The following is a 60,948-nucleotide window of genomic DNA, read 5'->3' as shown; positions in this document are numbered from 1 at the left end:
TTAATGTAAAAGGCCAATTAGTGGTAGTGTTTGAAGAAGAGGATATGCTAGTGACCTAGCCCATGAATATCCCATATGTAGAGGTTATTGATAAGGCATTAGAATACTCTTATTAATCCTTTAAGCTTGTCAATTCTGTTGGTGAATGATCTAAAAACCAATTTTATTTCTTAAAGATAGTCGTGAATCAGATTATCAACAAAGGTTGGTATTCTAGAGTGGGATTAGATAAAAATTTATAAAGAATAAGAGAGCTTCTGATGATAGTTGATAATAGTGAGAGGCTAGGCTTAGGCTATGATGCAAAGGGCTAGGAAATAAGGAGGCAAATGAACAGAAAGAAAAAAAAAGATGACAAGGCTCAAAGGTTATGAATAAAAAACTATGCCGATGGTCATTCCACATCTTTTTGATACCTTTATGTCTGGAGGGTTCATGTATCTATATTCAGATTAAGATTTTGAAGAGGAGCCAAAATTGAGCATGGATGAGACATTCACTGAATTATCCATCTAGGTAATTGAAGATGAAAAAGGCATGAACATGAAGTGTGGATTTGCTTTTGTCCAGTAGGCTATGAGTTAAACAATTGGAGTGCCATCGAGATACTTGTTATCTTTGAGACTTTTTCAATGTAATTGTACATTTCAATTACCTATGCCCAAAAGCATTGGGATGACCTATTATGTATGAGCCATTTATTTTTATTATTTCAATAAAAAAAGGAAAAAATGTATTTTTCATCTATTTTTTCTATTACTTTCATTTTTCATTTTCATCAAATCAACATATCTTGCTAACATTTTTAATTTAATTCAATTTTAGGTTCTTAAATGAACATGAAAATAATCATGATAATGATCAAGGGTTTAATTTGAAATTTTGATTAATGTTAATAAACTTATAACAAAGATGATTATGAGGAATATGCACTGCCTTGAACCTAATGAGATTAATTGAGCAAGAAAATAAACCAATTGAGCCTCATGAAAAAATAATTGAATTGGTAAACTTGGAAAATGAGAAGAACATGAGAGAGTTTAAGGTTAGCACATCATTTTCATTGGTAGACAAGCAAAGGTTGAAAAATTTGCTCCAAAAATTTTTAGATGTATTTGCTTAATCTTATCAAGATATGCTTAGACTTAGTGCACAAATAGTGGGATATAGATTATCCTTAAAACTAGAATGTAAATCAATCCAACAGAAGTTGAGGTGAATGAAGCTTGAAATGTTGCTAAAGATTAAAAAAGAGGTGAAAAATCAGTTTGACACAGGTTTCTTGCAAGTGGCCAAGTATCCAGAATGGCTAGCCAACATATTACTTATCTTGAAAAAAAATGAAAAGGTACGAATGTGTGTGGATTATTGTGACTTGAATAGACCAGGCCTAAATGATAACTTTTTTTTACCTCATATTGACACACTGGTGGATAATATGGCTAGGCATTTTATGTTTTCTTTTATGGATGGGTTCTCAAGGTATAATCAGATAAAAATGACTCAAAATGACATAAAAAAATCATTTTCGTAACCATATAGGGTACCTTCTGCTACAAAGTTATGCCTTTTGATTTAAAGAATGCTAAGATAACTTATTAGAGAGCCATGGTGACAATTTTGCATAACATGATGCATAAGAAAATTGAAATGTACATAGATGATATGATCACGAAATTTTGTGAAGGAGAAGATTATGTTACCAACCTCAGAAAGTTGTTTGAGAGGTTAAAAAAATTCTAACTTAAGTTGAACCCTACCAAATGTACATTTAAGGTAAAGTCATGGAAGTTGCTCAGCGTCGTGGTCAGTGATAGAGGGATTAAAGTTGACTTAGATAAGATACAAGCTATTTAGAATTTGTCACCTTCAAGCACATCGAAAGAAGTTTGAGCTTTTCTGGATAGATTGAATTACATTTCTCAGTTTATTTTTCAACTTATATACAAGTGTGATCCTATATTTAAACTTTTTTATAAAAATAACCCTGGTGAATAGAACGAGGAATGCTAAGTGGCTTTTGATAAAGTTAAGCATTACTTATCAAATCCTCTAATGTTGGTACCATTTGTTTCAAGAAAACCTTTAATCTTGTATCTGAAGTTTACGAGAAATTGATAGATGTATGCTGGGGTAATAAATTAAGTAGTACTTATCAAATCTTTTTTAGAAAAGATGTGTTGTGTATTAACTTGGTTAACCAAAAGACTCAGATAGTATATGCTTTATCATACCACTTGGCTTATGACAAAATTGGATCCAATTAAGTATATCTTTGAGAAGCTTTTATTGTTTGGAAAGATTACTAGATGGCAAGTGATACTTTCAAAATATGATATCATATATGTGAGCCAAAAGACAATCAAATGAAATGCTATAACTAAGTTCCTTGAAGATCGTGCTACTAAGAACTATGAACCAATAGGACTTGACTTTCTTGATAAAGATTTGATGGTTGTTTCCCAACTTAAGAGGAAGTGCATGATGAAAGTCTTAGAGAATATACTTTGATGGAGCTGCTAATGCCTTAGGGCATGAGATTGGGGCAATTTTGATATCTTTTAAAGAATGTTATTATCCCATAACGATGAGATTGAATTTTAATTGCACTAATAATATCATTGAATATAAGGCTTATGTCATGAGTTTACAAGTTGGTATAAATAGAAAAATTAAAGTATTAAAGGTATTTGGGGACTTAACTCTAATTATATACCAGTTGAAAAGAGAATGAAAAATGAGAGATTCAAAACTTATCCCATATCATAAGTATATCTTAGAGTTGATCAAATAGTTTGAAGATATCCAGTTTGAGTATTTACCTCATAAAGAGAATCAAATTACTGATGCCTTGGTTATTTTAGTTGTAATAATCCAAATTAATGATAACACTAATATTCAACAAATCAAATTAGAGGTTAATGATGTGCCAACTCATTGTTCTAACATGAAAGAAGAAGATAAAGGGAAACCATGGTATTATGATATCTTACAGTACATTAAGAATCAACAATACCCAGACTAAGCAACTGAAAATGATAAAATGGTCATCAAGAGATTAGCTAAGGGTTTTTTCCTAGATGGTTACATTTTATATGAAAAGAGTTGGGATCAGTTGCTACTAAGATGTGTAAATATGATGAGGTAAAGAAAATCCTTGAGGAGGTATGTGATGGGGTATATGGGGTACATGCAATGACATATGATGGCAATATAAATTATAAGGGTAGGATATTATTGGTTGACAATAGAGAGTGATTGCATTGACTATGTTCAAAAATGTCATAAATGTCAGATCTATGTTGATAAGATGTATGCTCCGCGTACTACTTTACATATTTAGCACCACCTTGACCATTTTTTATGTAAGGCATAGATGTTATTGGTCCTATTATCCTAAAAGCCTTAAATGAGCATAGATTCATTTTCATAATGATAGACTACTTTACAAAATGGGTGAAAGTAACCTTATATGAAAGTGCGACACAATCTATAGTCTGTAAGTTCATAAAGAGAGAGATCATTTATAAATATGAACTTCCAAAAAGAATCATTTCAAATAATGTCAAAAATTTGAATAGTGAGATGATTAAGAAAATATGTGCCCAATTTAAGATCAAACATCATAATTTAATGCCTTACTGTTCGAAGATGAATGAGGTAGTTGAAATGAAAAACAAAAATATAAAAAAGATTCTTGAGAAGATGACTAATATGTGAAATTACCATTTGCTCTGCTTGTCTCAGACATGAGTATGTACCTCTACTGGGGTAACCACATTTTCTTTAGTTTATAGGCTGTAAGTTGTATTATCAATAAAAGTAAAAACCCTATCCATAAAAGTCATAAGGGAAGTTAGATTGGAAGAGGCTGAATGGATTTAAGAGCGTTATGAGCAGTCGAATTTTATTGAAGAAGAGAGTTTGATAACGCTATGCCATGGTCAGCTCTATTAAAGAAAGATGATGAGAGCTCATGATAAAAAAGTTTGACCTCATCGTTTTCAAGAATGGGAGTTAGTTTTGAAAAGAATTCTCTCAAATCAGCATGATAATAGAAGAAAGTAGACTTCGAATTAGGAAGAGCCATATGTTATAAAAAAAAAGCTTTTTTAGGTGGAATGTTAATATTAATAGAGATGGATTGAGATAATTTACCCAATCTTATAAATTTTGATGCTGTGAAAAAAATACTATGCTTAAACAAAAGAAGCAAAGAAAAAAATGAAAAAAAAAAGACTTGAATTGAAAACCCAAAGGGCGATTTGAGTCAAAATGAGGTTTTTCTAAGTTGAAAACCTAAAAAAATAGCTTAAATGAGAAAGATACAACTTTTAATTTGGGAATTCAACAACATGAAGGCTAGCATGTTCCAATGAGCTCTCTAAGTTGTTAAGTGTATAAAGTGGTTGAGTTTTTGAAAAAGATTTCAAGATGTGTTATCATGATTATCTAATTGTTCATTTTGGGTGTTGTTATCCTAATAACCCATTTTTGTAACTTTTTCCCTTTTATATTGTTTAATGGCCAAAATTGTTCTAGTATTCTTTTTAAATAAGAAATATCTCATTTATTCCTTATGTCTCTCTTTTAATGATTATGTCCCATTTATTCTCAATTCATCCCTTGGCTTTTCTTTTAAATACCTTGTAATGGGAAAAATGTGTGATTGTATTTTACATTTTACAATTGAAATAATAATTAATAAATGAATAATGGCATGAAAGATTTTACATTATTTTAGGAAAGTTGAAAGTGATAAAAGGCTAAGATGAAATGCTCAGACCCTAGTAAGGACATTGAATTTGGGAATTAAAATAAATAAAAAAAATGGGATATGGGAGCTAACATTGAATGAGAGAAATGATGGAGAACAAGGTAAGTTTTGCTTTATTACCCCAGAATTGAAGAGCTTGAAATCCAAAAGAAAGAGGCTTGAGAATCTATGTACCACAATTGAAAGGATATTAATTAATATTTGCATAGCATGCATTGTATTTAAGAATGTCTAGTGCATGACTCTAGGAAACAAGGTTTTTGTAAAATCTTGGTGGAGAAGATAAATATAAAGACTTTCCAATAAAGGAATTTTAATTTCTATTTGAGAAGAAACCTCTAAGGTAAGATTCTAATCCTTGAAAAAAAGATTTTTAAGAAATCAGTCATGGTCAAGAAACATTTTTCAAAATTTTAAAGTTGTGGAGCCTTTATTCAAAGGAGCATTATCAATATTAAGAATGATTTGTAAGACCTATGGGCATAATCTTTTAGTTTTCTTGGATGCAATCTATAAGACCTCTGAGTATGATCGTCAAAACCTTCATGTGTTACATTTATTTTTAAAGTCGTATGCCTTTATTGAAGATGAACTTTTATTTTTAAAGTTATGTGCCTCTATTATGGATGAGCCTTTATTTTGAAAGTCATATGCCTCTATTATGAAAGAGCCTTTTATTTTTAAAGTCGAGTGCTTTTATAAAAAAAGAGCCTTTATTTTTAAAATTGTGTGCCCTGGTTTTGAAAAGCTCATTAAAAAGAAAAAAAAGTGAATATTCTGGACCCGGACGTAATAGGTTGCTTATGTCTTTGCATAATTTCTATTGTATAGAAAATGGAAAAAGAAGGGCAGCTCTAGATACCATATTTGGTCCAAACCAAAACCAATTAGGCCTAAACTGACCCAAACTAACTAAGCCAAATCGGTCGGCCCTAAATTAATCTAAGCCCAATTACCCATTTTATTTTTATTTTTATATATCTATTTATATTTATTTGTTTATTTTTTTAATTTAATTTTATATTTTATCTTTATTCATTTGTATATATCTAATATTGATTATTCAATTATTATTTATTTTTATTATTTTATTTTTCTAATTTTTACTAATTTATCTTTGAGTTTATTAATGTATATTTAATTTTTAGGTTATTTGATTAGGCTTTTTTTTTTTAAATAATAAAGACAAAATCGAAGGGTTGAGATGAGATTGGACGGGAGTAACTAGTGATAGGGTGATTGAATTTTTTATGATAATTCAGGTTATTTTTAGATTTAATTAAGGAATTTTTTGAGATAAAAATGATTTTTCTTAGGATAAGATAAAACTTTTAGTTTTCAAAAAAATCCAAATTTGAATTGAACATTGATTGGATTTGGACTCTTCTTTATAAAGAGACAACAATTAGAGGAAAATAGGACACATAAATTATACATAGTAAAAAATAAAGGAAGCACAAAGGCAACAAAAAAATTAAGAGAAGTTTTTGGCAAAAAAGTAATTTTGAGGTTTTTTTTTTTTTTGGATTGTGAAAGTTAGATTTGGCATTGCTGGATGATTCTAAAAGGAAAAAGTTTGATTTGGGAATTTTTGAGGTTTTGGCAAATTTCTAGAATATTTTGAGAATTTTTAGTATCCGTTTAAATTTTTTAACAAAAGCTTGCATTATCCAACGATTATTTTAGTGATTTCAACAGTTTTTGGCATCGTTTCCAGAATCTGATAGGCTTTTTCAGAAATAGGTGAACTTTTAAGCCAAGCTTTGTAGAAATCGATGGTTGAGAATCGCCTAAAGAAAGAAGTTGTAAAAGGAGAGATAAGAAGAAAAAATCTAAGGGAAATAGGATTTTGTAGGGCTTTAAAACATCTGTCAAATAACGTCATGTTGGCATTTAATTTTTCATAGGGTCCACATGTTCTTTTTGCTTGACCCACACTCGTGTGCAATCTGAACTTGTGACCCAATCTATTTGCCTATTGTTGAGTGGTGAAGAAGCTAAGTCAAGCTTTAGTCTAGCCACTTCATCCATTTATCATCTCTATAGTCGAGCCAGCGCTATAGCCGAGCCAAGTGAGAAATAGGATTTTTTAATACTCTTAAAGTGAGAAAGTATTTTTAAGTATTCTACCAAATCGATGGAGAAATCTTAATAGTTATTTCTAATATTTAATGGTAAAATTTAATGAAAAACCATTAAAACCATAGACACTTAGGATAATTTAAGATAAATGGTATTGTCCTATGGATTGGCATTTGTGGGTGCTATAACCTTCTTCATATGTAACTAAATTCTAAACTTAGTTTTGAAATGTTGACCAAAATCTATTCTTTTGGGGACCTTCAGTTAAGCTTTAAGAGGATATATTCACCTAAGTGACCAATTACACTTATACAAAAAAGATTGGTGGTAACTCCTTAGGTTGTGTCTAGCTATAAATCCATGGAATTATACATTATGACAAGAGTGAATGCCTATATTTATGATATAGAGGCATCAATGGAAAAGAATAGACGGTTGCAATGCAATTCACTGCTTTATGTTATCATTCCTTATCATGTCATCTACCACCTTATTAGGTTCTCTTATTGTTTTAGCCTTGTTTTTCTATATACCAAAAGCTTTTATATTCAGGTTATACTCAGAAGGCTACTACATTCCTTCGTACCTTAACATCCATTGAATGGCCAAATATCAGATCATGACATGCTAAAGCTTTTGATCGATTATAATTAGTGAGTGAGGTAATCTCTGAGATAACCTCTTATTAGCTTAAAGACTTGAATTAAACCAAGAGGAGAGGTGAATTGGTTGATAATAAAATTTTCAAAATTCAATACCAACAAGCACAAAATTCATAAATAAGTTTTTCTAAGCAAATAAATACAACTAATATGAGTACTAATAATCTTAAAAGCAAGAAATAGATATAAAAAATCAAACACTAAAATTTATAAAGGTTTAGTCTTTCTTTTAAGCACTTATGTCCTCTCTCTTAGCCTCACTAGCCAAAGAGTTCAATCCACTATGTGTTGAAAGTTACAACTTAACTCTTCAAAGCTCTATACAATCAACAACACAATCTCTTAAGGGTTATCCTCCCCCTTAAGCTCACAACCCCACAATACAAGTTTTTGAAGTGTTTGCAAAATCAAAGAACCTCTACCTCTCTAAGTTTGGGTGTTTGCTAATTCGAAGTACAAATCAAGATTAAGAAGAATATCAAGAAAAAATCGATGCAACCAAAATTTTTGCACTTTTTTCACATTAAGGTGCTCTTTAATGTTTGGTGAAGAAGGTAGATGGAAGTAATAAGTTTTCTTGGCTCTAAGTTGCTCTAAATATGGTGGCAGACCTTCGTTTATATGTTAAGAGTGGAAGACAGCCGTTACTTACATTAATTGTTTAGAACCTCTTCAAAATTTTAAACAAAAATAACTGTTGCAAGCAATAGGGCACAAAGGGATAGATCCTCTTTGGGGGGATTGATTAGGTTAGTTAAAATTTGAACAAATTCATGTGTGAAAAACCACAACCAATCGATCCATACATGCTATGAATCGATCCATTTTCAGGTGATTGATCCTTTTTCAAAGTTTGAAACCAAAATTTCAATCTGTGTAAAAAACCAATCGACCCTTTCGTGAAGGGATTGATCTTGTTTTTAAAACCCTTCAACCAATCGATTCATACAAGAAGGGGATCAATTGGTTTTCATGAAATTTGCATGAAAATCCTTTTTGGCCAAAAAATCAATTGATCCCTTTGATGGGGGATCGATTTCTTCTATGCTACTTTGTCCAATTTTATTTTTAAACTATGCCAGATGAATTTGAACATATTTTTTTCTGGATTAAAAGCTGACAAAGTGTTCGAATTAAGTTCAAATAATTTTAATTCAATTTTATCAAATTTTAGTTTTGTCATTTCAAAATGGTTTATCAATTCAAGGCTAGCACTTCTATCTCTAGTTAAATGCATCTTATGACATGATTTTATATTGCATTTTTTATATCGATTTTATATTAGTTTAAGTAAAATATATTGAGCATGAGATTTGGCAAATGAGGGTTGATATAAAGCGAAACTTGGCATTATTGTTGGAATGAGAGGAATATCATTTGGTGGAAAAAATTAAGTGTGAGATCTTTGGCATGAGTCAATTTTTCAAAGAGTCTAACATATGAAAATAAGGTGTTAGTATGAAAGCCCACACCAACTTACTAGTTATTATCCATTTTGACTTCAAGATTTCACAATTTTGTCTTACAAAAGGCACATCTTGTATAATACTTACATGGTTTGTTATTGGTTACCAAAAGTGTAATTGTAATTATTTTGTCTTGTGGTTTTTGTCCTAGGTATTAAAAAATGTAATTAAGTCTCAATCAAATGATTCTAGCTTGTTGCTGTTCTATTACTTGGTTTAATGACATCAAAAATGATTATTTCTATAAATGGCATCTTTTAAACTAAGTGTTTTGTAAGATCATCATGGTGTCACAAGCACTTTGAGCCCTTGTTTTCCACTACATCCATATTGTGTACCTTATTGCATCATATTATGGTCATGAAATTCAGTTGTTAAAATAGTCACAAAGATCAATATGTAGACTTTAGCTACCTTAGTTGCATATAGAGTCACACATTTTGTGATGCTCAATGCTTATACTTCTACACTTGATCATCATCCATACTTTTATCTCTATAATCCCGCTTCTTGTTTATATAATTTAAAATGTAACAACTATACTTTAGATATCATAATTCATGTATTCATATCATGTTTGTTTCATGTCAAACATGTGCAAAATACAAAGATTATCATATTATAATTTGTATCGATTTATTAAATAGAAAATATGTTTTGGTTTTTGCTAAACCTAATATATACGATTTCTCAAATTTTAAACCTTTTTGTTTTCATGTTATTTTAATTTATTGTTTTTGCATTGTATTATTATCTTTTATCTAAAATTACCAGATCTATTATACCTCTAAAAGACTCCTTAGATTTGTTTCGAAAAGAAATAAAGACACATAAAAGAAAAAAGAAAAGACATTTTATACCTTGTTCTAACTTATTTGTAACTGTAATTTTAAATTTGTAAAATTGAATCCTTTTTAAAACATTTTTCCATGTTAGTCCTTTTATGAATTATGAATGAGCACTTATTTTCCATGTGTGTTTATTTGTAAGAATGTATATAAATGAACTAAAAGTACAAAAGGCTAAACTATCATTTTCTTTGATTTAAAATTTGTTTTATCTTAAGGATTGATAAAGAACAATTATACTTCAAAAATACCTAAGGGGAGTTTGAATTTTGAGTCTTAGGATTTGTGCCAAGGTCCAATCTCAAGGTATTCTTAGAAAGATAGAAGAAAAGGGCAGTTAGAGGCAAAAAAACCCATGTTTGCACTCTGACACATAAGTTAGAAAAGATGAGGTTGGAAGGAGTGTAATAGGGAGAAGATGGAATGGCATGTCTTATTTTTATGATGCTTGGACCTTCATATTTATAGATAAGTGATAGAGGACCATTAGGGCACAATAAAGCCACTATCGAGCTAATGTGACATTAAGAATGTCAAACCAACCTGACATGTTAAGTTGGTGTAAATATCAAAATTACCCCTAATTGTTTGCTGAAGGCTTCTAACATGGAAAAAAACTCTTATACCCTTTTGATAATTAAATACCCCTAATACTTTATCTCTCTATTAAGCAGTCTGAATATTAAACTACTCTATGTATGATCAGTACATTCCATACAGTCTGAGTATCAAACTACTTTACATATGATCAGTACATTCCACGTAGATCAGATAGGTAGAGAAAGATGATATGAAACATGATTCTTCAGAGTTGATGTCATTGGATAGATCGATATTGAAAGATAAATGAACTAGAATCATGATTCGATCTGATGAGAGTTTGATTTTGCATGTATGTTATGAATTGAGTGCATGATCGACTTAAAGGTCACTAAGGTGTTAATCATCTGAAATGATCTGAGGTTAGTAATAGAGTTCGTTCGATCGACGTGAAACTTGTATTTTATTACAAGAGTTTGAATTTGGGTTTTTACTTTAAACTCTGGCGATAAGCTAGGTGTCTGGTCTATTTTAAGGAGTTGTCTGGTTTGGCTGGTCAAATAACATTAAATAAGGAGAAAGGTCATTTAAACGGGAAAATTTAGATAAGAAAGATGAAAAGACGTTCGCATGTTTTCACTCTGACTCATGGCATGATTTGCACCGTTCCTTTGATTTGCCATATGGCTATATAAAGGGATGTTAGGGGCCCCAATTATTCACCTTTTTACTTTTTTTACTTTCAATCCAATTTGAACTTTTTGACCTTAAAAGCTTTTCGACCTTAAAATTTTTTTACACTTTTTTTGGTATGTATTCTTAACTATGTATTCTAGTTTAAGTTATAAGGAGGTCGAGAGTTACATGGTAGAACCTAAAGAGTTCAGCTTGGGTAAAATGATGATGATCTAATTCCATCATTTATTAGGAATAGTAATTGTGAGAAGATGGCTTCCTAGTTCAACTTTATGTCTAAGGAAGAGCAGAGGTGAAACAAAAAAAAAAATGCTCAGATAAAATGAGGACGGGTCTTGAGCACAGATGAGCTATGTGTTTAAATAGATTTTAACCTACAAAATCCACCACCCTTTCCCATCTCTTAGGTTAGTCCATCTTCTATGGCTAACCTTCTTTCATCTTCAGTTATTCCCTCTTTGGGGCTTGGTCACATCAATTTTTTCTATTTCTACTTTTTTCTCATCGATACTCTCGTTGTCACTTCCATTCTACCCCAGTCAATTCTTGTCGATATCTCTTCTTTTCTTATAGGGTCTCCATTTTATCTTTTTTTTCTTGGAGTTGAGTTACTTTCAGCCACAGTTCCATTTTAGAATCTTAGTACTCTTCACGAGTTAGAGTCTTCTGACAATGAAGATTCTAATAAAAAAGGTTTCAAAGAAGAACATGAGGAAAAGAATACCTTAGCTGGAGAAAGTGACAATGATGAAAGGAATCTTGAGGGGTAAGACGACTTGGTCTAGGTCCCTGTATATACTTCTTGTGACCTCAGCATAATCCTTAAAGACATGATGAGTGAACTAAAGAAAAAAACAAATCCTAAAGACTATCTTAACATGTGTTTAGCTCATCACGTCCGCGCTTTGATGATAACTTTCTTTTTTCTCAGAGAGGCATATAATATAATAATGTCGAACTTTTTAAATCGAGTCACTGATAGACTGGAGCCACATCGAATCTATGTGTATTAGGATTTTTTTATGGTCTGTCTGAGGTTTTCACTTCATTTTTTATTTGTTTCAATTTTTAATTCTTACAATTTAACTATTACCTAGCTCACCCTTAACTCTATACAATACATAATTGCTTTCATCATCATTTGTCAAAATCTGCACATATTTTCTTCTCTCATTTTATTTAGGGTGTTTTTCTATTAAAATGCACCAAAGTGATAGGAGATGTTATTATGTCATAGTGGCCCAATAAGAAATTATATTTGTTAATTATTTAAGCTTAATAAATAACTGAAAGCTGTTCTTCCTTTGTATTCAGAAACAAAAAAAAATAAAGATGGCCAATCTTAGGTTAAGGTCATCGCCAAGGTTAAGGCTTAGGAAATAAAAAGTGTACTTGAGGTTTTTATAGACTCATCGATGGCTCTCTCTATCTTGATTTTATCTAACTGAGGTAAGTTTAAGGTAACCTCGTAAGATTTTATTTTAACTAATTTTATCTAACTGTTAGCTCGATTTTGCTGAGTTGGCCAACAACGATGACTTTGACTTTGGCTTGTACCAACATACCCCGAGGTCGAAAAAGGGTAAAAAAAATTTAACTCGAGCCTTCATCTCACAAGGGGACAAAGTCATCAAGCCTTCACTGCATCGATCTCCCACAGCTTGAAAGATAAAAGCTAAGGTTGGTTGGGATCTCTTATTCACATCAACACTAGCACCAAGACTTTTTCTCACCAAAAAACCAATGGTGGAGGTCTCCTCTTCTACTTTGGAAAATCTTAAGGCTAGGGTGTTATAGCCTAGGTCAGAGAAGATCCATACAAGCTTGTAGTACATTTCTATTAATAAGCCTATCATTAGCTTGACCATGGCTAGGAGTTTTGTAAAGTTGCGGTCCCTTCCCTTGGTAAGCACTAATTGACTTTAGCTCAGTTTTCTTATTGTTTTTTTTTTGCTAAGTGTAAGTTCATTCTATGTAGTCTAATAAAAATTTTCACCTCAACCCCTAAAGAACACGAGCCAGGCCCTCACCACACCTACCTTACTATAGGCCATCTGTTTAAGACTGAAAAAGATATGGCTGTTTAGGTTGAAAAGCATAAGAAAAGCTCGGATACTTTGGGCATTGTTAGGTTCAACCTCAGTCCATCCCACAAAAAAAAAAGTTGAGCTAAAAAAAAGAAACAATGAGCTAACAGTAAAATTAGAGGCCATCTTGGTTGATAAAGCCTCAATTGAGTCCATAAGGAAATAGGCCAAGCACAAACTTAATGATGCTTAAGCCAAGATAGCAAGACTGAGATCTGAGCTAAAAGCTAAGGAGAAAAAAGGGAAAAGATCTAAAAAAAAGGCCATGAAGGAGTTTAAGGCCTCCAGTGAATGCTTTTAGATAAAAATAAAATTCTCTAAAAAAAATATGCTTAGTGCTTTCCAGTTGACTAAAGATGAGGTACAATTTAAAATTTTCACCTTCAACCTTGACTTCTCTGACATTGATGTCAACAATATCAGATTAAGGCCTCTTTCAAATTAGCCTAAGAAGGGGGAAAAAAAGGAAAAAAAGAATGATGATGAGGTCATAGACACCAAGTTTATGTTGAGGTCACTCTGGGTGCCAAAAATGAGGTAAAAAAGGCTAGAGAGGCTGAGGCATCATTACTACTCTTGCTGATAGGGATACTACTTCTTCTGTTATTGCTAATGTTGCGAACACGTGATTCTTTTGTTCCTAACTTTTGTAAATTGTTACATGAGTCAGTTTTTGTAATAACATTGGATAGGGATAATATTCTTGACATCTTTTATACTTAACATCTTTTGTACTTAACAGAAAATGAAATAAAAATTTTTATCCCATAAGCTTATCCTCGATGCTTTTATATGTCAACTTTTCTATTAAGACTTGGTTTAGACTTTTTGTTGCTATTTTTGAAGCCAACTTAGATAAAGAGTTCGCCAATGAATTTTTTAACCTTAATATTTTTTTTACCTCTACCTTCTTGAAGCTAACCACTAAGGCCAGTGCTTTCTTCGGATATTTTCAAATTCTATCTTTCTGAGATTTGAATTGCCCATTTATTTGGTTGGCCACTAGCAGGGAATCATTATATGCTGTTATATAGTAAACGTTGAGCTCAATTGTCAATCTTAAGCCAGCTATCAGAGCTTTATATTCTGCCTGATTATTGGATGCTCTGAATTTAAATCTCAAAGCATATAGTTGTTGCAATCCTTCCAAGCTAATCAGAATAAGGCCAACCCCTCCACCGTGGTTTATGGCTAAGCTATCAACATAAAGCTTTCAACTTTTGAATTTTGAGGTTTTTTTTTTCTCGGGTTGTTCTTCAGCTTGTATCGATGTGAGCTTTACAACGAAGTCTATTAGCACCTAAGATTTTAAAACCAACTTAAGTAGAATGTACAGGTCAAATTTGGTGAGCTTTACTACCTATTTGATTAATTTTTTTGACATTTTTAACTTCTGTAAAACCTATCTTAATGGTTGGTTGATCTATACATAGATAACATGAGCTTGGAAATATGACTTGAGTTTTCTGGCTGAAGTAACAACTACATAAGCTAACTTTTCTATACCATTATAGTTAATTTATGACCTTTTTAATACTTTATTCATAAAATACATCAATTTTTACTTCCCTTCTTTCTCTCAAACTAAAATTAAGCTGATGGCTTGGTTCGTGGTGGCTAAATATAGGAAAAAAGTTTCATCAAACCTCAGCTTAGAAAGAATGGGTGAGAGGATAAAAACTCTGTGAGTTCTTCAAAAGCCTTTTAATATTGAGAGGTCCACTTAAAGTTAAAAACATTTTTGAAAATTTTAAAAAATGGCAGATATCGTTCTACCAACCTAGACATGAATTAGCTTATAGTGGTTATCTGCCAGTTAACCTCTGTACTTTTTTTATCGAGGTTAGTACCTTCATGTTTAAGATTGTCTGAACCCTTTTTAGGTTCATCTTTATCTTTTTTTTTATTGATCATGTAATCGATAAACTTACCTGACATGACCCCTAAGGCATATTTGTTTAGGTTGAGCCTTATATTGTACTTTTTCAAGGTGTTAAACATCTTTTTAATGTTTGTTAGGTGCTCAGTCAAGCTCTTGCTTTTGATTGTCATGTTGTCTACATATACTTTCATGTTACGATTGATTTGATTTTTAAACAGCTTATTTATTAACTTTTGATAGGTCAGCCTTACTTTTTTTAGCCCAAAATGCATCACCTTGTAGTAGTAAAGGCATTTTTTAGTAATGAAGGTTATCTTTTCCTTGTTGTATTTTAACATTTTGATTTGGTTGTAACCAAAATAGACATCCATAAAATTGAAGAGGTCATGCTTGGCATTATCATCCACTAGTTGATCTATGTTAGAGAGAGAAAAGTTATATTTTGGGCATGCTTTGTTTAGGTTTGTAAACTCAATGTACATCTTTCATTTTTCATTGTGTTTTTTGACCATGACCATGTTGGCTATCCATTCAAGGTAGTAGACCACCCTAACAAAACCACTTGCAGTAATCAATCGACCTTCTTGATAGTTCTTTGTTTTTCTAAGGTAAATGTTCTCTTTTTCTGTCGAAATGGTTTTACCTCGAGGTTAGTATGTTGCCTATGGACCATCACTTCGGTATGATACCAGGCATATCGAATGGTGTCCAAATGAACAGGTTGGCATTATCTTTCAATAGTTGAATTAATTGATCCTTATGTTAAAGTTTAGTTCTAATCTACTTATGTTTTTCAGGGATGCTATCCTAAAATAGAATTGTTATGAGATCTTCGACCGGCTTAGGTCGACTTTCATTTGAGTTTGATCTTTGGTTAATTATCTCTTTTTGTTCAGTTAGGTCGGACCATTTCCTATAAAAATAAATCCCAAAGTGATGATAGTATATTGTGTATAATTTGTTGAATAGGTATGTAATGAAATTAGTATGTATTTTTCATTTCATATTGTATTTTGGCCAGCCTGTTAGCTCAATCTAAATGACATATAATTGTTCACACTGGTTTAAAAGCTCTGTCATTTTTGGAGTTTTCTCTAAAAATTTCAAATAGAATAAAATTTTTATTTTGTTAGAGCTTCAGAGCTTAGAGTGACTTAAGAGTACACTTCTATTAGGTCGATTTTACGTTTTGTGTTCTTGCTTATGGTTTTTTATGTCTTATTGATTTTTGCTATTTGCCTTTCCACAGTGTTTCTATTCTCAACCAAATTGTCAGTTTGGTTTTCAATTTTTTATTTCATTATTGTGACATAACATTGACATGCCATGGATTAGTCTTCTCTAACCTCTCCAATCCTGTTAAGTGTTGGCAATTTTATTTTCAAATGAGGAGTTGAGCTTATAAGCCATATAAAAAATTGACTAGGTCAAACCAATATCATGTTATAGACTAATGAGATGTCCATCACCATAAATTTTATAACCAAAGTGATTGTCCTTAGTTCTATCCCTAAAAAGATTTATAGTTTGATTGTTCCTTTCATAGGCACCTGTTTATTCTCGAATCTTACTAATGTTGTGGTGATCGACTATAATTGATCTTCACTAATTTGTATCTTTTTCATTATGTTGTAGTAAATAACATCAATTGAGCTCCCATTATCAAACAAGATTCTCTTGACTATATAGTTGTACACTATGACCATGATCATTATGGTATCATCATATGGATAATGGATTTTTTCAAGATCTTTTAGGCTGAATGAGATTGGTTAATCTTTCTAATATTTTTCTTTCTTCATCAATGTGCCTACTATTATAACCATTTTTGGATTAAACTTCTTTTTGGTCGAGGTGGAACTTCCTCTGGTGATCATATCAATTACTTCAGCAATCGACCTATTGTTATTAGTTTTGCCCTTTTTTTTTGCCTTAGCTCATTTTCATGGTCTTTTCTTCTTTCATTTTTTGGCCTTTCTTATCTGTCATAGGTGGGTTCTTTTTTATATTGTTTGTAGTCCACTTTGGGTTGACCTTATCTTCACTATTTTATAAACCTCTTTAAATGACATCTCTTTATTAGACTTCAATTTAATTTTTATGGTCGAAACATCTTTGATATTATGGCCTCTATTTCTATGAAATATGCATCTTTTGGTTAAATCTCTTCTTATGTTCTATCTCAATGGCTTTGACTATTTGAAGTCAAGATTTCTTTTAATTTGCATTAGAATTCTCTCTCAAGAGATATTCAGTATGGTGTATTTCCTTTCTTTACTAGGGTTTCTAGGCTTATGTTGTTTTTTTTTTTTTTATGGAGGATCATAGAAATCCTTATATTTTTTACGATTGGATAAAGAAGATGAGCCTCTCTCACTTCAGTTATTTTTCATTATAGCTTAAACATTTATATATTTTTCAACTATAAGCAAGATGTCGACCAAAGTTTTAGGTGGTTCTAGTGATAATGTCAGCTTTAAGTGGTACTCTTTATCATTAAGTTCACTTGTCAAGGTAATTATAGTGATCGTCTGTTCCAGGTTTTTAACCTGCAGAGTTTTCACATTAAACCGCATGACATAGCTTTTCATAATTTCATTCCTTTTTTGGTGGATTGACATCAAACTTAGAATCATCTTCTTTACTTTTTGACTGCTGACAAACCTGGATAGAAAAGAGTGATGGAGCTATTTGAACATCATGATTGACCTTGATTCTAGGCTACTGTACTATGACTAAACTGTGCCCTTTAGTGTGATAGTTAGGCTTTTACACATTAGAGCCTCATTTGTTGCCTACATCATCATGTTAATTCTATAAAGTTTTAAATGATCGAGGGATCAGAAGTACTGTCATAGGTTTTCAAGGGTAGCATTTTGAACCTTTTGAAAGGTATGGCTAATGGTGGGCTGGGGTGTTGTAATTCTTTTTTCTAAAGGTCGAAAAGGTTTCCACCTCTTCATAACTCGATTATCTGACAATGGCTCATCGACCAAGGGTGATTAGGTTAGGCACTTTTGAAACTTATGGTGGAGTTAGGGTTTGTAACATTTGCTTGAGAGCTTATATTTATTTGGTCAAGGCTTGAAATTGTTCCATGGTTGGTCTTGTATGTGGTTAGGCTGGTCAGACGGACTATTGGCTATGACAAGTTTCTATTCTAGTCGAAATGATCGTCTCTTCTTCTTTAAAGTTCTCTTCATTGGCAGCATTGCTTTGTGTTTAACTAATGAATGGAAAATTTTCCCTTACCTGGTGTGCCAAATGTTTGTGTCGAGTTTTGGTCTCAAGGTATTTCTGAAAAGACAGAAAAAAATGACGATTAGAGCCAAAGGCAGGGAGTGTTTCCTATGTTTGCACTCCAATGCACAAGTAAGAAATAATGAGGTCGAAAGAAAAGTAATAGGGAAAAGATAGAGTGGTCTGTCTTGCCTTCATGATGCTTGGACCATCATATTTATAGATAAATGATAAGAGATCATTAGGGGACAATAAGAACACTGTTGAGTTGATGTGGCACTAAAAGTATCAAACTGACTTAATATGTTAGGTAAGCACAAATGTTAAAATTACCCCTAGTTGTCTGTTGAAAGCTTCTAACGTAGAAAAAGACTACTATACCTTTTTTATCATTAAATGCCCCCAACACTAGCTTCTGCTTACTTTGAGCTTTAAGCTTAATTGTTAGGCTTGATTTGGATGTGTGTCGGGTTCAGATTTTATAATTGGACTTTTAACTTATCAAGCATCTAAATGTTATGAAAGGCAAAGCTGCTGCCAAAGGTGAAGATATTTATATGAAGATTATTGTGGGGTATACTACCAGCCAAAGAAGTGTCGATAGCTCGAGAAGTAGGAGTAGATTGTAGATGTTGTGTTTGTGGAGTGGATAAGATTTTATGTTTTCTTTGACCATGTTTAGTCGAGCAGTATGAGAGGAAATCTTTGTATGGATGCTAACTTTTTGGATAAATGTTCATCGTTCGATGAGTTTTGGCTAAATTTCATGAGTAAAACTAAACAAGGGAAGCAAATGGAGATGGAGAAAACTTATATTAAGTTTTTTAGGTGAAGTTTCTTCTTAAAAATAATTTAATAAAAATTTTAATAAAAAATCCAAATTGATAGATTGATAGAATTTAATGTGAAGATTAATAATATGTAAAAACAATTATTAAAAATATTATTTATAATTCAAATTTGGTTAATGCTTATTCAACGGTAAAAATTCTATCAATATTTTTACTAAAAATGTCTATCTAAAATTATATAAAAAAATTTATTAAATTTTTTTAAAATTTTACACACTTGATTTATGTAACAAGATCTTTCAATCTAATGGTTTTGATTTTCGATTTTAATTTTTATTTAATCATTTTTAGTTGAAAATTTCATGAATGTCATCTAAGAAACTTCACTCAAGTTTTTCCCAATGAAGATTTGTTTGTATGCTTTGTTGCTCATTTGGCTAAACCAAAACCTTGTCTACAGAATGCTACATATAATACTATAAGGGTTATAACTAACAAAGCAATAAAGATGAATGATGATATGTGGTTGATGACAGGTTCAGCTTGCGGTGAATATTGGCTTCGACCCATGCTATGATGGAAACCAGCTAAAGCATTTGAAGTGAAGATAAACATGGATGCTGTTGTTAATTTGGCAAACAAAATGGTAGGATTAGGGATGTTTGCTTGAGATTATAATGGATAGGTTCTATTGAGTGGTGTTACTAAGGTTAATTAAGTGCACAACCCATTACATACAGAAATGAAAGCTATATGGTTTGTATTGAGCATAGCGAGGCAGAAAGGATATGAGTCTGTGTTGGTAAAATTTGATTCAAGGCTAGCTATGGATAAAAATATTATAGATCACCATAGCTCTAATATCACTTGTTAGGCTAAAAACCTTCAATCCAATCACACAAGCGAAAGTGAAATCAAATAATCAATCAATCACATAAGAAACAACAATTTAACGTAGTTCAGTCCAACTAACTTATTTCTACGAATGAGAAAAAAGATCCACTAGTTGTAGAAAATTATAAATATACAATCAAATCATCAAGTTCACTTAACAATCAATACTCATAAGACCCTATCAATCTCCTCTAGCCTTATGGAGTATTCTCAACCCAAACAAATATATACCCTTGTGCACCTATGTACTATATCTATATGAACCTTTTTAGTCTCCTTTAGTTTACTTACAAATATTTAAACATACACACTTAAAGATGTTTATCTCTAATACTCCTATGAGGTGTTTATTTCATAAAATCCTATAACTTTCTTATATCTTTTTCTTATACCTAACTTTATGGAGACTTTACCTATTTATAAGTGTATAAACTTACCTATTATGAATCCCTTTTCCCTTAGAATTCTTCTTCTACAAGTTAAAATTGACTATTAAAAATCTTTTTTCTTTTAGAATTCTTCTTTTGCAAGTCTTCTTATCCATCAAGTAATATCTAATCAATCCCAAGTAAATCTCTTATGGGATTTGAGTCACTATTCTTAATAATCTTCACTTTGACTCAAATTCCATCAAATCATCTATCTTTATGGTAGATATGCTTATCTTCACCTATAATGAAAGTTTCATAATCATCTTCTTTTATATGTTTTCATGATTTACCTAAACCGATCTTCAATTCTCAAAACATGAACTCAAATTCTTCTCTTAAATAGAGCTTCTTTGGGCTTGCTTCTTTCCATAGCTTGAACCATTCTTTGATACCACTTGTTGGAGATTACCATAACTTTGATACTACTTGTTAGGCTAAAAGGCCCTAATTCAAAACACCAACGAAAGTGAAATCAAACGATCAATCAATCACATAAGGATAACAATTTAACATAGTTCAATCCAATCGACCTACGTCCACTGATGAGAAAAAAAGATCTATTAGTTATAGAGAATTACAAACATACTATCAAATCATCAACCTCACTCAACAATCAATACTCATAAGACCTTTTTCAATCTCTTCTAGCCTTATAGAGTATTCTTAACATAAACAAATACATACTCTTATACACCTATGCACCATACATATGTGAATGCTCTTAGTCTTATTTAGTCTACTCACAAATATTCAAATATACACTCATAAGTTGTAAATCTTTAGTACTTTTTATAGGGTGTCCATCCTGTAAAATTCTATAACTTTTTTACATTTTTTTTATACCTAACCTTATAGAGACTTCATCTATTTATAAGCATATAAATTTTCTTATTAAGAATCCATTTCCTCTTAAATTCTTCTTCTACAAGTCAATTGCCTATTAAAAATATCTTTTCTTTTAGAATTCTTCTTCTGCAAGTCTTTTTGTCCATCAAACAGTATTTAGTCAATCTCAAACAAATCTTTTCTATGATTTGAGTCATTATTCCTAACAAAAATTAGAAAGAAAGCTATTTCTCTATAGGAAGGGGTTGGGATTTTTATGGACATTTTACTGCTAGCATGATAGTGTAGAGAAAGTGATATTGTGTATAGGAGTCGGTACATAAACTCATTGTCACATAACATAGCAAGAGTACCTTGTTCTGTTGGACATCAAATTATATAGGAAGGGTTTCTACCTGATTGTATAACAAATGCTGATGCTATTTTATCTTAATGAATGCTTTTCTGTCAAAAAAAAAAAATCATGCTTTAATCATTAATTAGTTTATTTGAATTTAACTTAAGAGTTGAGCTCTAACTACCTTAAAAAAATATTGTTTAACTAGAGTTCAAATTCAAAAAGAAAAAAAAAGTCAAAGCCTTGAGCTTATCTCAAACAAATTAGTAAAATCTTGGTTCGATTCAACTTATTTACATTCTTTACTATTCTAATTAGAAAATTTTCAATTGTTTGTTAGAAAAAAGCACTCATAACATTTGATTTAGAGCATTTTTGGCAACTCGATAGGAGCTTTCTATTTTGATGTAACTAATCCTCAAATGACTCTTAGATTTATTTAGATGAATGGTAAAATTAGTTTTGTTAAGATTTAAAATAATATTAGATGTGAGATTAATTAATATAATAGTGAGATTAAAATTAATGATATAATACTTATTTCAATGTAAATGTAACAATAATAGTGAAATAAATTATAATAAAAAGAAAAAAATAATTATTAAGTAATTTAACTAAAAATTTTATGCAATAAAACTTTTAAATTATTTAATACTTATAAAATAAAATAAATAAATAATTAAAAATTATTAATTTTTAAAATAAAATAATAGTTTTATTAATAAATAATAAAAAATTATTTATTAGTTTATTATATAATAAAATTGATTTATAAATTAATTGATTATATAATAAAATTTATTTTATATTAAATTTATTAATTAATCCATTTTATAACAAAATTAACAAATTGAGCCTTGGTATATGAAAAATCAAACCCATTTTCTTGAAATATAAAAAAAAAAAAATGTTGAGGTAAGGTCCAACCACAGCGGGTCTTGACCGATTGGGCCGAAGAGAAACACGGAATTACACAGTAAAAGAAAACGAAATAAATATCCATAATAAGATTGAAGTGAGGTTTTCGTTGCGGATCGTCGTTTTTGTCCCCTCGTCCTACTGAAACTGAGACGTTATTTTTTCCCCGCGATTCGATACCAAAAAATCAGCAGCCGAAGAAGGAGGAGGAGGAGAAGAAGAAACCCTAAAGAATTTAAGAAAATTGGCAAAAAGATAATTTTTAAGAGAAAGAGAAGATGAAGACGACAAAAGGAGGCAAAGTGATGAACCCTACGGACGCCTACCGTAAGGAGCTCCGTAAGAAAGAACTTAAACGGGTAAAATCCTACTCCGTTCCGTTTCTTTTTAGGGTTTTCTGTTTCTTTTCACTTCAATGATGCTCAGTTCTTCGTTACTTGATTTTTTGCTTATTCCATTCTAATGTTCTCAATCAATTTCGTCCCTCATTTTGCCCTAATTTCCTGTTTGGCTAAAATGAAAAAAAAGAACTATTTCATTTAAATTGAAAAACTCAGTTTTTTTCTGTTATTTTACTTTTTACCTTAATAAAAAATGAATTTGCGAAGAATGGTGTGGAATTCAAGGGAAATTATTGGCTTCAGAGTTAATATTCGCCTCAAATAAGCTGTTGAATTTTACTTATCCGAACTTCAAAAAATGAAACTAATAATAAAGTCGCATAATTTTATTTCGATTACTTTGGAGCTAAATTTGTAAATGTAGGTCATTGTTTATATAGTTGTTAATGTGTTATTTTGTTCTAACAGAACAAGAAGGAAAGAAAGAAGGTGAGAGAGGTGGGAATTTTGAAGAAGGATCCGCAGGCAATCATGGAGCAGATTGAGAAGTTAGAAATGATCAGTAAGTTGTTCAATTTGGATGTTTCATGATTGATTAATTATTTAATATCTGTTTACATGCAAATTAGCACTTGTTCGAATGAGCAGAGCTTATTGGTGATGGCTTTGCTTTAGAATTAGAAAATTTTACTTACAATAGACTGTCCCCATTTTCCCCCCAAGTCAGGAAACTTTAGGACTGTACTTTTAACGCAGGGGACTAAACAATCCTTAGAGTTACTAACTGATTTTCTGCTCTGTTTGCTTTCCTTTCAAGGAGGTTTTGGTGACTATTTGTTGTGGCATTTAGACGTTTCCTTGATCTTGGCATTTACCATGCATGTGTTAACTAGTGTGAAAAACATAGTTTTTAAAACAAGTGGAAAAAAATCCGTGTTTCCTTTAAATAATGTCTTGTTTTTTTAGAAGTCAAGAGGTAGGAAATGTAGCTATACATTTTCCTCTGATGAAGTAGTCGTTGGATCGAATACAGCATAATGATGAAAACCAATTGACTTTTCCCATTTTCAAGATGGCAATCTTAATGAAAATATGTTTATCTTTGACTATACGACATTGATGTAATAAATACCTATGAAAGTCTTCTTGTCCCTTTTATTTCTTTCTTTATATTTGAGGTATTATAAGTGGGTTTGAAGAATGTACCTCTGTTGAATGTTTATTAGTTAAGTATTTTGTGTCTGCAGTTCACATTGTTCTCACTAGCATATTTGGTTATTTCTTTACTAATTTTGAAATGCAGTCTGGTGGACTTCCTATTATAGTCAATAACTTTGTTCAATTATCGCAGAGGCTGAAGGGGCTTTAGATAAAGCAAGAAAACACAAGAAGAGACAACTTGAAGACACACTTAACCTTGTCTTAAAGAAGAGGAAGGTAATAATTGAAGTGATAAATATTTGGCATTTTTTATGAGGAAATAAATATTGGCTTATGATTTTTTTGCCATTTATTAGTATTAGTTGTTTGCATGAGATAGCTACAATCTTCATTACTCCCTTGCTCAGGAATATGAAAATAAAATGAAGGAGAAGGGTGAGGCCCCTGTTATGTTCAGGTAAATAGACATTCTCTGTTTGATATGTTCCTTTATGCTTCAGTCTTAGCATCTCCAAATTCTCATTTACTAACTATAGTTTGTCTTCTGCTGCAGTCACTTGGGGCCTCCTCGGAGAAGGACAACTGCAGAAGAAGAAGAGAGAGCGAAGCATCCTAAGCCTGAAGTAAGATTCAAATCCAATGATTAACTTCTATAATTATATTTTCATAATGTCTGCTTGCTTTGGAGCTTAAATTTTACTATTCTTTTTTTTTTTTTTTTAATTTTTTTTTCTGCAGGATTCTGTTTATTATCACCCTACTCTGAATCCCACAGGGGCTCCACCACCTGGAAAGCCACCTATGTACAAATCATCAATAGGTCTAGTAACTTCCACTTTGATTTGTTTTCTGCTGAAACATAGTTCTCTTTCCAGCATTTCTGACTTAAATACTTGAGCTGGTTTTATTTTCTCTCTCTCTCTCTCATGCTTTTATTCTGGTTTTGGTTTTGGCTTCAGGACCTAGAATTCCCTTGTCTTCTGCATCATCAAGTGCCTCTGCATCATCCTCACAGACAGAGGCAGATGATATTCCTGTAGCTGTGCTACCTCCTCCTCCACCACCACCTCCTTTGCCAGATACTGCTAAATCAAACTCAGGGGATGTCTCTGTTGTTCCTGCATCTTTGCCTCTACCACCCCCACCTTCTATGCCACCCAAGTCTGCCACGGCAAACTTGGGTATTCCTTTGCGTCCACCACCTGGGCCATTGCCACCTCCTGGTCCCCCACCTAAAGAGCAAGTTATAGTTTGCCCTCCGCTACCCCCACCTCCTCCCCTTCGACAGTCTGCGCAGCCAGCTCCCCCTGGCACTAGTGGAAATGAAAGAGAGAGAATATCTGTACTATCAGATGACTTGACCTCCAAGGAGCTGGCTCAGGTGAGCTCTTCTTATCCATCATCTCTAGATATTCATCCTTTCTGACTTGGACATATATCAATAGATTTAGTATATTTTGAGTTTTCAAAGTTAGGAACACCAAAGATCTGTATTCCCTGAAAGATCTTCAATTGGTTCCAATGCGGAGAACAACAAAATTGTTTCGTGGTTCTTCAGAATTATTTGCTGTGAAAAGTGTTAATCTCTCTCTCTCACTCTCTCTCTCTCCTTCTTAGGTGCTTCCTGTGCTCCCTCCCCCTCCTCCTGGAATGCCCCCTAAATTGGCAATTAACCAGGCTGAAGGTGCTCCATCAGAAGCTGATTTCAATAACCATCCAGCAATAAAAGAGGTTCCTAAAATGGTTGCACCACCCCCGCCTCCTCCCAGGCAACAACCTCCCGTGCCTGGACCTGCCATGGTCCCAGTTCTACAGACTGATGTATTACTACCTGGAATATCACGTTTCCCTCCGCCGCCATCTCCAGACATGCGGGCACCCCTATCTGCTACTGGACTTCCTGGTCAAGCTGCTTCTCCTGGAATAATGGTCCCAGTAATTCCAAGACCACCTTTGGGCCCTCCACCCGGACATGCACCAATGATGAGACCACCACTTCCACCCGGTCCTCCTCCTGTACTGGATGATTATAATTCTACAAATCGACCACCATTACCACAGAAGCCATCATATGTTAAATCTGCTGCATCTACTGTTATTAAGCGGCCACTGGCTCAGCACCAGCCAGAACTTACGGCTATGGTAAGGACACTTTCCTTTGCTAGTTTTATGTTGCTTTAATACTTATTTGTGGCCATGAATATGATTTGATATATTCGTGGATGCATGACAAATAGAATAGTTGGAACTTATTGAACTGCATTGCTGACTCTGAGTGGTTAAAATATTTCCATCTGACCTCTGGTCATGCATAAGTGAGCATGGGAGGGTGCAGCATTCTGGTGCTAAGGTGGTCGCTTGGTTTACGCTTAACTTGACTGAGCACTTCGGTATTGGCTCACCAGATAGTTTTAAGGTTAAGATGCATTCCATCTATAAGTATATCATTTAATCTTGATATGTCTACATCAATACTAAATGAATTGATCACATTTATTTAGATTTGGGATGTTGAATTGAGTAAGATGTCTCTCACCCTCTCCCTTTGGCTAGTAGCATTTCTTTTAGATGATCTTTAAGGACTATGCAAACCTACAAGACAGGATTAGATCTGTGAAGAATTCTTTGCCCTCAAATATGGCTAAATATGCACTGTCTCTATTTTCTGCCTTATATGATAACTGCCCTTAGCCTACTTTGTTCTCTAAACTTGGAAAGTATTTCGGACAAATAAATACTATTTATGTGAACACCATTAATTTCCTAAAGACCAATGTGCTATGTTGATATATTGCCAAAACTCTAGAAAAGTGCTGTATACGTGTTCCTGGTTTAAGCTTTTATGGGTTTTAGGTTCCTGCATCGGTTCGAGTAAGGAGGGAGATTGCTGCCCCAAAAGTAAAACCGAAGCCTTTACTGTCAACCATGACAGTGACGATCAAGCCTATAGCTCCTACCATTTTGAAGCAAGAATCAACCAGCATATCATCAGCTCCAAAGGCACAGAGTATTGATGACTCATACACGGCATTCTTGGAGGACATGAAGGCACTTGGTGCACTTGATAGCTGATATTGCTATAGCTGTTGAGATGTCAAGGAAAAGCAGCTCCCGTGCAATCAGAATGAAGCATGTACAAGCTATTTTTAGGGTTAAGTGGCTTGAGCCATATTATTGTTCTCGGGGGCTAGCGTTTCAGTGTTGCGGTACTGTCAAGGGATCGGGTTTCATACTGTAGTGCCACATTTTTCTATAGGCAAACTTTCAAACCTTCTCAGTTCATGAGATTGTGTAATTCAGGGCAATTTTCCTGAAGTAAATGTTAAAATATATCTGCTCCAAGCAACGTAGCAATTTAACTTGCATTTTGGGTTTTGAAATTGTATTTTCCTATTGCTTACCCCTCTTCTGATTTTGGGCACGTACTGATTCTATGTAATTGATCAGCTGTTGCTCTGTTTAACTGACAAACTATACTTAATAAAACAGTTTATGAGAGATTTTGGTAGAATCAAACTGGGAATGTGGCAGATTAAGATTTGCTCTTCATATTCTTTTCCCTTGTAGTTACCCGTTTGGGGAGCTGAATTGCAGTGTTTAATCAACAGTTGAATCTCGCTAAGACAAGTGTTAAGCTGGTAACGATTCGCTGAACTTTTTAAATTTGCATAGAGAGCCAAAAAAAACTGATTTCTATTTCATTTTGTCAAAACTCACCTTTTTGAATCTCAATATTATGCAATCATTTCTTATATATTATGTAATTATTTTTAAGAAATAAGATTCAACAGATTTGAAGTTAATATATATCTTCGCTTATAATTTTTTTCTCTAATCCCACGCTACAGCCTATTTGATCTATAAAAAAGCTCACCGTTTCTCGAGGATCAAATCGTTGAGTTTTGTAAAGACAATTAGTTTCTTCAATATACTGTTTGAGAGATTCTATGGAAATAAAATAAAATACTCGTTGGAACTGAAAAGAGCAGAGATAAAAGTAACATGTTTAGTTATGTGTTCTATGGTATATTGGATACCAGAGAGATGGCAGATCTTGTTGCTGTTTTCTTCCTGCTTTCTACATTGTTTTCCTGTCATTCCTCATATTCTTTGTGCACTGATTCAAGTCTCATATCTCTCTTCTATCTATTCGTTTTGTCTTTCTATGCTAGTCTTTCTGTTCTACAATTCAACACTTTGGTTTTGATGCAGGAGCTGCTATTAAGCTGGGGAAGCCGCTCAACTTTTGTTCTTACAGTGGAAGTGCCTGCTGTAACTCTGCTAAAGATTTGCAGTTGCAAAAACATTTTCAAGCATTGAAAGCTTCTGATACAGAATGTGCTTCTATCCTTAAAACTATTTTATGCTCAGTAAGCCCACCAGAACTCAGCTTTAAAATCTATTTTATAATCTCCATTGTCTTTTTTTTTTTTTTAATACTATTCAAAATGGATTTCCTTATCCCAAATTCTAAGTAGTTGACAAATGAATTTGGAATCCTGGTTTTCTGAACTATGCTGGTGCTTTATTCTGATATATGTTTTGTTAAGTCATCATAGGTAAATATTCTCAACCCAAGTTTTCTGTAGGCTAAAATGACAAACAGATCTAAAAGATTGGTGCTGATAATTAGAATCAAGCCATGTCAGTACCATAGTGTTATTGCAGAATTCACTGTCAATGGTACTGCACAAAATCCTTTCATTGTACACGTTCAAACATTACTGGTTGTTGGTTCTAATACCACTCAACATATGATTTTAATGAAATTAGATTCATGATTTGTTTTGGCAAGGCAAAAAGAGCAAATCCATTGGAGTTAAGAAGGATAATGGCAATGGGTCTGCATACCTAATGGCAATGGGTCTGCATACAGGGGAGGTCATTTAGGTCAGCTTCTTTTTGGTCCTGCAGATGGGTTTCTACACTTGACAGTGGGAGATGGAGCACGCAAAGATGACCCTTACAATTTTGCTCAGAATAAGAAATTGACATAGAGAACATCCCTAGTAAGTTCTTGTAACAAATGAATATACCAATGCGGTTCACTTTTTTTCTTCAATATGAAATATAACTTTATGAGAAGTTCATAGCGACATGTGCATGCCTTGACATGCAGCGGTGGATCCATGCCCAAAATTGAAAAATAAGAACTTTTAAAAGAAAATTTTTCCTGGACACCCCCAAAATTTACTCAGAACACCGTTTTTCATCAATAAAATTAATAAATATATTAATAATTTTTTTTATATATTATAAGTGAATACTTTCGAAAAATAATCTTGGATTTGTCATTGTCAATATGTCTTCAAATCAAGGGTTTATGGTTATGTTTAGCACATAAGATTAAGATAAGATAAGATAAGATGATATTATGAATATGATAAAATTAAATAATGGTATCCTATTTTGTGTTTAATATATGCAAAAATTAGAAAAAAATAATTTATTTTTTATTAAAATTATCATTTCTCAAAACTTAAAAATTTAAATTATTGATGTAATTTTTAAATGTAAAATTAGACATGTAAGTTTAATTCCATGAATTAAAAATAATCCTTTTCACTTGAGAATGATTGAATAATCTTGTATTAAGAAAAAATTAATTCTTCTTATAATTTTTATCCCTATCTTTAGAAATAAATCAGACACAATATAAGATGATTATCATCTTATTTTTTCAATAATTTTATGCATCAAACATGACTTATATTGACTTATATGGCAATGAAGATTATGATGCGTGTCAAGCAATAATTGTGTCACATACAAAAATTTTCATACTATTTATATCTACTGTTGATGCTTTTGCTGTTGGTCTCTAGCCCTATGCATTAAGTTAGTACTTGTGTTGATAACAAAATATTTGAAATTCTGCTATACTATGATCCTAAAGTCTGTAACAATGAGCAGGTTACACTACAAGGGGTTTTGGTTTTTAGTGACATTTTTTTTACGTTTAGCGACGTTTATAAATGCCATTAAAAGATTTGCAGCATTTGCGAAAGACGTCAGGCAGAATGCAGGCTATACATGCGTTGCAAAAACTATGGGCGTTTTCTATAAAATGCCATTACATTAGCGGCATTTGTATATGAAAAGTGTCGTTATATTAGCGGCACTTGTACCTTTGACACGCTGTTAATTTAGTGATGTTTTTATCAAAAAAATGCCGTTACTTTGGTGGCGTTTATATGAAAAAAATGCTACTAATTTAGCTCGTTTACTAGCAAGAGCACTGCTACTTTTAGTGACATTTTATGGTACAAACGTCATTAAATTATTCATTTAGCAACATTTTCAAACACAAATGCCACGAAATTGAGAAATGTATTTTTTTAAATAAAAATTTTCTATTAATATTTATTATTTTCATAAACGAGCTTAAATTTAGATACTGGAATTAATATAAACTTAATTAACGTTCAAGTATGCATCTAATTAACAAAAAATTTAATAATTAGTATAATAACATTCAAAATTTTTTTAATACATTAACAAAGTAAAAATTAAAATGTATGAAATTGATAACTGCATACATTTTGAAGGCTACTAATTGATGAAGGAATTTTTTTACCTTGGTCACTAGCGTGCTCAAGAACCTACTGAATAATATCATACAATTTTTAATACTTCATTGTAAGCTTTTTTTATATTAAAAAAATATAAATATTTACTAAATATAATACTTGAGTTGGAGGACCAATGAGATCAGTTCCTGAAAATTGTTGTTGCACAAAATTCATAAGATGATCGAATCAATCATGCAACTATTGAAATTTTGCACACTCTTGCTCCATTCTAGCACGTTCTTCCTCAATTTTGATACGCTCATGTTCTCTTTCTACTTCCATTTGTTAGAAATGTTGTTGCATTGATTGTAACTCCTTTTTTAATATCAAAATGTCTCACGAAAACTAACTTGCTGAGAGCTACGTCCATAGTAGATAGATGGTGTTGGACCAAATCCAAGGCCTCGAACCTATCCATGCCTTTCTTTTCTAGCAACTTCTATGAATATATGATTTTTCAATTCTTGCATGTTGAGAGAACCATCATATGCTACTTCAAACTCAGCGGCCATTTTCTCTGTCCATGCCTTTCTTTTCCAACAACTTCTATGAATATATGATTTTTTAATTCTTGCATGTCGAGAGAACCATCAGATGCTATTTCAATCTCAATAGGCATTTTCTTTTTCGCTTTCTCCTGTAAATTAGTCATATACAACCATCAAATTTAATGATTAATTGATAATATGTTAAAAAGAGTAAATATTTTCTTTCTGTTAAAATAGATGTTACAAATTACCATAATTTTTTGTGTTTCGACATTCATGTAAGATTCATTTTTTTTGTGTGTGTTAATCGAAAATGTTCCACACGTCTAATTTGACCACCCATCTCAATCTCCTATACAAAAACATATGTTATTTGATAGGATACATATCAACCGTAACTTATTCATGCATAACATGCCTGTCAATCAAGTTCAAAATTTTTGAATAATTTTAATATTATGTATTTATATTTTGGCCCCTTTACAATACAATAATCTTAAACAGACGTAAATAATAAAAGCATTTTGGCCTTTCACACATATTGATCATGGCAACCAAATTCAATTATTTGGACAAGTTTAATATCATGGATTGAAGCCATTCAAACTATTGAAAGCCATCCAAAAGTTTAATTTGTATTTTTGCCTTTTAAAGGCAAAAATAGACCCAAATAGACATAAATGACAACTTTTTCACCCATATCAATCATAGAAACCAAGTTCAATCAATCAGATAAGTTTAATATCAAGTATTGAAACTATCCAAACTGTTTAAATTGAACAATAATAAAAAATTTATAATTTTATTTAAATAGATGTAAACAATAACTTTTTCATACATATCATCCGTCTCAACTAAGTTCAAAACTTTCGATAAGTTTAATATCATATATTGAAAATATCAAAACTACTAAAATAGTACAATGATTGTCAATTTGCATATTTACTTTTTAGCAGCACAAAAAGTTCATTCATTGGAATAAGTTTAAAATCATAAACTTACTATTTCTTTTTTACTTTCTTGCAAAACTTTTTGATCCACTTGTATGGCTATATTTTTGTTGCTTTCTGCTACCAATCCTAATATGTTCTTTTTCCTGTCATAAAAAATAATTGGGTATATTGTAGAAATACAAATATTACCTATTTAAAGCATAAAACACTTTTATTATTTCATTATATTACACAAAGTTATAAATTAGTACCTCCCATTTTTTTGAGAACCAAAATCTAACTAATTGTTCATATTGCCACCTAATCACATTACGGGATAGATTTTTCATCGTCACCTCTATAGTTGTATTTTTATCGAAATACTTATTTTTCAAATTATGCTTATAATCTTTCCATTTCTTTCCCAATGACTTAAGCACAAATGAAATAGGTATTTCAAGTACAAATCTTGATTGTAGTAATACAAAAAAGAAAAGTTTTAATCAATAAACCAAATTTAAAATAATTAATTTTTTTATATGTAATTAATTATACTAATATCTCAATAAAGTTTAAAGCATCGGCCTTTACTTCTGCTAAAACTTTATGCCATGTTTCATTATGAATAAGCAATTTTATTCTATTACGGGCAAGCATGCCTAGAAATCCAGCCAACAGTTGAGCTTCTTCACCAATTGGTTGCCTATCAGAGTTTGCAGATACTATAATATGCTCGTTCGGAGGTAGTGCAAACAATTCCTTCAAAGTTATCCGAACTCTGGTCCTCTGTTGACCGTTATTATCAACTGCAAAAATTAAAAAATAAATTTGTAAAATGGTAATACTTTTATCATTATAATCGATTTGTAAATATAGGGTATATGATACCTTTATTCAAATTTAAAGCATAATCAATTGATGGGATACTAGCTAAATCTAGACCTCTCATATTGCCAGATCCAATATTAGTTGAAGGGTTAGAAGTGACTGAGTTAGATCTGATAATACGTTCATTCCCCTCCAAAGGATTCAGTCCAATGCCAATATCAACAAGTGCCACAAACGGTTCTGAACTAATATCTCTTATATGTATTCCTTTCAATCTACTCCTCCGCATTATAGCTTATCTATATCATAAAAGCTAATATATAAAAGATATTAGTTTAGAACAAATATAAAGACATTAAGAAGTTAAGAAATCATAACCTACAATACAAAAAAAAACATATTGATTTAATTAAATCAAAAGATAATGTATAATTTATAATACAATAAATATACAATAGCGAATGCAATATTAATTACATACAATTATTTACTATATTATATCTTAAACACTCAAATTACAAAATATGGATGATCTATTATGGTTCATAAATGTCTTCATTAACATCTTCGCAGACCCATTGAGCATAGGTATTGGAGATATTTTCATCCAAGTTTTGTTTAGCAAAAGGATAGTATTCAGTTCCATGTTCAACATCATGTCATATATCTAACCCCATATCAAATAAGTCTCTAGGTGTGTTTTGAACAACAACAAACCAACCCAATTCTTTGGGATCTTCAGAATAAAAAACTTGTTTGACTTGAGATGAAAAAATATAAGGTTCATCGATGAGTTGTTGTCCAGTGTGAATTAATTAAGAAAAATTCACAAGTGTAAATCCATATTGATCTTTCTTAATACCCCTCATACTATTCACATAAGCACAATCACATCGAAATAAGATAACTTTTCACTTGCCATAATAATCCAACTCAATGATTTCAGTGATCATGCCATAATAGTCAACATTTTCCTCTAAAAGGTTTATGTCCTTAACACTAACATAGCTAGTAGTTGATGAAATAACAACTCTTGAATTTTATGTACTGCTAAATCTCTCACGAGATTTAGTGTGAAATCTAATTCCATTGATGATGAAACCTTTGTATTGTTTCACAATCCTGTTCAAACTTTGTGAAAGACACTTCACCTCTTCACTAACAAGCTTTCCACTCCAAAGCTATAAAAGTGGAATAAATATATATGTTATTAATGTTAATTATATCGTAAGCATTCTATGTAGATTTCTCATAAAGGGAAGTATGGCATTACTTACACTTGCTCCTAACCATTCATGAAAGTTTTTTACGAACAACTTATCAAGCTCTTGAGGTTTTGATCATCGATAATGTGCAAAAACTCTCAAATTATTTCTATGCTCACTATAAAACATCATGATAAAGTATTAACAACAAAAAAATACAATAAATTATGGTTAATATAATGAATAATTTTTTTGCTAAAAAACTTACGTGCAAAATGATTCAATAGAGTCATGATGAAAAGAATATATCAATGTGCTTATGCCCAAGATTTATCATCTAACTCTACCTTTTCAGCTTTGCCTATTGGTTGTCCAAAAACTTTAAAAAAGAGAACTATAGGTAGAGTCATGTTGCTGCATACCAACATTTCTCGATGGTCTATTAAATCTCATTTCAACATCTTCCAAATAACGAGAACAAAATGTCATACACTCTTCTGCTAAATATCCTTCAGCAATAGAACCTTTCGGATAGTGTTTGTTGCAACAATAAGACCTTAACCTTCTAAAAAACCTGTTGCATAAAACATTAGGCATATATCTTTTTAACTAGAGTGGCATGATCATCAATAAAACCTTAATCAATCTATTAAATAATAATACCTTTCGATAGGATACATCCATCAATAATAAATTGGCCCTCCAACTTTTACTTTATATGTAAGGTGGATAACCAAATGCATCATAATAGTGAAAAAGTTTGGAGGAAAAATCTTCTCTAAATGGCATAAAATAATCGTGGCTCGATCTTGAAGTTTGTCAAGCTCTTCCACATTCATATATTTCCCACATAGAGATTTAAATATGTTACTCAATTCAATTACCATAGAAGTGACTTGCTTTGACACTGATGAACGTAAAGCAATTGGAAGTATGTCTTGCATCAAAATGTGATAATCATGTGACTTCAATGAAAAATTTTTTCACTCTTTCAAATTCATACATCTCGATATATTTAACGCATAGCCATCTAAAACTTTGACATTTTTCAAAACCTTGCATAACGTATCTTTTTCAAATTTAGAAATTCTGAAATAAGCAGCAGGCAATCGATATTTGCCATTAAGAAGTAATTTCGGATGAAGGTTAGGGCGATTCCCCATATTAACTAGGTCAAGTTTACTTTTTAAGTCATCATTTGATCTTCTATTCACATTGAAAATTATCTTGATAAAATTTTTGCAAGCATTCTTCTCTATGTCCATCAAATCAAGGTTATGGCGTAATAAATTATATTCTCAATAAGGCAACTTTAAAAAGATACTTTTTTTTTATAAAACTCAGACTCATTAGGGTTATCTTCTTTACTGTCCTCTTCATCACTTTGAACATCAAGATCACCAATGTCAGTATCAGTATCACCAATTTGCATAATATGAGGCTATGCACCTTCAAAGATGTCCCTCACTCTTTTCTTTGATGGAGTCATTTTTCTATAAGTGAAATTGATATCTTTTAACTTTGACAATATATTAGACCCACTAATGGATAAAGGTGATCTCTTCAACTCTTCAGTTCCATCAAAGAGATGTTTTTGAAATCTAAATCGATGCTTATCATCTAACCATCGACGATGTCCCATGTACAGCACAACATGGACAACCATAATGACCTTTTATACTTCAACTAGATAAATTCGCATAAGTAAAAAAATCGTTGATAGTCCATAATAAAGCAGCACGTATATTGAAGTTATCTTTTTTTTATGCTTCATAGGTCTCAACTCTTTTCTATAATTGTTTTAACTCTTTAATAAGAAGTTGTAAGTAGATGCCTATATCATTACTCAGACCTTTTTTCTCAAGAATTATCATAGACAATACAAATGATTATTACTTTATAGCAATCTACGGTGGTAAATTCTAAGGAATCAATACAACTTGCTAAGTTTTATAAGAAGTACTCATCATTTTAAATAGGTTGAATCCATCATATAGTAGTCCAATCATAACATTTTGAGGATCAAATGCAAAGTCTGAAAACCTAGAATGAAATGATTTCCATGCTAAAAAATCTACAATATGCCTCAATGATCCATCATCTGTCCGCTTCTCATGATTTCACCTTATTGAATCAGTAGTTTTTGAAGACATGAAGAGTTGTTAAAGTGTTGGTATTAATGAAAAATAGCGTAAAATCTTAAAAGGTTTCTTTTTTACACTAACCTCATCACCATCCTCATTCAACCTTTCATCGAGATTTTTATCCACCCAACGAGAAATACCACACATATGACAAGATTTTTGATTTTTTATATCACCCCAATATAACATGCAATCATTGGGATAACTATGAATTTTCTCATATCCAAGACATAAATCCTTAATCATCTTCTTTGATTCTTTACAAGATTCGGGGATTTCTGCAAAAAGAAACATTTCTTTCATAAACTCTAATAATAAAGTCAAAAAGTTTCTTGTCCATCCACATAAGCATTTCAAGCGAAAAAGATGAACATAGAAAGATAACCTTGAATGCTTCGAGCCCTTATAAAGTTTTTCATTCATATCCTCAAGTAACCTGTAAAACTTTGATGCTTTTCCTGTAGGTTATTGGTCACCTACACCAATCCCAGGTTCACCAAATTCATTCATTTCAACATTAGACTAATTAAATCCATCATTTTAGAGAGAAAGATTACAAAAATATTGGTTATGAATGTTAAAAGCATCTCGCAACATGCCTTAAATGTCATATGTTATAAAAGGATCATGTTGGTGTTGGAGAGCCCTTGAAGTTGAAGGAACTCTAGTGAAAAACCTTGATGGTATAGATTATCCATGAAAATATCAATTAACATATCTTGAGAGAAATCCAATACAAATTAAATGTTCAAAAATAACTTAACACATTTGCCAATCTATATTAGCACATTTCACACATGGGTATAATATCATATTATCTTTACTTGTATTCTCAAATGTAAAATTAAGAAAATTTTTTGCTCAATCTTTGTACTCTTGACTTAATCTTGACTTTTGTATCTAACTCTTATCCATTTAGTACTTGCTACATTATCAGACCAAATGTATATAAATAATTTATATGAAAATGAACATGTCAAATACTTAAGTTTACTATATTTTAAACACAAGATAATAATAAGATCGGTACCTATAAAAAATAAGAACTTTTTGTTGTGAAATATTTTATCAGGTACTTGATATTATGAATGTTAAAATCTGCTGCTAACGTAGACAGTACCTAAGAGTTTTTGTAGTTGAGATTGAAATAAGGTAAAATAGGTATAAAAGAAACCCAAAAAAAGAAAAAAATGAAATGGAAAGGGAAATGGATGATGGGTTACAAATGGGTATTTAAGAAAGGTGGGTTTTGCAGAAAATTGTTTAAATAAAAAAGAAAATCGCTAATTGCAAAAGCTGAAGGAATAATCAAATTAAGTAAAAATATCAGTAAATAACTAATGTATAGATGAAATAGGGTTCTAAAAGACAATGCTCGAATAGTAAAAGTAGAAGGAAAAGGAAAGTAAATTGTAGTTGGTCTAGAAAGAGAAATAGTAAAATAATAAAGATGAAGCTTCAAGTTGGTGATTGGATGCGTTAAGTTTGGGGACAATTTTTTTAGACCGGATTATTGAAGGTGTTTATTAAGAAAAATGCCTTCAATAATTTCCTCATATATATTTTTTGAATATATTATAGGCACTATCAACAGAGTCATAGTAGAAATGTTTGGGATTATGAAAGGTATTTACGCCCCAAAAATGCCTTTAGAAATTTCATCTAATTTTTAAGGTGTTTTTATTGAAGGTTTTTTGCATAATACACCTTCAATAATTCCTTTTTTTTTTCTGTGAATATCAGTGAAAGCTATTTTCTACTAAAAACGCCTTCAATAATTTTTTTTAAAAAATTATTTAGGATTATTAAAGGCATCTTATGTACAAAATGCCTTTAATATTACACTTCTAAAATTTTAAGGGTTAATTGAAAGTGTTTATTCCAAAAAGTGTCTTGACTAATTCTTTTTTTTTTTATTGAAAGAATTTATTGAAGGCGTTTTCTAGTGAAAAACACATTCAATGTTCCACTACCCAAACTTTAGGATGGTTAGTGAAGGTGTTTTTTGAGAACAAACTGTTCAATAATTTCTTTTTAAAATTTTTAGGATTATTAAATGCGTCTTCCAGTGAAAAATGCTTTTAATATTCCACAACTCAAATTTTAAAATAGTTAGTGAAAGCGTTTATTCTAGAAAAATGCCTTCACTAATTTCCTTTAATTTACGTACATAATAATTAAAGTTATTTTTTTAAAACAAATGCTTTCAATAATTTTTTCTTAAAATTTTTGAGATTATTAAAGGCGTCTTCCAATGAAAAATACCTTCAATTTTTTACAACTCAAATTTTAAGATGGTTAGTGAAGGCATTTATTTTGGTAAAATACCTTCACTAATTTCTTCTAATTTACATACATAATTATTTAAGGCATTTTTTTTAAGAGTAAACGCTTTCAATAATTTTCTCTTAAAATTTTTGAGATTATTAAAAGCTTCTTCTAGTGAAAAACGTCTTTAATTTTTCACAACTCAAATTTTAAGACGTTAGTGAAGGCATTTATTCTAGAAAAATATCTTCACTAATTCCTTCTAATTTACGTAGATAATTATTGAAGATGTTTTTTGAGAACAAACACCTTTAATTATTTTCTCTTAAAATTTTGAGATTATTAAAGGCGTCTTCTAGTGAAAAATGCCTTCAATTTTCCACAACTCAAATTTTAAGACGATTAGTGAGGGTATTTATTGTAGAAAAACACCTTCACTAATTTTCTCTTAAAATTTTTGAGATTATTAAAGGTGTTTTTCAGTGAAAAACACCTTCAAATTTTCATAACTCAAATTTTAAGATAATTAGTGAAGGCGTTTATTCTAGAAAAATGCCTTCACTAATTTCCTCTTAAAATTTTTAGGATTATTAAAGGTGTCTTCCAATAAAAAATGCCTTCAATTTTCTACAACTCAAATTTTAAGATGGTTAGTGAAGGCATTTATTTTAGAAAAATGCCTTAACTAATTTTTTTTTCAAAATTTTGAAATTATTAAAGGTGTCTTCTAGTGAAAAATGCCATCAATTTTTCACAACTCAAATTTTAAAACGGTTAGTGAAGGCATTTATTCTAGAAAAATGCCTTCACTAATTTCTTCTAATTTATGTACATAATTATTGAAGGCATTTTTTGAGAACAAACGCCTTCACTAATTCCTTTTAATTTTTGCATATAATTATTGAAGGCGATTTTTTACTGAAAATGCTTTCAATAATTTTTGTTTAGAATTATCAAAGGCGTTTCAAAAAACAACTTTAATAATAAATTTTATGTTTATTCCCTATCTTAGACATCAGAATCACAAACTGTTAGTACATAGAACTATTAAAAGCTGTATTAATCAACTAAACCAAACTTACAAACACATTTCTATCAGACTTTTGGTTTCTTTATCCCTATTATCATCATCGACCTTCAACAAATCAATGATGCGCACCTCTCTGTTTACCGGTATGTCTTTATAATTTTTGTTTACTGTATTATTTATATTATTCGATAGAGCTATTTTTTTTTTTTTTAGTTTCTTACTATTTATATATGGATATATATTTTTATTGATTTCATCGTAAGCATAGTCATCCAAGCACCTATCATTACATGTATGCTATTTTTGTGTAGTTTTCTATTAATAATATGGTTTGCTGAACCTTGTTGAATGGTATTGTATGATATTGGTTTGCTGAATCTAATGTTAAATGGTTTATTGAATGGTGTTTCTGAATGGTTTGCTGAATGGTATTTCTGAGTGGTTTGTTGAATGGTTTGTTGAATGGTGTTTTTTAGTGGTTTGTTGAAGGGTGTATCTAAGTATATTGCTAATTGGTTTGCTGAATGATGTTTTTGTACATGGTATTATGGTATTGGTTGTATTTAATTACGTATAGTGTTAAATTTAGACGATAATTTTATGTAATTCGTATAATTATGATCAAAATCGTAAGTATTATGGACTCTGAACAATATCATTCTCTTTCTATGAACATGCAAAAGACACACCTATAGGACAAAAAAGAAAGGAAAGGGCCTAAATAAACAAATTTGAAGTGAATGGCACAAAAATTCACATTGACTTCAATCAAAATGGGTAGCCTGTGTTTGAAGGAGCTGTCAAGATGACTACTCATATTGGAGCCGTCGTCCATCATAAGATTTCAATTATGTACACTAATTGGCTACAAGTTTCTAATGATCTAAAGGATGATATATGATAGTTGGTTGTGCTATGTTTATTCAACTATTTCATAAAATTTGTTAAATGATCATTTAATTGAAATTCGATGTGTTTTTACTAATTGTGTTAAATAATTTAGGAACGATTCGACATCCCAATTGACTATAAAAAGATTGTGTTGCAATCTGTTAGGAAAGTATTTAGAGACTTTAAAAGCAGATTGACAACCTAATATATTTTACCGTTGGCTGATTAAGATGATGTATTAGCTGTTCCACCTGCGACATATGTAGATGTGATAAGTATTGAAGATTGGATAAATTTTATTCGATATCGGCTTTCAAAAGATTTCTCAATATGCAAACCCATTACCAAAAATATTGTTTATAAGTTTTTATGCAATATAGCCTTTGATCTTCATATGTGCTTGACGTAATTTCTTTCTTTTGTAGAAAATCAAAGAAAACCAACGGAACATTCGGGCCAAACAATAATATCACCATCGAACAGCAAGAAAGGGATACATAAATGTGAAGTATGAGCTTGTATGTATTCACACACTTATTTTATACTCATTAATGTATATTTATGAATATTCATTTCATACATTCTAATTCTTTTATTGCAGTAATTTAATAGGAATCAGCGAGCTCTAGCACCAAAGTTTTTAGATGGGATGTTTGAAAACAAGGACATCTATGGAATGATGGATCCTTTGTAGATAAAGCAACCGTAGAAATGACAAAAAAGATTACATGTACAACTACCTTTTTAATAAAATGTATGATTGGCATTGTGGTTATATGCATGATTGTATACTAGCTTGTATAGATTTGTTATTATAGCCCATCTTATTATTGTCTTTCAGGATGATTATGCTGTTCAAGTCAAATCTAGTGAACTAGCGACCTACTATGGCAAAGATCCTTTGTCTTTAGCATTAGGTACTAAAGAAAGGCCTACTTGGGTTCGTGAATTTGGTAAATTTGTCTTGCCATCAAAGTTTTTTAGTAATCAACACAAAATCCCACAAATGAGAAATGCACAATATGAAGCAATTATTGAGCAACAACAGTAATGAATTGATGATCAGGAGCAACGCCTCAATTAGCAACAACAAAGACTTATTACTTTAAAATCCATGTTGGTAGCAATGCAACATAACATGCCAGTAGGCTGATCTGATAGCATCGTCCACGTAAAAGAAGCTTTCATTGCAAGTAAGAAAGCGAACCCATCCTCCGTTACCACCCAAGAAGTATGATTTTGTTTATAATTTTAATATTAATTTATTTATTATATTTATTGATTTGGTTTTAATACTTATATTTCATTAAATATTGTAGCAGGATGTTGGGATCACAATATGACCCTTGCTCATACTACCATGGATGAGTTATCCAAATATTCGCTGGAGCATTTATCCGGAGGAAACTTTATAACCATTAAGTCTGAGGAAAGACTATTTGATAACCCATCATTTTCTTTCATTGGTGTGGAGAAGGTTAAAGAATTTTGTGAACTGGATGAATTGTCAACTGTTGATATTGTTGTGTATATGAGGTTAGCTTATAAATACAAATATACACATTCAATATGTAGTAATCTATATTAGGGTGTAATACTAACTAGTAGTATTGATTGTTATCGTACAGCTTCATATATAGAGAGCTTAAGGGGAGACAGTTGACCGACAGATTTAGATTTGTTAACCCCAACTTCATTAGTGAGCATAGTGGCGCAACCGCTTATCGTGCTAATCATGTAATCCAATGCATGAAAAAACCAGCTTATTATTATTTGCTCTCATATAATGTGCAGTAAGTTATATTCCAACCTTACCCAAATCTGATCTGATACATAATCTGAGTATATTATTGTTATTATTTTGTAGTCGTCATTGGGTGCTTATTGTGATTGACACCAAATCCTTAACACCATACTTACTTAATTCAGTTAATCCAATGGCGATGCCTAACCCCAATATTCAAACTTTTATAAAGGAGTATTACATTTTATTATATTATATATCTTCTTTTTCTTCATAAATAATTTTATCATTAAGTAATTTTTTTCTTTTCAATTTAGGGTAATATATGCATTTGATAAGAAGATAAAGAAACCAAAATGGGTGTCATTACCAGTAAATGTGAGATTTATTCTTTTATGTTGGGTTTGCGTAGATAAATGTTTCCTAAACCCATTCAATTTAATTTTTAGGTATCTTGTCAATCCAGTAATACTGAATGTGGATATTATGTCTTTCGTTTTATGTGAGAGATAGTGCTACATGATTTTATGATCACACCATTCAAGGTTAGTATAAATTTCTTAAACTCGTTATATCTTCGAAAAAATAAAAATGTACATTATGTTTTCATTTATTAATATTTACTTCTGATATTTTTTTAGTGGAAGAGTAAAGAAAGCTTCATGAAAGAGGAACTGGATGAAGTCCGTAAAGAACAGTGAGTATGTATTATCATTTATCAATGTTGATAAACCTTGAGGTTAGAAATTGTTGGTTGAATGTAAATATATGAGGAACAAATTGTTATAATGTTTTTAACATGCCATGTTGAATGGAAACTTTAAGTTTGTACATTGGGGTATTAGTTTAATATTATTGGAATACTTAATATGAATACACTATGTGTACTTAATATATTATTGAATACGATTATTTCAGAAAAATATATTAATATGGCAATATTATCAGTTTTAATTTCGGATGTGTGGTCAATTTATTGAAATACAACAATGTTCATTATGTAAATTCCAAAATAAAATTCGTAGTATCACATATATAAACCAAATATTTTTTGGGCATAAATATACAACTGACTTCAAATGTTTTCAGGGCATAAACCTACAATTGACTTGACATATACAATATCAAATATGTTTTTTTTATGGGATTAATGAATGCATTTTTAGCAAGAAAATGCCTTGAATCATCTACAACAAAATGTTATTGAATGCATTTTTTACCAAAATCGCCTTCAATAATCGCACCTAAAAATATATTGTGTGGAATATTAAAGGTGTTTTAAGAAAAAAAAACACCTTCAAGGATCATACCAAATATTGTGTATGAATTATTGAAGGCATTTTTGAAAAAAATTGCCTTCAATAATTTTTGTTAAAAATTTATTTATTGGATTATTGAAGACGCTTTCACCCAAAAATGCCTTCAAGAGTCCATTCCATATTTTTCCTATGGATTATTAAGGGCATATTTAGCAAGAAAATGCCTTGAATAATCCCTAATGAAATGTTATTAAAGGCGTTTTTTACCAAAATTACCTTCAATAATCCCACCTAAAATTTTATTATGTGGAGTATTAAAGGTGTTTTGGGCAAAAAAATGCCTTCAGAATCTGTTTTCAACTTTTTGTATAGATTTTTGAAGGCATTTTTTTGCCCAAAACACCTTTAATACCAACTAAAAATTAATTGAATGGATTATTAAAGGCGTTTTCCTATCGGTAACACCCTGAATAATCCCTAACAAAATGTTATTGAAGGTGCTTTTGGAAAAAATCACCTTTAATAATCTGACCATTCAAATTTATCTTCTGGAATATTAAAAGCATTTTGAGCCAAAAACCGCCTTTAATAATCTTAACTAAAAATTTATTGATTGGATTATAGAAGGCGAGTTCGACCAAAAACACCTTCAAGAATCGGTTCCATATTTTTCCTATGGATTATTAAGGGTGTTTCTCGATGAAAAACGCCTTCAATTTTCTCTCCAAAATTTTTTAAAGCAATTGGTAAAGACATTTTTGCCAAGAAAATACCTAGAATAATTAATTACAAAAAATCTCTGCAAAAACTCAAAAAAGGCTAAAGAGAGGGATCAAACCTATCACTTTATGGTTAATATTTGTAGGATCCTAAAATTTTGATATGATATTTATTGAAGGTGTTTTTGGTAATAAACCTATGAAATTTTTTCATGGAATTATTAAAGGCGTTTCTTGTAGAAAACGTATTCAATATTCGCATACATTTTTTATGAGGGGATTATTAAAGGCATTGTCTGCCAAAAATGCCTTCAGTAATTCCCTATCAGTTTTTTTAACGGGATTATTCAAGGTATTTTCTACTAAAAACGGCCTTTAGTATTCACTCAAAATTTTAAGGCATGATTATTCAAAGCGTTTTAGTCGAGAAACGCCGCTAATATTAAGTCTTGGGTGGCATTTATAAGTAATAATGTCGCTATTTGAATATTTAGTGGCGTTATGATAATAAACACCTTAAATTTTATAAAAACACGGGAGCTAGTGGCATTTGTAAGTGAAATGCCGCTATAAAACTGCCACTAATATTCCGTTTTCTTATAGTGTTAAAAAGAAATAAACGACCTTGGTTTGTGGGGAACTTACTCTATACCAAGGGATAATCCGTATGTAGAAGACAAGGAAATGGGGCCTTAGGATTCAGAAATCCTGGGAGCTGTAGTTTTGATTCAAAAAGGCCTTCTTAGTTCCTTTAATGATATTATCTACTTCATATTTTGTTATCAACTTCCATATTCTAGAATGTGATTTGTTCGGCTGCTTCATACAGATTGATCATTCTATAGATTGTGTGAAATAAATTATTTCAGCTTTGAACATAAATGACTCAGAGTTTGATCTCAAATGAACTCAATTTGTTTGCTCTCGATTGCTGATTTTCCTAATGGGATCAATATATGAAGAAGTTGATATTGTCACAAAGGGAGGAGTCTGTTTACTCTTCTTTTCTTTTCCATCCACAACTTCTCCAAGAGGAAGTAGCCCCCCTAGTTCCATAAATCCTATCTTTCCAGTAATGGCTTATAGTCACTCTTGAGATAGATAAGACTATTGGATCAGCATCAGTAGTACATGCAAAATATAAAAATTGTCATGTTACAATTCGAGCTGACAAATCAAATACAAACATATTTTTTAGATTTTTCTGAACTAGCATATGATTTTTTATTAAAATTTTAAATTATATTAATTTTATATTTTTTGTGTTTAAAATTATCACATCTACTTTTAAGCAGTTGTGTTATATGTCTTTCAACCAAACTTTTTTTTACCTTAAGCATAGGAAGTTCCTCTTTTTTACCTATGTTCTTCCCCACTTTTCCCACATTAATAACCATCATAAATCCTTAAATTCCAGGTACATATACATGGATTTGAATGGGGAAGCTGTTTGTGCAGGGAATGACAATTAACTTCTCCATTTGAAGGATTCCTTTCAGATGTGCTCATCATGACTCTCCCACCATTCCATATACAATTATAACAGGAAGTTCCTCCTCTTCCCTCGGAATGCTTGTTCTCATTTGCCGAAGATAACAGGAAAGATCTTTATATTCTAACAAGCACACGTGTTTTCAGAGTTGCAAGACCGAGCCGTTGTAACCTCAAATGTGCTAAAGAAATTGTAGCCAATGTAACTTCAAGATCACATTCTTTATCTTCCATATCTATCAAAGTCTTTAGAGGTTGCAGATTTATTGGTCTCCTTGTCTTCTTTGTTCTACTACCTATCCTTAACTTGTAAAGGTATGCTATCTGTTTTACAATCTACTTAAGGAATCAATTTTCTGTATTTATATCAGATTGCTTTTCTATTAAATCTGAAAAGCAAATCCACATTTCTAAGAAACTGCAGGTGGCATGAAAATTTATATATCAGATTGTTTTTCCATGAAAACTAGGGTCTTAGTCCTGGACCCAGCATTTCCAGGATAAAATGGTTTATCATGTATATGCTATAGGACGAAAAAAATTTAAGAAAATTGAAAATTATTTTGAAACTATAGTATTCAACTCTATTCAGATTTAAAAAATTTAGATATTAAATGTTTTTATTATGTTCAATTTTCAAATGAAGAGAGTGAAAATATTGAAAATATTCTAACTGAATTAACTTATATATTTATTAATTATATATTTTAAAATTTTTTAATATAGAAATAATTATATTATAATTAAATCTATTTAAATATATTGAAATTAGTTTAAAATCATATTTAAATTAAAAAAAAAATATGTTTTTAAAAATTCGATGAACCGAATCAAATCAACAAACTTTAGTTTGAATTTGATTAATTTCAAAAAAAACTTCTTTCAAATTCAAATTAGTTTTTAAAAATTTATAACATTATAATTAATTAAAATAACCTAACCGAATATTTTTATGCTAGCAGCAATAACATGTACATTAATGCCGTGGAACAGTTAAGAAAGTGTTCCATAGCAGTACTGAAAATGTGCAGATTAGTGCAGTTAATTTAGCTAGAAAATAATCGTTTGTTGACTTTTGCACATAATTACAAATGTGCAATTCAGTGGAAAAACAATAGATAATCTTCACTTTTTTTATTTCTCACACTTTCCCCTAGATCTTGCCGTTGAGAAACTTAAATATATCTTCACAATGAAAAGTAACTTCTCATTTGACATCCTCCATCTTTAAGTAGATATGCAGATATAGAATTGCTTTTCCCATGCTGATGCCTATATTTTCAAGAGTGGAAGTAAGGAAATTGTGGTTCAGTTAATTTTAAATAGAATTATTTAAAATTAAATTAATTGAATTATATTATTTTATTTTTATTAATCAAATTAAATTTATTAATTTTTAAAATTAATTGATCAAATTTAATTTGACTAGTTTGATTAATTTTTTGGATAATTGAACAATAAAATACATTTAAATTGAATTATATTTTAAACTTTTAACTTTTTATATTTAAAACAAACTAAATAAAATCATCTAATAAAATATTCAAATATCAAAATATTAAGTTAAAAACATTAACAACTTATAAAATGAAATGATCCCTTTAATGTATTTTTAATTTTATATTTGAGTTTTGCTATATTTAAGTTAAAATTTTGGTTAATTTAGTTTGAAATCGAATTAATTGAAAATTAAATTTTTTTAAAATTATTTTCAATAATTTGATGATCGATTGATTAATCGAATTAAATCAATTTAGTCAATTAATTCGATTAAAACCAGAATTTCAGCATCTTTTGTCATAATGTATGAATTTGTGAATCTATCACTAGACATATTAAAATTAATTCGATTAAAATCAAAATTTCAATATCCATAAGACAATACTACTTAATTTCAAATTATCGTATAGATCTTAGTTTTAATGGTATTTTATTTTAACATTTAAATATTAGAAATAATATTTAAAATCTCTCCATCAATCTAGCATAATTTTTAAAAATATTTTCTTACTTCAAAAGTATTCAAAAATCTCATTTCTTTTCTTGAAGAGACTTCATCCTTGAAAAAAGGGTTAATCAAATACTTTATCAAGATTTGTTTTATAAAAAATATATCTAATTTTTCTACCATTTGAGCATAAATTAAAAAAATTTTTAACCTAAGATTTTCTTGGATAATCATCCTTTTGTGATTATTAAGAATTTCATCCTTAGAATTTATTTTTTAATTTGTAAAATTTTCACTATTTTAGTCAAATTTAGAAATATCTTTCCTAAAATTAATTTTCTGTTTATTCTTAAAAAGAAAATAATATAACAATTTTTTTGAATTCTCATCTAAATTCTTCCACAATTTGGGTTGAATTTAGGAAAAAAAAAACACTTTTCACCTATAAATCTTGTAGAAATTCAACCACTTGTGATTTTTCTTGAGATTTCATTCTTAAATAATTGTCATATATTTTCACATAAATTTGCAAACATTTGGGTTAAATTTAGAAAAATTCTTCATCTAAAGATTTCTTAGAAAATTTACCATTTGAAAATCTTAATAATCTCATCACAAGATAATTGTTAATTCACTCCCAAAATTTTATTAAATTTATTTAAAATTTTTATCTTTTAGAAATAAATACTAATTATTTTTATTTAGATTTTATCTAAAATTTTCCTTTATTTGGGTCAAATCTAGAAAAAAACCTCTCATATAAAAATTTCTTAAAAATTAATTATTTGTAATTTCTAAAAATTTCATCATCAAACAATTATGATTTATTTCCAAAAAATTTATTAAAGTTTTTTTTTATATTTTATTTAAAATAACTTATTCTAATTCTCCTAGAAATTTAATCATGCAAAAAAAATACTATAAAAAAATAAATAAATGAATAAATTAATTAATCTTTTAATTAATGAACAAAAATTAAAAAAAATCAAAGAAACGAAATCGGCTCAGCTTAGCTATTGGAGAGGCACGACTACAGGAACAAGTGAATGGCTGAAGTAGCTCGATATCTAGCTAGGCTCGGCTTAGATTATAGCTACTGGAGATGGGTAGCAAAAATGGGTCGTGCACGGGTCGAGTTTGAAAATGGGAAAACATGTGGATCTTATAAAATTTTAAATGTCAAAATGATGTCATTTGGCTATTGTACAAATAGCCAAATTCTTTTCATACTCCCACTCTCTTTCTTTCTTTACCCCTTGTTTTTTGTGTTTTTCTCTTTAATTGGGAAGAACATCAATGGTCGAAAACTGGGTTCTATTGCTGGTTTCTAGATTTTTTTGTTGAAAAAGTTATTGAAAAATTCAAAGTCTTTGAAATTCAAACAAAATCTGGGTTTTTCAAAAAAAATTCCAAAAAATTACAAAAAGTTCACTAAAAACCACTAATTCAACCTTTTTGTTTCTTGGAATCCTCCAAAAGCCAAATCAAACTCAAGATTTCTAAAAAAAAACTCTTGCCAAAAAATTTTTTTCTCAAAAAATTTTTTATTGCTTTTATGTGCTCTTTGTTTTTGTTATGTGTTGTTGTGAATTGAAATTTTATTTATAGGGGACTTGACAACATTCCTAATGACATCAAGAATTATTTTTCTTAAAATTCTTGTATTATCATTAAAAAATCAACATTTATCATGAAGAATTCAACTCCAATCCGATTACAAAGAAACTAACTTTATCTCCTAATTTATCATTGGCTTTACTTTCCAATTGGCCTTCAGTCATTCAATTCCTTTTTTTTTTCTTTAAAATTAGTTAGATAATTAAATTAAAAAAATAAATGAAATTAAACTAGAGATAAACCACAAAATATTTAAAACAAATAAAGAAAAGAATAAATGAATAAGTAAATAGGATAAATACAAAATAAAGCATGAAATAATAAAACATAAAAAAATAAATAGAAACCCTATAATCGAGCTTGGATCGAGTTTGAGCCTAACTGATTTAGGTCCCAGACTAAATAAAGTGTCTACAATTGCTCCTCTTTGCCCATTTTCTATACAACAGGAATTGTGCAAAGACATGCACAACCTATTATGTCTAGGTCTAAATTATTCACATTTTTTTCTTTTTTATTATTTTTTTGTTCTTTTTATACAACAAGCTCCTCAAAAATAGAGGCACACAACTTTAAAAATAAGGTTCCTCCAAAATAGAGGTACATAACTTTAAAAACTAAAGCTCTTCTATAATAGAGACACATAACTTTAAAAATAAGGGCTTTTCCACAATAGAGACATACAACTTTAAAATAAGGGCTTTTCCATAATAGAGGCACACAACTTAAAAATGAAGGCACACAATTTTAAAAAGAAGGGCTTTTCAACAATAGAGGCACATAACTTAATAGAAAAAAAACTCATTAACAATAGAGGCACACAATTTTAAAAATAAGGGCTTTTCCATAATATAGGTACACAACTTTAAAAATAAGGGTTCATTTATAATAGAGGCACACAACTTTAAACTTTTGAAAATTTTCCTTAATCATGACTAGTTTTGTTGAAATATCTTTTTTTCAAGGATAGAATCTCACCTCAAAAAAAATTTTTTTTTTCAAATGAGAATTTGAAATTCTTACATTAAAGAGTCTTCAAACATACCTTTTTCACGCTAGATCTTACAATATCCCTGTTTCTTAGATTCATGCCTAGACATTTCTAAATGCAATACATGTAATGCAAATATCAATTAATGTCTTTTCAATTGTGGTACACAGGTTGTCAAAACTATTCTTTTTGATTTCGAACTCTTCAAGCTTTGAGAAATAAAATCAATTTGATTCTTGAATCATCTCTTAATTAATATTAGCACCCATATATTCCATTGAAGGAAATCTTCCTTTTCCATTTCCAAATTTAGTGTCTTTACCAGGCCTTGAATATTTCATCTTTGCCTTTATCATTTTTGACTTTTCCAAAGTAATGTATGAATTTTTTATGCCATTATTCATTTATCAATCATTATTTCAATTGTAAGATGTAAAATGCAATCACGCATTTCTTTTATTGCAAGGTATTTAAAAGAAAAGAAAAGGAATAGATTTAGAATGAGACATAAACATTAAAATGAAAAGAATGAAATGGGATATTTCTCATTTAACAGGATGATAGAATAAATCTAGCAATTGAATAAAGTCAAGGGGAAATATTACAAAGATAGATTATTGGGACAACATGGCCTAAAACGAATAATAAGATAATCATGAGAACATTAGAGACACAAATTTTCATCTAGGGCATGTGACCAATTGCTTAATTGTGAATTTCATCAGGATCTTTGGGCCTTGGGTGAACTTATTTCAAATCGTGGCCCAAAGTATGGTTTTTTGTTTGGGCTTTAGGCCCAATAATTGTTAACTAGATTTAGGCTTTTTGGCTTGATAAACATTTTGTCTTTTCTTTTATTTTTTATTTTTATTTTTGTTGGATTTTTTACTAAACAAAAAAAAAAAAGTTTCAATAATAAAAATAGAAAGAAAACCAAATCGACTGGGAATCTTGTATGCGCAAATCAGGTAAAAAGAGTTTTGGAATCTGTTTGCATAAAATCGAAAATCAAATCAAATGGAATTAAGGCTTGAAATCAATCAACCATTGACCTATATCAAGTCAGAATAAAATCCTAAGATTCAAGCAAAAACCTCTAAAAATTCCATTAAAAGCCTTATAAATCAAGTGTAAATAGGCATGAAAGAGGGGGATTGATATAAGAGAGGAATCATTTGGACTTTTTTATTTTATTTTATTTTCTAGAATTTGTGGCTTTGGTTTATTTTTTAGGACGAGTTTGATTGGTACTGGAGTTGATCCAAGTGTTTATAAGTTTTTTTTTTTTTTTGGGTTTTCTGAAAAACACTTGAATTTTTTAGTGAAAACACTAAAGATTCCAACACTAGTGTTGAAGCATTTGGTCGATTTTTGAAAGTCTTTACCATTTTTTGTGTTTCATTCAAGTGTTCTATGTATACTTGAACTGGTAGAGAGAGATAGAGGATAAAAGAATTTTAGAGAGAGGTTGACTAAGACATTCTGAGAATAAAGAATGAAACTTGGGATTTTATTTTTGCATAAAACAGTGCCATTTTTATGATTCTTAAAGACCTAGGATCTACACCTTTTGTCACATTCTAGCCCGATTCATAGCAAATCTGATTCTAACCCGATCCCATTATTGCATTAAGCCAAGCCGCAAGGAAGCCATGCCAAGTCATTTTAGTCGTCCTTCGTGCCTGGAGCCATTCGTTCAGCCCAGTCGTCTTCTAAGCTGATTGCAAGTATTTCTTTAATTTTATTTAATTGTTCTATTTATTTATTCATCCATTATTTTAAAATAAAAAAATTATATTTAAATAAAAGCCTTACCAACATATTGAAAGGTGATTTTTTTCTTAAATAGGGTTTTATCAACATATTGAAAAACCCTACGTTTTATTTACTTCAAAAAAATATAAAAATAAAAAACCTTACCAACATATTGGAGAGCCAATGTTTTTTAAAATATGGTTTTACCAACATATTGGAGAGTCTTGTAATTTAAAAAAAAAATCAAGTTTTAAAAATAAAAAAATAAAATATTTTTTATTAAAAAAAATGCTATCAACAAATTGGAGAATAGTTTTTAATAAAAAGTTTTGCCAATAGATTGGAGGACATTTTTTGCTATAAATCTAGTTTATAGATATTTGTTCCTAGATGCAAAAATAAATTAATTTGACGATGAAACCTCTTCAAAGTATAACAAATAGTCTCATTGAATACTCTTGATGTGAAAAAATATTCTTAAATTATTACTAACATATTGGAGTAATTTCAAGAAAATTTTCAATATTAAATTATTTGGTAAATCATAAATATGGTTGAGACTTGGATAATTTGAAATCAAATTGCTACTATCTTTTAAATAAGCGTTGTAAAAGTGCTATAATCTTTTTCATGCATAATCGCACTCTTAAACCTAAAATCTGATTTCATGGACTAGAATCTACTATTTAAAGATACCTAAGTCAATCTTGAAATTCCTATTTAAATGGGACAAATTCTATCAGGTGGCCAATCATATTTTAACTAAAAATATTGATGGTGACTCCTCAAAATCTATGTCTAGCGGTAGGTCTACGGATCTATATGTTATGATGGTTTGGTGATTTCATTGGCGACATCAAGAGTCAGGCCAGTAAATAATTTCTTGTTATCTAAGCCTAACCTAATAAATTTAATATTTTTTTCTCTCTTGCTTATATTTTATTTATTTGTTCATTTATTTTATATATTTGTCATTCATTTACATACACATAACATGAGCTTTACAACTAAGTTCTATCCCTTATGAGGGACTAAAGTACCTATATCTTTATGAGATTTTATGTCTCCATATGGGGTAGCAAAATGTTCCCACTCAAATTGAACATTTTTTGCTTATAGCCTATAATGGGTGAAAATTATGATGCCTTACTAGTCTATGATGGACAATGATGTAAGAAATAATTTGAGAACCTTTAGCAATAACTCAAACCACATATAGTTAACCATATAAACTTAACCCATAGGTAAAGCCATGTTCCCTTAACCTTTAGAGTTAACTTGAATTAGTGCCATATTGGTTGTTGTATTTATTTTATGTTTTATTATCTATGTATTGATTGACTAATTTTTTTTAGTTATTCTTATCTTGCATATTCATAAAAACATTCACATAGATTGCATAACATACGTGCCCTAAGAATATTTTCACCAAAAGATCTCATGGAATCTATTGAATGTCTAGTTTGCATCTTGTCTATGTTCTCCAAGTGTAAGTCACCCAATAATGTAAAGGCGGAGTAAAAAAAAAGGTAACAAAATGATTGATTGCTTACCACCAGACTATATTTCCACCTTGCCTAAAAATATCCATTTACTCTTTAAACAAATGATTTGAAAGATTTGTTAGATATTTGGAAAAGTATAAGTCAATCTAGACAATCAACCTTTTGTGAGATGTATGGTCATATTGCACATTTCCTTTCAGTGGCGAGTGAATATTTCCTCATTAGAGTTACAGTGTAATTCTAGGATCCTTAATATAGATGCTTCATCTTTAATGAGGTTGACATGACATCGATTATAGAGGAATACTCTACACTAATGGGTTTACACCTTCAGTCACTGGATAAAATATATGTTAAGAGACAGAAAATAGCATTTTACAAGAAGCTAGCAAATCTCATGGGAGTAAAAAAAGAAGAGGTAAATGTATAGGTTCAAGAAAGAAATGACCATATTTTTCTGCCTTAGGAATTTTTTTGTGACTTTATTGCAAGACATTTGAATGGTGATTCGGGGCAAGATATGTTTACTACGACTGTTTATGGCATGGTGGTATTTCCCAAGGTTCTATTGAAATAGAAGTGATTGATTTCTTCTGGCATGTTAAAAAAGGTTGCAATCTTTCTCCTACAATTTTAGTTGAAACGATCAAATCTTTAAACCATTATCACTAAAAAAGTAAAGAGTGTTTCGTGGGCTATCTGCCATTATTACACTTATGGATGAAAAGTCACTTTAAGTGTAAGAAGAATGCATTTTTTAAATTTTACTTTTACAATTGAGCCACGATTAATGAATTTTGTGAGAGTGAATGGCCAAAGCCTAAACCTAAAGAGGAATGGATGGTCCTGCTATAAGGCTTTACTTGAATTTAGGTAAAATGGTTAGTTCCATGGATGAATCATTAATCGATGTTGTACCAGTGTAGGGATGAGATTAGAGTTCCATTTTTAAGTTTATAGGGAGCAACGAGTTATGCACTGTTTCTGGTTTAAAGGTAGTTTGGGGCTGGACAATTTATTCCTATGACACAAGCTTGCTCAAGTAGATTTTCTCTATAGTGAGCAAATAATGCTACAAAGGGTGGATAATGTAATCAAGGCATGGAAAAAGCTCAAAAGAGTGAGTCTTGGGTTATTTATTGATAAAATCACTCATGGGTATTCGGAATGGAGAGTTAAGAGGACAAGGAGCTTGTTTTTACACTTAAAGATCATTTCTAACCAGTGAATCAAGAGTTGGATGAGATACCTTTAGAGTTGGAAACTGAGAAAGACAAGATGAAACAAGAGTTTCTAAGGCTTTAAGAAAAGAATAAGCAATGGAAAGACAAGGCAAAAAAGCTATAAGTTCGAGTCCATAAAATCTTCAAGGAGTGTGATATGATAGTTAAGGATATAGCTAAACTTTATCAATAATACAAGAAATTAGAAGCCGAGAGCAAATCCCAAAAGGTTGTTAAAAAGTGTGATAATGCCTTTAAAGAGTTAATGGAGTTACATCAACAGTATAAAATATTGTGCATCCAAATGAAGGCCAAAAAATAAACATCACTAACTTGACTTATGAGAATGAAAAATTGAAAAAAAAAAGAATGTTCCCAAAAAGAGAATGATTATGTTGATGTCTAACAGAAAAATGAGATGTTTAGAAGATATGCTTAGACATTGAAGCAGAAGTTGGATGAATAAGGATCACATCATGACACTTACAAAAGAGCATAAAGAGTTATCTTACCAAGTATGGTCTGGCAAAAGAGAAGGTCAGAGAAAGTAAAGGTATATAGAGCATCTTGCAACTCAGATAAACAAGGCACTGATCAAAGTAGAAGATATGGTTGAAAAGGTTGAGGTGTTGAGAACAGTGGTTATACCATCAAAGGAATATGGACAACACCTATTAAACTTCATCCAAGAGGTTAAGGATCAGTATGAGTAGATTAAGCAATTTTATAAATGAAAAATAATAGACTTAGTGTAAAATAGACTTTAATGAAATAAATGAAAATTTGCTTTCGCTAAAATTTCCTTAAAGGGCAAATAATTTCTTTATTTCTTTTTCATGCATTGCATTCATTCATTCATTCATAACTATTGATCATGTTAGTTCATAATAAGACCACTAATTTGAAGTTGTGGTACATAAGGTTCAAGGATAGCTCAACATTAGTACAATACTCGAGCTCGAGTTAAGAAAATAAAGCAAGATAATGTGAGCCATGTTGAAAAATTGGAAATAGCTTAAGAAAAAATTAAAAAGAACTGAGCAAAGTTCTTAAGGCCTTGGGAAAGCTAAATATGGGAAAATTAGCACACAAAGTTACAAATCCACTATATCCTTTGGGTTATGGCTCATACTAAGCCTAATCCACTCAAACTTTTCACCACAACAACTGGTATTCTCAAGCTATAATTATTCGAGAATGCCATCTATGCCCAGCAAGGAAATGTTCAGAGTTACATCAATCCAATCTTTGTTGAAAAGATAGTTGAATCGATCCAAATCCCTAATTTGGATGATTCAAAGAAAAAACAAAAGTTGAAAGTGGTTGAGTTTTGGAAAGATTATAGAGTTGATCACATGATGAGCATATTAGAGGAAAGACTACAAGCTATCGAAGGCATTGATTTTTATGGTTCTATGGATGCCATTAGGCTTTGTCGGGTATCAAATATAGTGATACCATTAAAGTTCAAAGTACTAGAATTTGAGCAACATGATGGCACCAAATGTCCCTTCACACATGTTGTGATACACTATCATAAAATGGCAGTCCATATCAGTAATAAGAAGCTGTTCATGCATGTATTTCAAGATAGCTTGACAGGGTCTACTGAAAGGTGATATGTCTAGTTGGATAGGATTTGTACCCAAACATAAAAGGAATTGACCCACTCATTCATTAATCAATACCATCATATTATAGATATGGTTCCCGATCATTTTTCTCTACAAAGTATAAACAAGAAAGCTACTGATTCCTTCAAGGATTATGTGCAGAGATGGCAAGATATAGTCGTTCAAGTCCAACCATTTTTGATAAAAAAAGAAACAATAGTTTTGTTTGTAAGTACTTTGAAGTTGCCGTTCTATGAAAATATATAGGAAACACGACTAAGAATTTTGCTGATATGGTGATCTCAGGTGAAATCATTAAAAAACTATCAAGAATGACAAACTTGAGGGAGAATAGCCCATTGCTGCCAATATAATGCTTAAAAAGAAAGTGAGTGAAACTCAAGCTGTAAGTTTTAAAGGATAGTTATTCAAAAATTACATTCTTTACCCACAACCAATCTATCCCACATATGATCCCACCATAAATAATGCCTTAGTTTTTTTATACCAACCAGCTCTATGACCTTTTTATCCACCCACTTGTCAACCGACATTCAGATCGCTTATCCATATATATAGCCCTAACACCTTGATCATTGCAAGACTCTCAGCTTGCTCAACGAACCTAACAAGTGGTACATGAAAACCACAGAATAACTAAGAAAAACTTATTTTTGATCCAATTCCTATGTGCTATATAGAGTTATACCAAAAACTTTACAAAAATCATTTGGTTGCTTCCATCTCTACAAAATCACTTGAACCTCTTTACCCTAAGTGGTATAATTTTACTATTCACTACAACTGTCATTATGGAATAACTAGCTATTCCATTGAAAATTACACCTCTTTAAAGCATAAGGTGCAAAGTTTGATCAAATAAGAGTATGTTAATTTTGATACTAGTGGAAAAGCAACACCTAATGTCAATGGTAATCCATTACCTAATCGTATGGTTAATGCTTTGAATAAAGACAAAAGACACATGAAAAGAAAAGTGAAGGAGATTAAGATACCATTCAATCAGTTATATGATGTGTTATATGAGGCTGGGATGGTGCAACCAGTGGACTTATGCATCTATCATGAGATATGCATATCAAATTAGAAGTGCAAGTATCATAGTAGGGCTCTGAGTCATTCTATTGAAACATGTAAATAGTTTCATGATGAGGTACACAATCTAATGGATTCATACTAGATTGAATTATACAAGGAAGTAGAAGCCTAAAAAAATGTTGAAGTGGCTATGACTAGTAAGTCAAAGTGGGTGCCAAAGTCTATAACCATACATTGTGGTGAGAAGCCAAAATCAGCCATAGACAAACTTATTCCTAGGCTAGTGACTTTCAAAGTCCCAAGTCCATTCTTATACAAGGATAAAAAGGCTATACGATGGATGCATGGCTATGAAGTGACAGTTTAAGGGCAAGAGAAGACTATGCCCAAGTCAGACATCACCAACATAATTGGTGTAGGTAATATAACCAAAAATGAAATATGTTATTCTGCAAAGATGCTAGAGAAGGCAAGGAAAGATAAAGTAACAATGATGAGCCAAAACTAATTCTAGAGAAAGATAATCCAGAAGCTGTGTTTGAAAAAAAGGTTTGCTAGTTCTTGAAGTTGGTAAAACATAGCGAGTACTCTATGGTCAAGTAGTTAAACAAGATGCCAACTAGAATTTCTTTGTTATCATTGCTATTAAATTCAAAAGCACACTGCAACACTTTGTTAAAAGTGCTAAATCAAGCTAATGTGTCACATAATGTGTTTGTGGAATATGTAAACCATTTGCCAAGAAATTTGGTGGTACCCCACTATATAATCTTTAGTGATGATGAGATCTTACCCGAAAGAAAGAAAAGTACAAAAGCTCTGCATATTACCATTAAATGCAAAAGTCACACTATAGCTAAAGTCTTTATTGATAATGGTTCAGCTATTAATGTTATGCCTATGTCCACTATAGTCAGATTGTGCATTGATATGTCCCGTGTAAAAAGCAATTATATGGTGGTCTGAGCATTCAATAGGACTAGGCATGAAGTATTAGGGGATATTGATATGCCTATACAAATTAAACCTTGCATCTTTAATGTACAATTCTAGGTTATAAAGATTTATCCATCCTATAGCTATTTACTAAGCAAGCCATGGATTCACATGACAGTTGTTATACCATCATTCTTACATTAAAAGGTCAAATTCAATGTGGAGGATCAACTTGTGCTTGTGGCAAGAAAAAAGGACTTGCTAATAACTCAGCCTATGAAAACTCCATACATAGAAACAGTTGAGGAATCATTAGAGTGTTCTTATCGATATTTCAAACTTGTCAATATTGTGGGTAAAGGGTCTAAGTCATACCAACCAAAATTTTTTAAGATTTTGGTCAATCAAATTATTAATAAAGGTTGGTACCTTAGAGTTGGTTAGGACAAAAATCTATAAGGTATAAAGGAACCATGATAGTAGATAATGGCAAAAAATTAGGTGTAAAGCTAAATAATGGGAGATATAGGGCATACGTGCCAATAGGAATGAAAAAAAAGCAACAAGAAACATGCCAATGGTTGTCTCGCACCTGTATGAAACATTTAGGCCTTGAGGATATATGTATCTAGGTATAGACAAAGATGTTGAAGAGCAACAAAGCATATATGAAGCTTTCGCTAAGCTATCTATCCAAATGATAGGCGAAAAAATCCAAGAGGAGGAGGTGTTAGTTCACCCATGCCAACCAGACTTTGAATTAAAGAATTGGAGTATCATCTAGATGCCTGTAGTCTTTAATACCTTTCTAATGTAATTACAACTCCCAATTGCTTATGCCCAAAAGCATTGGGATGGTTTTTTATGTATGTGCCTTTTATTACCCATTATCTTAATAAAAAATAAAAGTATGCATTTTTATTAATTTTTTCTATTCCATTTTTAATTTAGTCAAAACATTTTGCTAATATTTCCCATTTCATTTTAGATCTTCAAATGAATATGAAGATAATCATGATAATAATTAGGGATTTAATTTTAAAAATTCAATTAATACTTATCAATTTGACATTGAAGAGGACTCAGAAAGATACGTTTTCCCTCCAAATTTAATGAGATTGATAGAATAGAAGAATAAATCTATTGTGCCTCATTGAGAAGTTACTAAAATGATTAATTTAAGGGATAATGAGAACTAGAAAGAGGTTAAGTTCGGCATATCACTTTCATTTGCTGATAAACAATGGTTAGAGGGTCTGCTTCAAGAATTTATAAATGTGTTTGTCTGGTCTTATCAAGACATACATGGGCTTAACACTAAGATAGTGAAACATAGGTGACCCTTGAAGCTTGTATGTAGGTTGGTTTAACAAAAATTGAGAAGAATAAGGCCTGAAATGCTATTGAAGATTAAAGAAGAGGTAAAAAAGCATTTTGGTGTAGGCTTTCTGCAAGTGGCCAAATATCCTGAGTGGGTGACTAACATAATACCTATTCCTAAAAGTGTTATATGTATCGATATGAAAATACTTGATATGTGAAGACATGATTTGATTTAGATTTCTATCTAATAAATTCTATATATTCTATATAGATAGAATTCGATCTTGTTCTGTTCTATAATAAAAAAATAGATAAGATATTAAAAATGGCTTTTAGGTTGTAACTTGCAATAAAATGTTTCTCTCAATAAAGGGATAGAATATTAATTTATTATATATATGAATGTGCATGACTATTGTGATTTGAATAAGGCTAGCCCAAAAGACAATTTTTATCTACCTCATATTAGTACATTAGTAGATAATATGGGCCCACATTCAGTTTTATCTTTTATAGATGGATTCTCTTGTTATAATCAAACAAAGATGGCCTAAAATGACATGAAAAAAGCCACCTTTGTAATTATGTAGGGGACTTTTTACTATAAGGTTATGCCATTTGGATTGAAAAATATTAGGGCAACTTATCAAAGGGCTATGGTGACATTTTTTCATGACATGATGCACAAAGAGATTGAGGAGTATATGGATGATATGATCATAAAATCTTGAAAAAGAGTAGACCATGTAACTAACCTCAAAAAATTATTTAAGAGATCATGAAAATTTTAGTTTAAGCTAAATCCATCCAAATGCATATTCAAAACTAAGTCAAGAAAATTGTTAGGTTTTGTGGTTAGTGAAAAGGAAATTAAAGTTGACCCAAAAAAAATACAGGCCATCCAGAACTTATCTTTGCCAAGTACACCAAAGAAAGTCCAATACTTTCTAGGGATATTGAACTACATTTCTTAATTCATCTTTCAACTTACCTCCAATTTTATTCCATCTTCAAGCTTTTTCAAAAGAACAACCCTAGTGAATGGAATGAAGAATGCCAAAAAGCTTTTGATAAGGTTAAGTAGTGCCTGTCAAATCCTCCAGTATTAGTACCATCTATTCAAGAAAGACCATTAGTTTTATTTCTAATTATACTTTAGATTTCGATGGGATGTATGTTGGGGGCAGTAGGATGAATCTGTTAGAAAAAAAAAAGCTATTTACTACTTAAGCAAGAAATTCATGGAGTATGAGTCCAAGTATTCATCATTGGAGCAAATGTGATGTGTTTAGGCTTGAATAGCTAAGAGACTTAGGTAGTATATGCTTTATCATACCATTTGGCTTATAGCTAAACTGGACCTAATCAAGTACATCTTTAAGAAACCATTATTTTCAAGGAGAATTGT

General features: G+C 30.8%; 1 protein-coding gene across 1 annotated transcript; it reads left to right on the top strand.

Moving 5' to 3' along the window:
• The first annotated feature begins 22,605 nt into the window (after positions 1-22,605).
• On the top strand, positions 22,606-27,364 carry LOC111283376 (protein EARLY FLOWERING 5-like). Its single transcript, XM_022871880.2, has 9 exons — positions 22,606-22,856; positions 23,307-23,400; positions 24,190-24,275; positions 24,407-24,456; positions 24,553-24,622; positions 24,738-24,819; positions 24,959-25,380; positions 25,617-26,141; positions 26,853-27,364. The coding sequence occupies exons 1-9, from the start codon at positions 22,776-22,778 to the stop codon at positions 27,069-27,071; spliced, it is 1,629 nt and encodes a 542-aa protein (XP_022727615.1). The 5' UTR covers positions 22,606-22,775; the 3' UTR covers positions 27,072-27,364.
• Positions 27,365-60,948: the final 33,584 nt, after the last annotated feature.

Source organism: Durio zibethinus, chromosome 17 (assembly GCF_047325235.1).
Source record: "Durio zibethinus cultivar Kanyao isolate XHJ-2024 chromosome 17, ASM4732523v1, whole genome shotgun sequence".
Classification (NCBI taxonomy): domain Eukaryota; kingdom Viridiplantae; phylum Streptophyta; class Magnoliopsida; order Malvales; family Malvaceae; genus Durio; species Durio zibethinus.
The sequence above is the reverse complement of the archived record's forward strand: the minus strand, read 5'-3'. Positions and strand labels throughout refer to the sequence as shown.

Bases quoted from the DNA above. Each gene is read 5' to 3' on its own strand.
- LOC111283376 (XM_022871880.2), top strand. From the start codon at position 22,776: ATGAAGACGACAAAAGGAGGCAAAGTGATGAACCCTACGGACGCCTAC. The intron at 23,401-24,189 runs GTAAGTTGTTCA...CAATTATCGCAG, and splicing joins TGAGAAGTTAGAAATGATCA to AGGCTGAAGGGGCTTTAGAT. The intron at 24,623-24,737 runs GTAAGATTCAAA...TTTTTTCTGCAG, and splicing joins CGAAGCATCCTAAGCCTGAA to GATTCTGTTTATTATCACCC.